The following is a 71,585-nucleotide window of genomic DNA, read 5'->3' on the forward strand; positions in this document are numbered from 1 at the left end:
AAGTTATATTTATAGTAGTAAAGTTATAGTTACATTACTTTTTATAAAGTCACATTTCTAGTTGTATGATTTCGAGCGAAAGCATATTGCCGGTCCCCCAAGACGGCACCGATTCGAAATAAAAAAAATTGAACCTTTCCAGATTTCGATTTTGAGTAAACGTTGACAACATTAGTACCCATAGACAGATATCTATACAGTATCAAAATTTCTTAGCTCATGGCACAATAAAATAGAAGATTGTGGTAATGTTCAAAATCTTAAATCTGTAAGATCGCATTACCTCATCTCAACTAGTACAGTAAGGGAAAGAAAAAACAAATAATAATAACTTTTTGTTTAATTATCACAAAACATTGTTTTTTTTTGCCATAAATAAATGAAAGGAAGAGTCTTCATTGCGTTTATTTTCATGGACAAAATGCTACAGTCAAAATTGTAGAAGACCTCCTTTTCAATAAGTAGCCACTATCATTATTTGGCCTTTATCATTCATTATTCGGCCAGCGAGCGTGGTTAAGTGCTTCCTTTGACCTCTTCTTCATGTCACGCTTTATTATTTCTGTAACCATACATACATACAAACACAACATCGTATAATCTAAACAAAAATGGATGCAATCCACCTTGTTAATTAGGCAAGTAGTAAAGAAACAATAACTGCAATAAAAATTGAATTAGTAATTAAAATTAAAAATAGTAATATTTAAATAGTAACATATTCTTTTAAGAATGGAAAGTGGTGGGCATACTAGTAGGAGCATGGCGGACAGATGATGGCAAGGAGTTCCAGAGAGAGGTAGCACGTATAAGGAAGGATTTATTAAAGGATGAGGTACGGTGTGAGGGAATATAGAGAGCAGATGATACGGGAATGGATCGAGGATTTAAACTTAAAGAGTTGAAAAATATAGGATGGCCTTTGATACTGGATGACTTGAAAAAGGAAAGAAACCAAAAAATACTGGCGGCGATAGACAGGAAAAAGCCACTTCAACTCATCGTAGCAGTGCGAAATGCAGGAGTCACTGGAAATGCTGAAAATAAATCTTATAAAGCAGTTCATGAGGCGCTTGAGCTTAGCTTCGATATCACCAGAAAGACCGGCCATATAGTAAGTAACCATAGTCGAGATGGGGGAAAATAAGAGAGGAAACTAGGAGTTGCCAGGTGTTAATTGGAAAAAGGTGCCGGGAACTATTAAACTGCTTTAGGATACGGATGGAACGACGAGAGATTTGGGAAACATGGTTTTTCCAGGATAGGTTTTGGTCAAAAGTGATACCAAGGTTTTTCACAGAGGAACAATATTTTATTGGGATATTGTAGAGGAAAAGATTAGGAAAAGGAGCCAATGATTTAAGGAGAGAGTTGGAGCTAATAACAATTGCTTTGGTCTTTTCTACATTCAGAGTAAGCTAATTGCTTGTGGCCCATGATGTGATAATGTTAAGGTCTTCTTGAAGCTTAAACATAGTACAGTACTTTTTAAGATGACTTCTACAATTATTATTTTTATATTTATTGTTATATTGTTCATCTTTTCTTCTTATGTTTTGAATACCGGTTTTTTTAAATCGGCTTTCTTTAGTCACGGATGTGTGGTGATCTGTATGATACAGAGGTGTTACAGGTTTATTTTTCCTTAAATGACTTCCTCCGAGGCTACTGGTCACAGTCAAACAGAAAATTAAAATACACATTTACTATAAAATAGTAACTGATTAATAGCAACGCACAGTGTCCATTAAAAAAAAAAAAAAAATACATTAAGTGAAGACTAATAGTTTGTAGAACTCCCGTATAGAATGCGCTTGAAACATCTGGTGAAAACACCAAGTTATTCAAGCAGAAGTAATAAACATAAGTTTTGAAACTCAGAATTCTTTCCGAAGTCAACAAATTTCAAAAAATCTCGACTATTCATAGAGTTAAGGGTTTTAGATGCTTTCGCGCAAATCATGACAAAAAAAGATGTTGGTCAAATGCTGTAGATAAATCTTTAAATTCTGCAATTTTTTGTTTTAAAAATAATTAAATTGATTTATTAGAAATGTAAGGTAGCTCGTAAATAATAAACCTCACCTTATTAAGATTTACTTTAATAACTTAATAATTTTTGATTTTCTTAACACTCTTCTTTCGTTTATTTACACAAATTATATTGTTCTTAGGGTGTTTTGACTGAAATCTTTTATTGATTTTATTTTGAAAGCTTTTGTTTATGTAGTGAATGAAAGCATGCTATTTTACAAAGCGTCTGTACCTCTACTTCGTTTTGTTATTTGTTTTTTTTTAGTAGGAGGAATAGATAAGGAAGATTCTGAAGCCAATGAAACGAGATAACTGTTAATTTCATCTTCCATTTGTTTAATATTTCTTAAATGATGACATCGTCTATGTCTGTAGAATGCGTTCTCTTCAAATGCCCAATGCCATAAAATTGAAGCAAGCAAGAAAGCACTTATTGGAAGGATTCTCTTAAATATCCACGCCACTGATTTTATAATGAACATTGAAAGCATCCTAGAAAAATATGTTTTGTAATGAAATTGTTATTATTCAATGACCATTGTTCAAAATTTTGATTAAAGTTACTGTAATGTAGTGCATGCTCTTACTTTACATATGTTAATCGTCATATGTTGATTTAACAAGCTTAATTGATATAAAAGATGATTTATTGTAATTTTATTCATCCCTTAAAAGTAGAAGTTTTTTAAAAAATCTTGTCTTACTTCTTATTAGGGTATCTATGACGATCGGTAAATTTAAAAAAAAAAAAGAAGTTTTTTATTCTCCTGCAGTGGTTTTGAGTGCGGATTGGTAAGTTGGTGAGCCCCAGTTCTCCAGTTCGCGTTAACTACCTTTTATTTCTGGAAAAAGTTAATAATAAAGAATGAGCTTATTTCTACCTAATTTGAAAGTTGGTTTGACATTACGTTTCGCCTAAAAAAATAGGAATTTTCCTTTTTTTTATTGTAGTTTAAATTGAAAAGTGCGGCCCCCTTGGTTCAAAAGAATAACTTTCATTATCATACAACGGGTTTATCTATTTTTACATTGGTTCCAACAAATGATTTTCGTCTCATTTAATACTTGTATATTATTAACACTTAACAATAATGTAAAGGAAAAATCGTTAAATGAGGGAAATTTATAGTTTTCTTCCAATCGTGCTCGTCTTCTACCAACTTTATCTGGTACTTCATTAAATGATTGGTGTAATCAAATGTAAATGTGTTATTGTAAAAATTGACCTACAATGCTGCTGAAGAGTGAAATTGTGCTTCAAATGCCGAATATAAACATGCAAATACAGTCTAAACTGAGGCATACAAGAACATGGAATATTGGACACAGACATGCTTGAATTTATTGGGTAGGTCTTTTATTATTTTTAAAAATAAAAGCACAAAATGCCTGAAATTGTAGTTTACAATTGGGAAGAAAATGAAGCTATTAATTATAGATTAATTATCATAAAAGGTGCTATCACTGAACAAGGTATCATTAATGTATCTGCATTTGGAAAAATAATTTCGTTTTTGAATAGTAATAATAACCAATCAGAATGGCAAGTGCATAAAGGAATATTTAAGTGCCTTGTTTCTCTATCACCAGGAACAAACAATATCCGCTTAAATTACAAAAACGCTAACAAAACTCTCACCATTGTATTCAGACACCATTCAACGGAACTGTATATAATTCCTGTTTATTTAATATGTGATGGTCATGATGGAAGATTTCAGTCACCTATAGGAAGTGATAATTCTGTTGAAAACGCATGCTTGAAAATTGGTCTAGGTGTTCAACTAATACAATGTATATTTGGAGAAAAACTGAAGGAAAATGGTTTTACAAAAAAGTCTTTTCAAATTGAAAATGATTTGTTTGATACTGCACCATTATGTCGGATTTTTCACAGTAAATTGTCTATGGCGGATGCTAGAAGATGGGATCAGACAAAGTTATGGGAATATTTCGGAAGGGAATTGATGCTTTCAGAATTGGGTAGTGAAAATAAGAAATTTTTGGCATTTTTATCTTGTACCCTCTGGGATGGAAACAAAGTGATTGGAGATCCTGCTCTGGCTGGAGGTGGCTTAGCACTTGTAGGAACAGGATGCCTGCATACTTGGCCCACATCTCTGGAGCAGGTGGTATCTTGCTTCACAAATGAGACCAAGATTGACCCAAATCTTTTAGACAACAGTTATTACAGGTAGGAAAACTAATAATTTTGAAAATTATCAGTACATTAGATTCTTTCTATGTAATATGCACTGACTGAAAAGCTAAATAAATTTGGAAATAAATTATCTGCTTCCTTTCGCTGCTACGCTTGTGTACAGATTATATCGTCTTTAATCGCCCATTAATATATATATATGGATAGAGAGAGAGTGAGAGAGTTACTAAATAGATGTCCCAAATAGATTTTATTTTGTTGCACCCAGGGGTTATATACAAACATCACATTTGTTTTCATGTTGCGGTGAATACTGCAGTTTGAGATATCTATGTAAATTAAGGAAGTAAAGACAATTTTACCTGCTTCCCCCTCAAATGCTCTAACTGTATCTGTTCATATTATTTTATTTTTACAGAGGCACTTTTGGAGGATGCTACAGCACAACTTTGGGTTCAGTTTGTCATGAGGTTGGACATATGTTCAACTTAGGTCATACAGAAACGGGCATAATGTCACGTGGCTTTGATTACACCAATCTTGTATTTACCACTGGTCAAAGCAATGCGATTAAAAGTATACGGAAAGAGAACATACATTTATTACCAATGCTGGAAGTACGTCCTAATAATCCAACTGAAATTGTCTTAGTAAAACCATTGATAAGAGCTAAATATACTGAAGATGATCTCACACACCTTACGTACGCATGTGCTGCAATACTTGCACATCATAAATGGTTTAACGATGAAAAGAAACTGCCTTCTTCAATTTATTACGATAGTATCAGGTTAATAGATCAATATATTGGCAATTTTATTGATATTAATCCAAGTGGGCTCCAGTTTTATCAAAATGGCTAAATTCTAACCAGTTTCAATAATATATTAAAAATACTGTTCGTTTTTCTAGGAGCATTGTAACAAGTGATGCTGGCCTAAAGGTTGTCCAAGTTCGTGGAGTTTGTGGAGCTGTATTAAAGAGTTGGGAGGTTGGTATGAAAGCATTGTGCAAGCATCTTGTATTGCCCAGGACATATCAGAACAAAGCCGCCACACTCATTGCCATTGATGCTAATGGAATTATACTTACTCAGCAGATATGATTGTAATTATCAAAATAATAGTTATTTTTTATAGACTGCATGCCAGAAAACAGAAGATGTAAAGTTATAGGCTTAATTTTTTCTCTATTTACTTACATTAACTATTTAGTGAATGATTTTGATGGAGGCAAAATGGCAAATTCATTTAAAACTGCTTAACGTCACCATGGTTAACACGAATGAGTTAGTCTATGTGCTTTGTGGTAACCTTCAGGGATTACGAAGTTCTTAGATGATTGAAGGGAGCGCCTTAAGCATCCACCCATCGAACCCGAGATACACACACAATACTGGGAATTAATCGAGGGAGAACGACTAAGGCAAAATTTCTTACCTGTTCTTTTAATACAAAGATGTAACAAATTTATGCAATTTAAGAACTTTTTCGTGGTCTCGCTGGAGCCTGGCTGCCCTAGACATTCTTTGACTTAAGTTGTTTAACCAATCCAGCAGTAGCCTGCTTCATGCAATCCGAGAATTCTTCTTTTTAGTTATTTATCTGTGTGTAAGGAGCAGAAATCAATGCCCTACTTTCTATTTAAATTTCCAGACAGATTGATTGTTATATTGAATGAAACCTACAAAAAAGCTTCATTTGTTTGCTTACCAGTGTTAACTTTAAACAATTAATTCCTCTCTATCTTTTCTCCTTTAGATAATTTACTATATGTTAATGTATGTTAACTACGAAATTTTCTATGCTGTAATTTTACTTCTAAGCGATGCATTCTTCTTGGCATGTATGTAGTTCATTTCGCATTGTTTGCTGAAAGTTTGTTTGTATCCTAAAAGAGTATTATGAATAGTTAATACGTTTAAGTACTAGTTTGCTATTAAGGAATTACTTTGCACAAATTTTATAGTTATAAGTTTTTTGAGATGCTCAAGGTTTTTTTATTTTTGTTAAACGAACATATTTAAATAAAATAAAGCAGTACAGTAGTACTAAGTAGCTAATAAACTATGTTCAAAGTGCTTTTTTTATTTTTATTTTACCTATTTGTTTTCCTCCATTATTGAAGTGGACCAACAACTTATTTGAGAAAATTCAAACTACCTAAGTACCGCAATTGCGGTTAAGGTACCTTTAATAAATTTGACAATCAAAAACCAAATTATTACTTCTGTTTAAATTTACAACTGCAAGAGATCTTCTGCAACAAGTAAATTGATCAAGTGTGACGAGAAACCCCACACAGTGGGATCTCTCTAAGTTCATTTATTTCTAGACTCAAATTTATATTCCGAAAGGCTATCGCGTGGCAAGCGCCGCTTCAAATAAGACTGAAAGGGATTAAGAAGGAAAGCATAGAATCTTGAAAGATTTGGATGTCCACAGAAGTAGGAATGAAAATTTTCGTAACGAGCTAAGATGAAGTTTTTGATGAGTGGTATCTTTAGATCGTTAAAATAGTTATCAAGGCACAAATTAACCAGCATAGGCAATTCTTCGAAGAACTTTCCGACAGTAAAGGTTGAAGACGGTATACTTGTTTTTTGGATTCTCTGAAATTTTTAACAATAATTACATTTCTGATTCTCACCAATTAGTAAAGTAGAAATAGATTGAAACGACTTAGATTTTTATTCTTTAAAAGCAACGTTAGTTATAACTGTTAATAAAGTTTATATTAAAAGAATTATTTACATAGATTTGCATACAAATCTTTGTATGCCACTAGCGTTAAAAGAGCCTTAAGTTTGTACTAAATAGGAATGTACAAAGACATAATAGGAATGTACACCGAATTATTCAAAAAGTAAATTAAATATTTAAAACTTATTAATGAGAAAAAGACTAGTAAAGAAGCATCACCAATAAAAATATTGGAAAATAATTTCAACTTGGGAGGGCTTCAAACATGTCAAGTAAATGTTTAATATTTTTAATATGAGCGGCTAATTTATGGACATGTTGCATTGATTTTGACATCTCTTCACATTTCGCCATGAGCTGGTACATAGCTTTGATGTTATTATCAATAGAATCGCAAGCTTTACACACAACATCTCTGTAAGTTTCAAGACAGTCGACAGTGAGCGCTGAAATGCCGTGTAAAGTTTCAGAGAGAGCTTCGGCCAGTGAATCAACAGAAGCGGCAAGTACACAGGCTTCAGCTTCTAATTCTTCTACTAATGTCACTTGTTCGAAGAATTGTTCTTGTCGTGATGTAGCCGGCGGGCTAGACAATTTTATCTTAGCTTCCAAATCGCCGGCAACAAAAGAAATCATATCACCATGTCTAGTTACAGTTCCATCAAGTTGGTTGAGAAAATCAGCTTGGCTTCCTGGCAACGCAAGTACTGTTGGACGTGGTGTAACTGTTTCTTCGTGTCCAGCACTTTCGCTAATTTCCGTATAAGAGGCTGTCATTTCTTCCATGTTTCTGGTTCACTAAAACAATTCATTTTCATACTGTTATTACAAACATAAAAGTATTTCTATCATGAGAGGGTGAAAAATTATATATATAAATATATACTGGCATATGAAAATATTAGGTTTAAATCATTATTTAAAGAGTCAATAGTTAAAATATTAGATTTTGCCTTTTTTGTTAATGAAGTATTAATTTATTCTGATTTTAAAACTAAGTTAAAATCTTAACTCATAGAACTGGAAGGCAAATATTCTTTTCATTTCTATTTGGGAATCGAGCGTTTCCTAAATATTAATATCAGAAATTTGGGATATAAGGGTAGATAACTCTTGCTCTGAACTTATTGTACTGTACAGGTTTGATGACGTTTTTGTTTTGGAGGTGGAATAGTGGCACCTAACTCATAAACCCAATCTGAATTTTTTAGTTTTTCAAGATATGCTAATCGCACATATTTGCAACTAGCCCCACACTCAATTTGTAAAAGCACTTTTTCGAACTCAGGGGACATCAAAACGGATATTCCGTCCACGACAGGTATTGGTAGTTGGAAGTAAAGCCCGCCTGACAAAATAGGCATTACTTTACTTTTTTTTCAAAACGTATATTTTCAAAGAAAACTCGAAGTCGAAAATGAGCACGAATTCATTAATTTCTTTTACGAGGTTTTAGAGAAAGTAAAAATACGAGCCTGTCAGAGTAATCCTTAAGGAACTCCTTAAGAGTATGACAACAGCAAAATCATTATGAGTCAATAGTTTATAATTTATAAAAAATGCACTTACGCTTAAAATAACACTATAGAAATAAGAACTTATATCTGAATATTTATCTGCAAATAAGCGTTTATATCCTGTTCACCAACTACAAAAACTACACATTATCTTTTAATACATACTCAAGCCAATTATGTGGTATTAAAGCATTTTCCTTGATTACAACAGATTCCTTAACTACCTTATATATGTAGTCTTGTGAATAAGCATATTTACAAATGGCATTAACCAATACAAATATTTTACTAGGGTACGGAAGATTTGGTTATCTGAAGGCATCGTTAAGTAATAATACTTTCCATCACCGCAGGTACAATAGCGTAGACGCACTAACTCAGTAATTTCTACCTTATGCCGAGTATTAAACATATACGCTCTGACTTCCTCATCAGCTCTTACGACACTGTCATCTGATTGTTCGGAATCCCTTCGCTGGCGTAGAAGCGAAGAATGTTCTGATCTGCGTCCACTAATTCTGACAGCCACAGAACTAGCCTTGCTTCGTGATTCTGACTGATGGACTATACGAGGTCTTACAACGCCCACTCTTGGTGTCGATCGATTACTTATATTCTGTGAAGTGATTACTCTTGAAGAATTTGACCTCTCTGGATGACAACTAACAGCATTACTACATTTTTTTATTGACATGGATTCTTTTGCTGTTGGTCTATCTTTATTCGCCAGTTCTTTTACTAATTTTGCTGAACGTAGATGTTCTTTAGATAATGAAAATTGCTTATTTTCAGTTAATGAAGATTTGTTAGTAGTTTTTTCTTCAGGACGAGATCTTGTTAAACTTTTATTAACGGATGTAGAGTGACTCCTTTTAGATTCTGTAAAAATTAAAATAAAATGTAAGCAAGAAATTAGTTAAGAATTGAATAAGAATTAATAACAAAATAACTGTCAAATTAGCTTCAAGAATTTATGTATTGCTGTTGAGCCTTAAAAAAATAAAATCCAGCAGCCCTGTAGATCATTGTGATCAATTTATGTGCTGTTAAGTCAAAGAATACAGAGTTAGTGTAATTCTAACGGATTTTGATTTTCTTTTATTACCAACAAATATTTTATTACTTCCTCATACTAGAGGTTAGAATGGAATTAGTGGAACTACTAGTTAACATAAACTTAGATTGTGGCTTTTCAATAAAATAATTTATTTCTACTGTTCTGAGGGGCCTGAGCCATTCAACCATTCAGAGTCTGTCTTACCGTTCGCAAACCCGTACTGCCCTTTCGGAAAACTAAGCTCAGTACTTGCAAATATCATTGCACACGGTAAGAGGCAGCAAATGCATAAAGTTTTAGAGCTAGTTGTCCATGTCAAGCAGATTAAGGCTTAAGAGGGAGGGTTTAGCGAAAGCAACGGTTAGTTTTAATTTTGTTATTTATAAAAGAACTGTATTTACATCTTTGACTTGAATTTTAAACTCCTTTATACACAAATATAAGGTTTCATATAACTAACAAAAAGATGCCTACCTTGTGTCCGTCCGGAGTGGACTGTAGAACTAGTTGGCTTGTTTGAAAATATTTTTGAAGAGATAGTGATTTGAGCTTCTCTTGGAGTTGATTCCAATGATGTTTTAATAGGTGTTATGCAGTGGCCAACCCAGCCATTGCTTACTTTTTCGAAACTTCTTAAAGGCTCCTTTGTCTTCCTTACTTTCACTTCTGTACTTGATTTCTCCTGTTTGACTGTAACAGTTTTGTTCAATTTCTGTAATTTTGAATTTATTGTATTAATTTCACATTTTACAGATTTTTTTTCAAATTTATTCGATGGACTTCTTGAGCACTGTTTAATTGTCGGTTTCAGGAGAGGACTTTCTTTTCTAGGCACTTCTTTAGGTTTAGATATAACTCTCTTAATGACTTTTTCTGGCTGTTTAACTAATTTCGTATTTTTAACATCGCTGATTTGCGGGGATATTACTAATGTAGTTCTAGGTTTAGGTTTCGGAGTCTTTTCTCTTACGGTTTTACTAGCATTATCTCTGTTGGTTAATTCTACTGTAATCTCTCTGTTTACGTAGATTGGTTCAGTTTTATTGTGACTGCCCTTCATCACAAACTTATGTTCGACTTCTCCCCCACCAGCTCCCAGACAAACTTGTGTCACAATTTTTAGTGGTTTATTAACCTCATTATCACCAGCTACTTTCAGATTCATGTGGTGAACTTTTTCAGAAGGGTCACTTTTTTTAAAAATAAGTTGTTTAGGTTGTCCTCCTTCGTGATGCTCCTCACTCTTAATGTCCTGCTTTTGTTTAATTTGAAAATCTTTTGAATTCTGCAGCAGCTTACTTAATTTTGGGCTTACATTTCCTAAATAACTTAAATTTGATTTATTTTCACACTTAGGTTCTATATTAGGAGTGCTGGATATAGAAACCTTTTTAACATAGCCATAATTGTCACTTTTATCATCTTTTTTCTTTGTAACATTAGCAGTGGCCGAAAGAGTTAGTAATGGACTAGGTTCTCTGATAACGGAAAAAACTCCTTTCCGACAGGGCGTAAATTTTGAATAGTCTTTGTTGTCTTCTTCAGAATTTCCAAAATATAATTTGGGTAAATCAGATTTAGCTGTTTTTATTCTATTTCTCTTTTTCCTCCTGAGAATCTGAGTAGGTGGTGGTTTTTCATCTGTTTCTACAATTTTAACTCTTCCAGAATCGGGTGCAAAATGAACTTCTGTTTTGCTGAAGCCTACTTTTTTAACCTTCTTCTCCTGTTCTGAGAAATTTTTAACATTTTTCTCTTGAGCAACTCGTTCTAAAGTGCTAACTGCATCAGCTACTCTCCCCTTGCTTATACCTGTGACCTGGAAATTTGAATCTTCATCATTGATTAAAACTAAATTACCTTTACCAAACGTCACAACAGATGTTTTCTTAACAGGGATTTGGGGCAATGTTGTAGTAGTTTCTGCATTCTTTTGACACTGCTCATCAGTAACTTCTGTTATTTCTACAGACTTATTAGTAGAGTCTTGTTTTTCCTCTGGATTTTCAGGTGGGTGCTCTATTATTACGTTAGTAGGATTTGCTAGGTCAAACATCAATTGCCCTGAAATGTCCTGAGAAAATGATCTAGAAACAGACTTTGAAGCATGACCATACGTTGTAACTTTTCTCGTACCACTTTTCGATTTTTCATCAGGAATATCTCTTACTACCATCCAAGCTCCTTCTTGCCTGCATTCAATTTGCTGTCTTAACTTGGTCACTTTCGTGAGTGTTCTCAATTCCGCGATTTCGGATTCCATATCGCCAAATGGTGAAAAAGGATAGGACGGCACAAACCACTCCTCGTTATGTAAGGCACTTAACATCATGGCACTAATCTTTTAACAAACTCTTGAGAATTTTTACATAATTTTATTTCATTAAAAAAAGAAAACATACTGAATTATAAGTTGCCAGTAAGAATTAGGAACATTTTTAACTAGAAAGACATGTTGAATTAAATGCAAATAAATATTAACACTATTTAGAATTAAGTTAAAATATAGAACAGCGTATCAACTAAATTTTGCATAGGAAATTTAACTGAGAACCTACCAGTTGGGAAAACCTGGGGGCAGGTCTCCTGTTCTGACGAGAAAGTATGACCGCAGTGACAAACCCACACATCTACCAACTTACTAATAAGGAAATACGAGTCCCCCTCCAAGTGTCAAGGCTTGAAAGAATAAACAAAAAATACATTTCAAATAAAAAAAAACTTCCGCTTAAGTCACTCCTACAATTAAAACTGCTTATCTAACAACAATGTGGGCGCATCGCATCATACTAAAGTGCATCTTCTCATCTAATTCCTATTAATTATTTTTATTATAAAAATATTTGTGGCATACTAGTAGCTTTGTGTGCCTCAACATTCGAAATAAAAACAGGTCCGCGCAGTATTGTATATAAGAAATTGAATAAAAACAAATAATTCATAGAAATATTTAAATTAAAAATTTCTTTCATTCTCTTCTTAATATGCCTAGTAGTGATGGGCTATTTGAGCGGACTCGTTCCATTGGAACGAGTCCGATGGTGGAACGAGTTGATTCAAATCCCTATTTTTAAAAAAAGTGATTCCGCCCCGCCCCAAAAAATTTAGGCAAATAAAAATGAAAATGAGGCAGCAGAAGGTTTGGAACGATTAAACATAAGAACAAATGTCACGCAATTTATTATATTATTATATCATTAAATGTTAGCTTTCCCAGTTAATAACAAAACTATATTTCTTTAACACACATTGAGTACTATCCCTAATTTCCAATTGCTCTGATAAATATAAAATTAACAACGTAATACAAAAATTAACACAAAAATAGGCTAGTCAAATATAAATTAAAGCAATGCAGTTTTGTCATTATCTAGCTTGACCACTAGAAGACTGGAGTTAACTTACTTCAAGAGTATTCAAGGTAGAGAAACGGAAATGGGTAGGAAATTATTCCATAAAAATTCTAACCCTTCAAAATTATAATTACTCATAATATTTATTTACTAAGAATTGAATATCAAGCTTTTAAAATATTATCTTATTGTTTTACAAAAAGAAAAAGCTGTGTGCTTAATCTTAAACTTAGCGCTGGACACTTACTCTCATCTTCATTGGCGTAAGTTTGAACGTGTACATGTCAGCTAGACGGTCAAAGTAAAACTGGGCCAAAATTTAGTATTACCTAACTGGTTTACTTAGTGTAGTATCCCTCCCACTCTAACACCTATTTCACAAACATTCATCGATTAAAAATATTTTTTAGTTAAATATTCGTTTCATTGGAATACAAAAAACATTATAACGCTTTCTTAAGATGATTTGAATTTTTAAAATTTGTTTTTGTCCATTACTCTTATAAAATACGAAGAATTTCAAATAAAATATAATATATACAAACACAGAATGATCTAGTGTGCAGGTGGAGTCAGTCGTAGTTACCATGACAACGGAACCGTTAAACGACTCCGGCCCAGCTCTAGCATTTTCATTGGTTAAATCCACTGGAGTTGGTGGAGTCGAATCCGGAGTGATTTAAATCCTTTTGAAACCGGACTCGTTCCATTTTTTCGTTCACTGAATCTAGCCAATAGAAATTGCTGGAGCTGGAACCGGAGTTGTTTAACGGTTCCATTGCTATGGTAACGAGGACTGACTCCACCTGCACACTAGATCATTGTGTTTGTATATTATATTTTATTTGAAATTCTTCGTATTTTATAAGAGTAATGGACAAAAACAAATTTTAAAAATTAAAATCATCTTAAGAAAGCGTTATAATGTTTTTTGTATTCAAATAAAACGAATATTTAACTAAAAATTATTTCCAATCGATGAATGTTTGTGAAATTGGTGATAGAGTGGGAGGGATACTGCAGTAAGTAAACCAATTAGGTAATACTAAATTTTGGCTCAGTGTTACTTTCGACTGTCTCACGGTCATGTACACGGTTAAACTTACCCAATGAAGATAAGAATAAGAGTGTCCAGCGCTATGTTAAAGATTAAGCACACAGCTTTTTCTTTTCGTAAGATAATGAGATAATATTTTTAAAGCTTGATATACAATTCCTAGTAAATAAATATTTCTTTATTTATGAGTAATTATCATTTTGCTTGAAGGGTTAGATTTTTTTTTATGGGAATAATTTCCTACCCATTTCCGTTTCTCTATCTTGGATCCTCTTGAAGCACATTAACTCCAGTCTTCCAGTGGTCAAGCTAGATAATGACTAAACAGCATTGCTTTAATTTTTATAATTGACTAGTCTATTTTTATGTTAATTTTTGTGTTACGTTGTTAATTTTATATTTATCAGTGCAATTGGAAATTAGGGATAGTACTCAATGTGTGTTAAAGAAATATAGTTTTGTTATTAACTGGGAAAGCTAACATTTAATGATATTTTTCAATAAATTGCGTGACAATGTTACTAATGCATAGGGTAAGTACAGAGACCGGAATCGGTGAACGAGTTGTTGGAATCGATTCCAACCCTGGAACTGATTCAAATCCAACGAGTCCAAAGACGGACTCGTTCTGCCCATCACTAATGCCTAGGAGCATCATAACCTTCAGCTGAAGATTACGCCATCTACGAAAACATTTCAACTGAAGTATTGTTACTCATGAGGCAGGTTATGTAATTAAGGAATAGGAAATTTATAAACATCAAGTAACAATATATCAGATTTTTCAACTGGAAGCAGCATGCTAGAGCAAAGGAATGCCTTTATTAATGAAATGAACACTAGTTTCATTTTACAGAAGAAAAAGTTAAACAATATTTTAAGCTTACTGAAGTGGACTCCTCAAAGTGTGGCCGGAACTTTCAAGGTTTGTATCGTAGATGTAGCATGCACATATTATTATTATGTATTTTTCCTAGCTATTATGAAACGTATTTTGTTTTAACTCCTCTAGGAAGACGATGTTGGATTCTCAGAATGTAATCTCAAAGGTACTTTCGTAACGTTTTATCTTGAACTTAATTTCTCCAATGTAGAACTTTAATTAATTTTCTTCATTTTGTAGAAGAGGAGAATGATATAGACTTAGTGGGTGACACAAAGCAGTTAGAAGGTAATATAGTTCTTATTTATTTTTCATCGAAGTATTTTGAAAAATGAATTAAAGTGTTACTATGGATTCTAAGACATTAGTAATGTCTATAATAATAATTAAACTCGTACTTAATAAATTTAAATAAATTAGTTTTTTCATTTCGATGCGATTTCAATTTTGATAGTCTTTATTACCTACTAATATGCAAACCACTTCGCGGCGCGGGGTTGATTAATGCGGCGTTCGTGACATACTTGTTTCAAAATTCGCCTACCCTAGGATGTGGTGGACCCCTTTAACTGCTTGAAGATCTAGGGGAGTCGTGCGTAAAGGACACTAAGATAGTAATCTGAAGTCTTCATATAGATGACCATAAGAAACGACAAATTTCTGGCCCTGTGTGTATGGTGTAGGAGTCGTGACTATTTCTGAAGAAGTGCTAATGTAATCCCACCAACGGTAGATGTTTACTAGAAACAGATTAACGTAGAATTGAGATCTAAAGGTAGTATTATGTACTCCTTTCTATAGAATCTCTGCAAAAATGGCAACATTTAAAGTTTTTTTTTTTTATCTCTGACTAAAATAGTTTCCAATATAGGTTAACAGGAATTGGATAAGTGGCTGCAAGCTGGTAAAGTTCAAAACAGGTTTCAGGCAGGCAGTATTCATAATCCAGTAAAATGTCTCAAATATAATTAAAAGCTAATGGTGGGAATCGAAACTAATCCTTTATGAATTGATAAATTGGCGGTCCTGCCTCTAGTTCATAAGCTAACGCTACAAAAATAGTTAATAGTTAAAAATTGTTTAAAAACGAATACCGTTAACTCTAAAGGAATGATGCTTTCCTAATCTTTGTTCCAAATTGAGACAATACAAGAATTGGGAGACAAAATTTTAATTTAAACTACTAATATTCTGGAAAAATGATGACAGAGATTCATTTTGCCATAATTTATTCATATCGAATTCATATTTGCAGGGAGAAAAAATGTGGACATATCACATAATATTCTGAAGGAAGAAGGTAAGGAGCATTTAAATTTCTAATTTCTTGCAAACAAACAAAACTTATCAATTTTTTGAACATATTAACATAATAAATCTAAGCATTAATTTAATGTAATAACAAGATTATTGTCTTATAGGTTGCTCTTTTTCACTTATTGGAATTCAGACATGGATATATCCTTTATTTCATGTTTTTGTTTTATTTATTTCCTGTATTAGTTTTTTGATTTAATTACTTCGGTATATTGAAATTCTTTTTAAATGTAATGTGATGTTTTAAATTCTAAAAAAAAAAAAAGAAGAAGTCATAAAAATAGAACTTTATGCTTAGGAACTTCAAAGGATTCAGAACAAAGTTACAATGATCTGCTGGCATCTTTATCATTCCAACCGAAGGTGTAAGTGATCCTTTATTTCTTTAAAGTAGTAATCTGTTAAAAATATCAATGATAGCATTGTTGATTGTGAACTGGTGGGACGGTTGTGTTCGGTAAGGATAAGGATCAGTTTCAAATTTTTATCTATTTTAAGAGAATGAATCTTGCATTTACTGGTTGAACTCGTCAACTTGTCCATCAATCGCCTTCTTCTAACGTCTGCTGGTACATCCTTAATCCAGCCTTCTCAATTTGCTTTTCTTTAATAACAGACACTTGAGTTCCTCTTATAATTCCTCATTGGCTTTTACGTACGTCTACTTTTTATATTGTTTCACATGCAATGCTTTAAGGTTGGCTTTCACTTCTATTCATTTCTGCATGTGATTCCTGTAGGAAGAGAATTTTACTTCCGCTCACAATATTTCAGTCAAACACTACCCAGCAAAATGTTAACATTCTAAGAGTATTAGGAAAGTTCTAACAATAACGTAACGAAAAAAAATCTCTGAAGGTAGATGAGTTCGAAAGCGATCAGATTAAAAACAATTTGTATAAACGATATTGATTAGCTTTGCGGGGTCCAGCCTAATAGAAATAATGTGACTAACTTTCTGAACAATTTTCCAAGAACATGAATAATGTAACGTATCCTATTCCACGGAGGAATAAACCTTAAGAAAAATAAAATCTGTTTCACAAATCTTGTAATTCGTTCTCATTGATTTCTTTAATTTTGTAATTATGTTGTCGTAACTAAAGACAATTAACTCTTTAAAAACTGAACTATTTTGTAAGGCGAGGAATAGTTTTACTTTCATTTATCACTAAAAACAATTAGAATAAATCCTTGATATCATTTGAACATTTCACTATTTTCACCTTCAGTATTTTCTAAACCTTCGGAGAAATAATTTCATCAAATCACAAATTCTGAAACTTATTGAAATGGAATTTTGCAAAAAAAAAGAACCTTCATTGGCAGAGGATTGGTAAGTGTTGCTGCAGTTAATTTTGTTGAACAGTAATAGCACATTGTAGGATTAAGAAAGAGATAGTATTTTTATTTATCCGCAATATTGTGTTGTTTTATATACATACATAAAATTCAGGGCTTATATCCACTTTTTTATTTTCTGCTCTGGTATTAGGGTGTCCAAAATCTCATTCAGCCACGTAGGATTGAATTTCAAATAGAATGTGAAAAGTTGTTTCCTTCTCTTCCTGACCAATATGCCCAGAGGCTCTAGGTTGATCAACCTCTCCTTGAGATGGGAAAAGGCATGTAGTACCTATTATTTAAATTATAAAAAATCCCCTTTTTTATTTACAAAGTTCATAGTTGCATTACCATCTTTTTTTATAGTATAATATCTGCTCTATTGTTGACTCCAAATACGAAAAGAGTCATAATGCAAATTAATGGTAGCAGTACAATCCGTCAAGATGTTATTTCAGTTTGCGCTAAGGATGGATACCGGAGACGCACGGTGGTATTTTTTTTTTTGGCCTCTCGTTTCTTATAAATAAAAAAAAACAGATTAATTAGGCATGAATCCTTGGACTAGATGAGGTACACCCGCGACCAGTCAACGTGGTATCGCTGTAAGGTGACGTTTGCTTTCACCAGCACAGAATAATGGACTTTTATGTTGCGGTATCGCTTTCTGACCCTAAGCTACATATCTCAAGCTCTGAAGTTTCAAGGGCTGTAGGTGGCGGGGCATGCCACGGAAAAGCCGCCAGATCTTCGCTCTGAGCATGGGTGTAGGTCCATTCCCAATTTTGGACATGATAATGACCGCCTAACAGGCCCCCAATTCTGCTCAAATTAGTAAGGTAGCAGGCACCCATGACCTGAGTTCTTTTGAAAATCTAGAACAGATTTGAAAGCTAAAAACTGAAAACTTCAATTAATCATTTTCAGAAAACAGGAAAAACTCAGCGATACACAGGTACTAGCAACTTTACTAGAATCTGAAAGAAACGCAAAAAGGCGACGCATAAGCTATAGAAATAAAGTTCATACTAAGAATAAATCGCAAACTGAGGTAATTATATTAGTAGAAATTTGACATCAATCGTAATAAATAATATGCTCTGGTTAATAAAATAAAATTTTAGATTTTATTCGTGAAATTAAAAAAAAAAAAATGTTTAAAGAATTTAAATATGTTAACTGTGCTCTTAAAATCATTGTTTACTCAAAGAATTCTTTACACAAGTTTTCCAATTCTTGAAAGTAATTGTTACTTTTCTTCAATTATAGGTGTTACGAGAGGTTATTCGTGAACAGATGGAAATACTTAAAGATACTGAAGAACATGACCCTAGTAAGTCTAGTTCAACATCCGGGAAGAAGGAGGAAGAAGAAGAAATGTTTGAAGTAAGTGTAATGGATGGTAATCCACATCTTGCTTGGCAAACAGTAGGTCTGGTTGTAGGCGAACAACGTCAAGAAAAAAGAAAATCACATGACATAACAAACAACAGTCACCGTAGAGAAAGAAGAAGAAGAAGAAGTTCAGATCACAGTCGTGAAAGAAGTGATTCGAATCATCGAAAATCCCGCCACCACAGTAAACATGATAGGAAATCTCATAGAAGTAGTCCGGAAAGCGTCGATAGAGCAAACTATCGTCATTCAAAACAATCACGATCCGATAGATCTAGAGATCGGGAGCATTCATCTAAAAGTAGCCATAAATCTTCTCGTAAACATCATTCAAAACATAAACGTCACGACCGTTGATTTGTGCTAAAGTGTACAAAGAAAAAAAATGTCTTTTTATGAAATACGAAGAATTAACATGTAAATTTTGTATTTTTTATTTTAATTAAATTTATAGGAATTAAAGTACAAGTTTTATAATTATGTAAATTTTGTTTTAATTAGATCTTGTTTGAAAGTATTTAAAGTAAAAGAAATATTTTGGAGCATCAGTTGGCTAATTAATTTGACAAATACCTAAAATATTCTAAGGCTAAACTGTGCATTATTAGTTATGATTCACGGCTAGGTCTTAAATTTTATTTTATTCAACCGTTAATATGAAAAAAAAAATTATTTCCAAGATTGATGACCGTCAGCCGTTTTTATTATTCCAACTTTATGGACCCAGTGATTGCTGAGAAAGGTTTGTAAGTATAATAACATCTGAACAAAAATGATATAGATATTATTTCTTAACCCATCACAGAACATTATTATCTGACATATTGTGGTAAACAAAATTTGGACTCGTTCTACTTTTACATTTTTTCATTGCTATTGCTAATCTGCTTCCTAAAATATGCTTACAAATAAATGGTTTCTTCTTGGTGATGCTCATTTTATAAGCACAACATTGACAAAAGTTTACATATGGATAAAGAGTGTATATGCCAGACGATCCATTCACCTGTATAAAATAAAAACTCAAATTATTTTATAAATGTGTTAGATGTACTGAAGCATGCTTAATTATTTACTCTAATAAAATTTTAAGGGCCACTTTGAAAATTATTTTACTATTCCGCAAGTAGCAATGGATGGTTATATACAAATGGATGGTTTGAAAAGATCTCCCTTGAAAATATAGATTGCAACCGTAGTTTGTTCAGAACAATAGAATCAATTTAACAGAACTCCTAACAATGAAATCCTTCGCTGGCATAGCTGTGTATTGTAGAATCGCTTTGTTCCTCTATCCGACGTAAGGAATCTCATTCGCCATAGTAAATTTATTTATAAGTATTGGAAATAAAACCCTAAATCCCAGATATCCTTTCATACAAAAACCGGCTTAACAGATTTCCAAACAGAGACAACAGACTGAATGGCCTCTAATTTTATTGCGGAATATTGGTCCAGTTTTTTATTTTGGTGTTTGGCTGCATTTAGAAACAACCCAAGTGGTATCTACTCAAGCTGCTAAAAATTTTGAGCACGTCATGACGAGCTGGATTTTCGCGAATTAATTGATAAACTGATGATGTGAGGACTCCTGTAAGAGAGCAAGGCCAAGATTCCTAAATACGGAACCTCTGTTAATGATATAGAGCATGCTATATAGTAAATAAGTTAATAACATACAACAATATACGTCCGAGCGGTATTTCCAACTGTAACTAATTCAAAACTCTTTTTTTCAATCAATTCAAAAGATTTTTCAAGATCTGTCCCAAATACATCATATAGAACGGCAATATCTTCATCAGTAACTAAAAAACAAAAAAATGAACTCAGCTTTGAATACTTGAAACATTTAAAAATAATTTCAAAGTTGAGGTTTACTATATATGATTAAAAACTTTTCAATAACCTCGAATTTAACCTAAAATGAGTTTTATACTCAAATGAACACAGTGTCATTTGAAATACATAATTACTTTCGTAGTTGTTTTCTTCGATTCTCTCACAAACAGTTTCCAATAATGAACTCGCAATACGAACTTCCAAGGAGCCTACATCAGGACTACAGCTGAACTCCATTCTTAACACTGTTTAATGTTCACATAATACATAAATAATAATAATAATTGTTTGCAAGTTTAATTATGAATTTCTCTCGCTAAACGTAAAGGTTTATTTTGACATTTCATCACAGAGGATGGTACTGTTACCTCCTTCTACATAACTTAAAACCTGTAATGGTAGTGCCACATCCATTGTACATGTGTACATGTGTAGCAGCATGGGTTATAGAACACTAACCTTTGAGTGTTTCGTAGTGTTGTGTATTTCTGTGCCGTACGTTTGTAAAGTTTGTTGAAAATTATAAATTAATTATCTTTGATAGAAAAATATTAAGGACACCTTTTCTCAAAATATTGAAGGTAAATCATTTAAAAGATCGGAAGGGAATTTTTACTTAACATTGTAGCTAAGCTCACTTTCGTTTATTTCACCATTTGCTATTTTTTTATTTCTGTGTTTGCAAGTCTTAAATTAATTGAAATAATTATAAAGTTCTATAATACATTCTTTATTAATATTAGATCGTTAAAAGCAATATTTTGACCACGTGGTACATAAAATTAATGATTTCTGGTCTAAAAGTTGTTTTCCCTATCCTCAGAGGGGAGTTTCTTTTATTTCTAAATTTTAAAGATCAGAAGCACTTATTCATATTCATTTTTAAAAATGTCAAGGTATGGTTTATTATAATTTTGAATGGCGGTTACTGATCTACGCAGTGCAGTATGTCCTTCAGTATTTATAGAGTAAATATAAATATTGAAAAATTATAACCAATACTTAACTTCCTTAATTTTAATGATTTATCTCATATGCCAACTATGTTGATCGCTTAAATTTTAATTTTAGGATTTAAATGTCTATTCTGAGTACCAGTCGACTGGACATACAGTCGCCTGCCAAAACTAAAGCAGTCCGGTTCCAGCTGGACTATAATTTAGAGTCTTTATTGTTGGATTTTGTTACTGAAAAGGACAGAAATCTTTATCAAAATTTACTTTGTCAAATAAGAACCGTTGGCCAAGAAATAAGAGTAAGTAACCAAGATTAATGGAGGCATTTAAAAGAAATAGAAAGTTTATTTTTATTATTTGCTATTTTTTTTTTCTTCTTTAGGACGATGATTTAACACAACTTTTAAAGGAAGCTAGAGGATGTATTTCGATTCTAGATACAAATTTTAGGCTCTTCGTTCAAGTGGTCTTGGTGAGTGCAAATAAAATAATATTTTTAAAAAGTTATTTACTAATCTGTATCATACATATGCCATGTAAAAGTTATAGGAAATAAAAAATTCACTTCTTTAAGATTCAGCGTCTTAAGAGGTTTGCCAAGTGTTGGATAACAACTAGTAGCTATATGTCTAGAAGGTTGAGTGGTCAACATCATTTTAAATGACGTGGTAGATTCTCAGAGTAAGTGAATGTGGATTGGCCTTGAGCGGTAGGATTAGGATGAGTTGTAGGTTACTTTATAAATTAAGGAATCAAGAAAGTACTAGTTCAATAACTTTAGGGGATAGTAACTCTTTGTTTAGAGTTAAATTTTAGAGGCAAGAAAAGTGAGCACAAACTAACTAGATGGAAAAATTATTTACAAGAGAAATGAATTCCAAATTAAATCTCTAGAATCCAAATATCAAATGTACGGAAAACGAGTGATTCTCGCAGGGACATAAGAGGCTTCCACTTTCTCACCTCCCATCGAAATAAAATTGTTTCGTCTCGTGTGGGGTACCTTATACATTTTTTTCTGAGCTATCTACCCTACAAAAAGGCCTTAGTTATTATTTCTCCTTCAAAAGACCCATGGAAAGTAGATCGAGTTCCTCTGTACAGCCGCCGAGCATTCTACACTAGGTCAGGGTCAGATTCAGTTTTATTAACGCGCTGGATGCCAAAAAGACACGATTACTCTAACATCCTAGTCTGAGAACCATATTATGTGAAAACTACTTGGTCTCTGCTACCTTTTTGTGACACCACCACTGACACAGAGAAATGGACGAAGAAGTTAAAGCTGGTGATGGTTGGAATTTCCCGCCAGTTTGACGGCTAAATTCCTTCTTTTCCTGCTTCCTATCAAAATTTTGAAGCGAAATTAACATTCGGAATCTAGAGTTGCGTGTTTAATTCTTTTAAATTTAGATTTCTCTCCACCAGATATATATACCTCACAAAATAGGATCTTCCAATGCTTTTCCCATATTAAACGGTGTACTTACACTTTACCTATAAGAATAAAATTGTTCATTTCTTTATTAATACATATTTTGTTTAATTATAGATTTTAAGGTGGGCTCACAGAAGCGATGAAGTTGTGGTAGAATATAAAGGATTTCTACAGGAGTTATGTTCAGCTCATAACTATTATACAAAACAAGTAATAGATCACCTTGTTTCATGTTTTAAATTCGGTTAGTAGACTCCCTCTTCTTAGTAGTTATAGCATTTTTGTATTATTATTATTATTATTATTTTTAACTTTATTGAGTGATTTTTTTGGTATTTTACAGACAATGATGTATGGAAAGACAGCCATCCAACTGAAGACAGTATCAGGTGTTTCAACAACATTCATCATGTTATTAGGTCTATATTATCCATCATTCCCATGTAAGTAAAAATCTAATCCTCTAATCTAGCGAGTAAATTAATATTTCATTTTGTTATTTAAATCTAATAACTGTGGCGCCTTCTTAATATTTTAAGGTCGAAAGAAATTCTACTAACATCACTAAAAAATAATTATCCATACATGAAGAAATCGCCACACGAACATGAAACCTATGTTTATAACATGCTACAAATAATCGATTACATACCCTCAATCAGAGAAGAAATTTTGAAAACAATTATAACGAAGTGAGTTCATATATTTTGAAAATATATATTGCAGTAAGTTTCTCTTAAATCTAGATTGTGCTAATGAATTGTTACCTAACTTTTTTTGTGTCTGGTTTGGTTTTCCAATTTTTTAAGGTTGATCACTTTAGATACACACGCTCCTCGGGCAGAATTAGAATCAAGTTTGCAAGGACAGTCAGAGGAACAGTCCGATGAGATATTTGAAATAGATAACTGTGAAATGGAGGCAGAGGTTCCAAATTATGCTGAACTACATCCTATAGCTCATTCATTAGATTTATCGTTAACGTTAATCTTTCGATATATCCGAGAGTATTGTTATCCAGATGGCGAAACACTTAACATGAATAGGACTAAATCTTTATATTTAGATATGATTAAGGTATGTGTAATAAATTTGATTTTTTTTTTATAAAATGTATCAAAAATCTGCATCTAGTAGCATTTTTCATTAGTAACCTCAGACCGCTTTTTATTTAGTTATCAAACGGTGTTGACCAATGTGTGGTATCGTTCACTTAGTCTTGTCTTAAAAGATAGAACTAGTAAGACGTTATAGTCGAGAGATCATATACTATGAGTGTGGTGTATCAAAATTTATCGTGCCACAGGCGGTTAGAATGAAGTTATTAAAAAAAAAGAGAGGCATGAAGTTTTGGCAATTTTACGAGTGACCATGACCGAGCGAAGTAAACTATTATTATTAAGTCACTACTTCATAAAACGTAACTTACATTGTAAAAATTGACGACGACGAATCTTTGTTGTCAGCTTGTATTTTATTTGTACGCATTCTTTGGATTTCGTACTTTTGGGGAAAGTTATTCCAAAGGTTGTTGAAAGTTAGATATGGACGTGAAGTAATTTAAGGGAACTATTATTTCTTGCTTTATGAAAGGGACTAAAAATAAATAAGTTATTGATGAATTTAGATATTCCACTGTTCTTTAAAAATTTGTGAACGGCACAAAAGGAGCTAACATAAATTAAAACTTTATAATTTTATAGGTATTTGAATCTGTGATATTACCAACGCACGCCATACACCACGTTCAGTTCCTCATATTCTATCTCATCGGATTCAGGTCATCAATTGCAGTTTCATTTATCCAAACACTTTGGAAAAAAGTGTCCAATCCTAGTGAAGCACCATTTATCCGACAAGCTTCAGTGTATTATGTGGCTGGATTACTTTCCCGAGCCAAATTCATCTCCATAAAGTTAGTATTATTATTTCTATTTCCAAAAAGTCTTTTATTTACAAATGTTACAAATATAAAAATTAAAATTAAAAGAATGTGTTTTTTCATGTGGTTGTCTGAGGACGTCAAGATTCCTGAAGTAGTGGCTATTCCACTTCCCCCTAAGGGGTAATTTTGTCTTGAATGTGACAAAAACTTGCTTTTTAATTTCCTTATTCTTAACTTTCTCTAAAATCTATAAAGGGCCTTACCCTCTTCTTTCTTCTTTTGACCCTTGCCAACCTTTTCAAGCTTCTTACTTCCTCTATTTAAACTTCCTACTTGTGGAACCATGGACCATGTGGAAGCGTGGTCGTCTTCTATCACTCGCTCCACCTGGGTGGCCAACAGCTTACTAGGGATATGGTATCTTCCATTGTTACAAGATTTTTGACCCACTCATTCTAGACTCAGTATCTACTATTTCTTGAACTCCGAACGAATCTCTCGATTGGGCATAGTTTCCATACTTTCTCTTCTCTTACTGGTCGAAAGTCCATCTAAAGTTCTTCCTTTCCTAACATTTAAAAGATGCTCATCTTCATTGGTCATAACCTGTGTTATATTAAATTTAACTTTTTAATGGTTTGAAGACCGTTTTATTATTTATATTCTAACCATTTAGCCTCTCTGGACTTATTTTTATGAGTTTATTTAGTGACTACAAAAACATATTTCCATTATTATTATTTTTCGGAAAAACCAGCTCCAAATCATTTGAAATCGTACATTTTTTTTTTAAATTCTCACGAGACTAATTTAATTATATCGCATTATTCCTAGAAGAGTCTGTTTATTTGGTTGATTTAAACACTAAACTGTGCTTACAAGAGCTACCATAAACTTTTCTGACAATACATTATCTACGAATGCCAGTTGCAGATCTAAACTGTAATTAATTTTTGCGGGCATCTTAAGTATTTAAACAGATTTATTTACGAATTGATTTATGCTTAATTTGTATTTATTCACTCATCTTTATTTTGTTGTTTTCAGTTTTGTGCAAGAAATGCTAGTTGAAATGTCAAAGTGGGCCAGCAGTTATATGGCCCGGCAGGAAGATAGTTTACATTTTGATTTTGGATTACATCGTATTTTCTATACTACATGCCAAGCGATATTCTATGTGATCGCTTTTAGGTACAAGGAACTGGTACAAGGAAAAGGTAAACAACTATGTCTGCCCTTCTGAATAAAAAAAGTATGCTCGCGTGAATAATATCAACTCAACATTGTTTCTTCCGGTTTTAAGATTACCCATTAAATTTATTAATTACCGTGTGATTTTCAGTTTAAGTGATTTTCTCGAAATGTCTTGAAAGGTTTTTTTTTTTTTTTTTCTTACGTCGTACACCAGTATATCTTAAATAAATGGCTTTCCATTTATATTTGAAACATTTTCCTAGGAAAATATATTTTTTGCTTCTATAGGAACTGCAATCGTAAGCATCCAATCATGTGCAATAATAAGGCATCATAAGTGCAATCACTAAGGTGTCACGTCAGGACAAAGTACGGTTCTGCCAGATATTAAAACATGATAAATAATAGTTTATTCCGTCATCCCTACTCTGTCAAAGAAAAAGTATTACTGGAATTCTAAATTGGTGGAATATCGATTTAGAGGAAGTGATAATTTTATTTAAACATTTGACACGAAGCAATGGACAGTAGGAGAAAGCAAAAAGCTTGACGACCAAATCTGAACATATTCAAAAATGACACCTATTTCGTAGATGGACGTAAAGCCCGTGTGAAAAAAATAGGAATTACTTTACTTTAATTTCCCTTAGCACTGAACCAATATTAATAAATACGATTGGAATCCTGTTGCTGGCCCTTAGATTTTACTTTTTCTAGGTGTTTTTTACAACTATCTGTACGATAGACAAGCTCTCTGTAACGATAGAACAATGTCCTGAAGTTGATAGGGCAAACAAAAAGCTCCAGACCTCAGATTTTAAATAATAATAAGCCTTAAATAATAGTAATGCGATTAAAGTTCGGATCAGTATTCCTCAATTTTTTCCTCCCCAAAAAACCAATAAATAGGAAATCGATGTTTTCTTTACAGGTTTAGTGTTACTTCAAGGATTAAACTTAAGTAAAATTGTCACTTCTCGTTTGAATCCATTAAAGGCCTGTGTGCCTGTAATAGCTACAAATTTTGCTGCTGTGGCTCGTAAATATCAACTCGCATACTGTTATACCATCATGGAGCATAATGCAAGAGCCGCACTACCACGAGTACAACGAGACGAAGCTGGTATGGACACTATAGTGCAAGAATATGTGTTAGATGCATTCTTTCCATTTGATCCATATCTTCTGATAAGGTAAATAAAAGATTTGTGTCGATTAATATTCTTTAAATGATATAATAAAGAAAATGAATATAACAGTAATTACTCAGACTATTTCATATCCATTATCTTTTATCATTCATTATCTTCTTTCTTTTTAGATCATACGAATATATCAAACCAAACTATAGAGAATACTCTGGTTCAGTTGAAGAGACCTCAGTGCTACCTCCTGCAGCAGTTGAAGATGACAATGAAGATGATTTTCTGGACACAACTTTTCAACAGATGAGTTGTTCACCAACATTTAGTTACAATTTCCAAACTGGATTTTTAGCGAATAAATCAGCATTAATAAATTTATAAATGAATAATTTTTTTATAACAAAAAATATAAAGTTCAAAATTGTTTTTCGTTTATACTGATGTTATATTTTTTAAAGATTTTTTTTTTTTTCTTGTAACGCAATGAATTGTACAGTACTGTGGTCTTTTTCCATGTTATAAATATTAAATATTTTTGTATGAGACTGAATAAATCTCATTCAACCGATTAATTATTGAAAGTTTTCATTTTTCATGTACCTTTTCATTTTGGTCCAAGGATTTTCTTAGTTAAGTAGTTTCCTATAGACTTGCTTTAACAGCTCTGCTCTCCTTGTTGTGCTTCCTAAACTTCTATATCATTTAAGCAAACCAAAAGTTTCCTTTATCCTTATCTTTAACAAACCCTTCTAAAAACCACCTTTCTGTGAAAATAAGTTGAGTTATCGAGTGTTCAGTGGGTACCGCAAAGGACTTTTTAACTTTCTAGTCTTCCAATAGGGCAAGCTAATCGTCACTATTCCTCTAAAACGACTTCTTCTTAAATAATGTTCGTCTTATTTTCCTAAATCTCTTAATACAGAACACAATCTTAGGAAATGGATTTTTAATTACTTATAGAAACCTATTAAGTCTAATTCCGTCTCCATTCAGATTCGAAAATCGGCACTAATAGTATACGAAATTTTGAAAAACTACATTGTTAAATTCAATAACTTGCTGGAATGCAAATTGGAAAGATATTCTAGCTAGCAAGAATGTTCCTCCAGACTATGTCAAGCCATTGATAGATAGGTTGAACAATTATGCTTACTCTCCAATATTTTTCCTGAAGCTGTTGTAGTACATATGGTAGTCTCATCAAAGGATGGAAGGCTTTCCCAAGATGTATCGGTGGATGTTGGCATTCAACATGCCAATTAGTAGTGGTGGTCCTCATTTTAACTGAGGAAAAAGGTAGTTTCTCTGAAGTTTTTTTTGTTTTTTGTACCCAAAAAACCATTTGAACCCTAACATCATTTCAAAAACTGAACATTAAATTAATTTATCAGTTAAAATAGGAATAATACTGTCCAGGCTGAAAATTTTATAGACACTACAGGAAGGTGAGGACGAAGTGAATGAAATTAATCATGCATTGACATTTAATGAGAATAGGGAAGAAGACATAGAATTCGAAGAAGATGAATATATAGAGGATTTGGAGTTATCATCAGAGATTGGAAATATGAAGCTAGGAAAAGCAGCTGGGCATGACGGAATGACCCCAGTACGTATATGGGTACAAAGGGAGAAGAAATCCTTCTACATATTTTTAATCTGGTTTGGAAAAAGAAGCAGATTCCTAAAGATTGGGAGGTTTCGGTAATAGTGCCAAAACATAGAAAAGGTGACAACAGGGAATGTCGAAACATTTGATGGTTTGGGCACAGATGAGGATGGACACAAGCCGTATATCAAGACATTGTTATGAGCCTAAGAGGCAGGGGCAGACCGCGCACAACATGGGAAGGGATAGTGAGAGAGGATTTCAGAAAAAGGAAGTTGGATTGGAGAAGAAATAGAAATTGGACTGAGGATAGGGATAGTTGTAAAGTTTTAGTGAAGGCACCTCGACACTGAAAGGAAAACGAGGAATGATTAAGAAGAAGAAGAAGTAAAACATTAAATTAATTTATCAGTTAAAATAGGAATAATACTGATCATGCTGAAAATGTAGGTGGAATGTTAAAAAAATAAATTGGGGGGCGCTCTAACATATTTTACAATCATCTATATCGCAATAAAACATAAATCCTAATAGAAACCATTTTATTTATTTTTTAAAACACAAAGAACAAAGATAAAATTAAATGAAACATAAAAAAAAATGTCTATTATGATTGTTGCTGAGAATGTTTAACGGTCATGAGGATTGACGGTTACAGCAAACAACAATCTTGTATCTGGTTGAAACAGGCATTTTCAAACATTCTAGTTAAGAGTACTTATAAGAGTCAAAATTCTAAGATTTTGTTTTCTAAAGTATAAGTTCTTCAGATCTCACTTTATACAATATTACTTACGATTTTTTTAAAATAATGACTATTTTTTTATTTTATATCAGTTATTGTTTACCGTAGACTTTTTATTTGGCGGTAAAGTGTAAGTTTTGAAAATGGACACCGGTAGATGGAAAAAGCTGCTTTTATCTTGGGTACATATTTTGTTTCTATAACTTGTTTTCAAACTATTCTAATATTGTTTTTTTCAGATTTATTTTCACTATCGTCCTTTTTCCAGGCTAATGTATTACGTGTTTGTGACGAAGAGCTAAACACTATAGAAGATTTTGTCACAAGCGACTTTTTCCCACGATTAGTGTGTAAATTGTATGTTCTGGAATAATTTCTTTTTTTCTACTAAACAGCAAATTTAGATTTCTATTTAAAAATTGAAAATATTACTAATTTTTAGGCACGGTAAACAGGCACAGAATGTCCGAAGTATTGAATGTGCTTTCAACTTTTTTAAAGGTACGTACTTAGACATTATAATTAATTATGAATTATCTATTAGCCAACTGCAGATCTACAGTACAACCTCTACTCACCTAACTAGTATATGTATATCACAGAGAAAACATGAACTCTGATTTCTAGTTTTTTTGGGAGGAAAAATTTATAAACCTGAAAATTCATTGCATTTTAAACATCTTTTGAGGGTTGTCTTATACTAGTTAAAATATATATTATTTTTATTCATATTCATTATTTTCCGGTGGAATAAGTAAAGTTAACGATAATATTTAAAGACCGAATAAAAAAGACTGCGTTAATCATAAAAAATGTAAATTGAGATTTAGGATGAAATTTAGAATGTGAAGTGATGTAGAAATTGGCAAAATAATTACGTTTGATTTGGTCCGAAAAAAAATAGTATACCAACAGTTGTTAGTTGTGAGAGGTTTTAGGTAAGTCGAAGATTTTCCGAACTGGGATATTTCATTGTAATAGATATTGCCATTACCGTCCTGTAATGCAAATAGCATTTACGGCAAAAAGTACAGGCACATATTTCTTCTATAAACTCTTCTCCGTTTGGTGAAAGAATGCAGAATCAGAACTTAACTTGGAAAGGAAGAGTCCTTGCAATCCCTCTCTGTTGCAATGAATTGACGAGTATCCTTAGATCATTTTGTTATTTGCAGAATGAGAGTTTTAGGAAAACTGAAACCACATTAATGCCCATTGCAAGAAATCCAAATTTGAAAATCGTATAATCGAAAGTGCAATTTTACGGAATAGACTTAGTTTTTTGGGAGAGTAAATAACGAAAAAGCCTAAAGTGTGGATTTGTAATCTGTTAAATTTAAGGTATTGATATCGAGAATTTGGAAGCGTGGTTGTCTAGACCAATAAAACATTCTAATCCCTTATCAGTGGGTCATCAACATCCCACCATCCGTATATTTATTTGAGTACAATTAAAGAATGGAAGTTAAGTACATTTGTTAAATTAAATTGTAATAACTATTTTGAGAGAAGTCGTGAGAGGTTTACAGCAGATTCTTCTTATTGGAAATATAATTAATTTTTTTTTATTTTTCTCAGGCATATATCCGTCAATAGACATAGATACAAGTCAAATGAATGAAAATGATCTCATAGTAGCTGCAACCCTTTCGTTAGTACATTGCTCTTTAAATTTGGTACCCAGTGATCAAGAATTACAAGAAAAAGTTTGCAGCCTTCCACACGAACATCAATGCCTTTTAAAAACTCTACTGGAGAAATTTATAACAAAGGAAAAATCAACAGTCACCAAAGAAATGATAATATCAGAAATTACTCATCTAGGTATCGTCATTATTTTCTGTTTTTTCTAAGTAGTCTTATTTATTTAGTAAAACGAAGTTTCTTTCTCTTTTTTAAATGAACATTATTTATAAATTTCAAAATGTAAATTTAGGTGAAGACAGCAACATCAGTGTAACATCTCCTCTTTCGGGGACTCCTTTAAGTTATATGTTGCAATTGGTAAGTGTTTTTTTTTGTTTGTTTTTTTTAAACTATGTTTAACAAGGTCACAAAAAAGTTTGTTATTGAATTACAAAAGTTAAAAGTTAAGTAAAAGAAACTATTCGCTCTGATTCTTTGAAATAATTATTTTCAATAAACTTTTAGAAAGTTAGTAAGTCTTCTTCAACACAATCTTCAACGAAAAAAATGTCTAAAGTGCAAAGATTAAGGCATCAAATTGAGCAATTAACATCAGTCCAGATGGAATTGCAAGAAGATTTAGAAACAGCCAATCAAACGATTTCTAAACTTAGTGAGTGCTTTAATTCTATTGATTACTATTAAAATTTGAATGAAAATAAACACGAATAATAATAATTATTTGAATTATTGTAAATTGTTAAAGTAATTTTTTGTTTTCGTTTGTACAAAATTAGCCGATACTGTGACTAATAAGGATAATGAAATAGCACGACTTAAAGCAGATTTAACTATTCTTGCGAATAATGAAGAAGTCGTGTCTGCAGAATCTGTGCATAGAGAGTGCAAGAAATGTCAAAATTTAATGGAAAAACTTGAAACTTATGAAAATGAATGCATGGAACTTCAGGAAGAACTTTCAGACGTTACTAAAAAAAAAGAATCGAAGGTATAAGTTAGCAAATTTTTTTCTCCCCTAAATATAAGACATATTTAAGTTGTGTGTATTCAAAAAATTAAGGAACAAAATCTTTATTGTTTTGTAAATATGAAGGACAACTTTAGCCTACACTGTGAAGTTTTTTTTAAACAAATTTAAAGAAAATCATAGCATTTTTTAGAAAAAAAAAAATTTAAATTTATTCAAACTTAGGTTTTTTTTTAGTTTTCCACTTTACAAGAAGAAATAATGACTTACGAAATGAAATTAAAACAATCGCAAGAAAAAGAAGAGTTTTTGATTGAGGAAATTAATCATTTCAATCGTGTAATAACGGAATTAAAAAAAGTTAACCAGGTTAGTTAGAAATTCTTCATTCAGCAAATAAATTTGCAGGAATAATAAAGGTAATCGCTTGGCTTGAATTTGTGTGTTATTAGTTCTAAAAAAAAGTATGGTTTTTAGGTAAAGTTGGTAATTAGATTACCGCACAAATAAATTTGAAGTCCCGGATTCGAATACTACGCTCAAAGTTTTGACATAAGTGCTGTTCGGAGATGATTGGCGACTCCATGCTCCTGTGATCTTTGATATTGTCGCGCATTATATTAAAATAAATTGGGGCGGGTGTTGGTCTAGTTGCTTACGAAGGTGGCTTTGTAAGTGGGAGATCCCCAGTTCGAATCCTGCCTATAGCTACTTTTTATTAATTAAGAAAAGTGTTCATAGTAAAATATGTGCTTACGCTTTCTTAATTTGGTAATTAGACTTCATATTTAATTGGATTTTGCATTGATTTTTTTGAATTCGTATGCTAGAACCAGACAGTTACAGTCATCGACTTACTCTGCAGGTATAAAAATTGTATCATGTGAATGTGAGGATGTCAACATTAACTTTTCATTTTTTCTTTTGTTCGGGGAATACGGAGGGGCACACATTTTCCTGGCTAGTACACTACCCTCTGTACATATGTTGCTGACATCATATCTTTCTTAAATGATTGAATCACAGTCAGTTACTTGGTATATTGAAGACTCATCATTCACAGAACATATATGTGCCGACACGTTCCAGAACCAATTTTTTTTCAAATATCTTCTGTGTGGACGATGCTCCGAGAGGTAACCACAAAGGTACAGCTGTGCAATACACGGTCGCCATTATCTTTCACCAGTGCAACCCCTTTTTTTTGAAGCAAATCTAGTTGTTTTGAGAACAGCTACAGCTGCTCATCTTTCATACATTCTCAGGAAATCCCATACAGATATTTTTTCGTAATCCTTAAAATATAAACAGTAGTGAAAACTGTATTTCGAAAATTTATTACGATTCCAGAATAAAAAAAAATTCGGTTTCCGCGAAAATTATTTGGGGCCAACTAAAAGAGAGATACAAGAACTTAGCTTAATAATTCAAGAGTTATTTCCGTTGTTATAAAATATACCTTGTTATCGATGTTCGAGAAGAAGTAGAATTTCTATATAATTATTTAAATTTAAATTCATGCCAATACATGATCATTTAATAATGATTGCGCTCTTATTCGCAGGAACAATTGGAATATTTAAATGAATTAAAGCCAAAACGAAATGATATCAGTGAAAGCAGTCTTCCTGATATTTCATTACCTGAAGATAATCTAGGAAATCAAGTTATAGATCTTCAGATTCAAGAACTTCGACAATCTCTTGAAGAAAAGGTATCGAATTTCATTGTCGTGTTAGGCATATAGACATGTGATTTTCTTTCATTTTCAAATTATAGAACTGTGTTATTTTATGTGAACAACCTTATGCTGCGTATGAACTTGAAATCTCCAAATAGACTACAATAACTAGTTCATTATTCAGTTGTAACATTAATGACTAGATAATATAACTAGATCTGTACAAAACTGTTTAGGGCAGTTTGACTTATGGGCGTGTAGTACTTATTTTTATAGTCGTTGTATCACTCGAATTTTAGGAACAACTTCCATTATGCTTCTCATTTGTTCTTCTGGCGTCTTAAAAGCATTCTCTATAAAAGTATGTTTTTCTTCGTCTTTGCTGAACGGACACATTGGACTCACGGGTTCTATTACTGAAAGTAGTCAGGAAAATAAGAGGTTTGTAATTGGACGATTGTACTAATGGCAGTTTTGTTTGATTGATCAAGTGACATCGCTTCATACAATCGTATAGCGCGATTTTGCGAACATAGTGTAGAAAGTTCGCGATAACTTGCTCCACCGGTGTGCCTGACAGGTATTCTTTGGAGCTGTCAGTGAGCATCGGGTTGTCTTAATGTTCTGAACATCTAATTAACTTTGTATTATGGATTGTTTTAAATCCTCTACAGTGAGCTACTCTATTTTGTAGACCCACTATGGTTAAGGATTGGATATAATTTGCTGCCCTTCCAAAGAAAATAATAATACACACAAACGATACGATTGTACAAAAACGCTCATTTAAATTGAATAGTTTTATCAACTTTTTAATGTTCCCTTATTAGTTTTAGATTTTATTGTTTTTTTATGTACAAAAGTAAGTAAATTCCAGAATTTATAATGAATTCTGTCTTTCATACATAAATTAGTAAGAAATTAATTTGTATAATTTTTTATTTCCAGGACAAACAACTAACTAACTTAAATGAAGAAATGGAAACTTACAAAATAGATTTGAGTTCTTGCCATGAAATTATTCGAGAACACACTAGCACAATTAAAATATTAACAGAACAAAAAGATGTCCTAGAGAATGAAATTCTAGACCTAAAAGATAATCTGCAACAAGCTGACAAAAATCTGAAACACATTACACAAGAGAATTGTGATTTTGAAAAAAATATAAAAGAAATAAGAAAAGATTTAATAGAAAAATTGTCCGAATTAAGATCAATGGAAACATTAAAAGAAGAATTAAATAATAAGTTAGATGAACAAATTGAAAAATATGAAATACTTTCCAAAGAAAAGGACGTGTTAATAATAGTTATGGCTGAAAAAAATAATGAACTTTTCGAACTCAAAACCAATTTGGATAATGTGAATCAATTAAACTCTACTTTAGAAAATGACATGGCCAGGAAAACTAAAATAATAAATTCACTTACGAACAATCTTAAGGAATTAAATGAAAAGTATGATTCCGTTAAGGCTAGTAATTGCAAGCTACAAGAAAATATTTCTTGTCTAGAAAGTGAAATTAAAAATTACAAAGATGAACTAGAAACTGCTATTAAAGACAGAGAATTGTTAAAGCACAAAGTGATCACTCTTTCTAAGGATTTATCCGATTTCAATGAGAAATTTCACTCATTGAAAAGTAGCCATAGCTCTCTAGAAAAAAGTAACACTTATCTTGAAAGTGAGATTGTAAATCATAAAGCTAAATTGGAAACGGTATGTGAAGAAAAAGAATTATTAAAGCAAAAAGTGGATTCACTTACTGAAAATCTAACAGAATTAAATGAAAAATATTATTCATTGTCAAATAGTTATTACTCACTTCAAGAAAATAACGTTTCACTTGAAAATGAAATTCAAGATCACAAAGTTAATTTGGAATCTGTAAGTGAGGATAGAGAGGAGTTAAAACAAAAAATAAATACACTTTCTAAAGAACTGTCAGAATTAAATGTAAAATATGATTTACAGGCAAATAGTACTAGCTCGTTACAAGAAAATAATACTTATCTTGAAAATGAAGTTGAAAATTATAAAATTAAGTTTGAAACATTAAGGGATGAAAGAGGATTATTAAAGCAAAAGATTGATTTGCTTTCTAAAGAACACGCTGAACTAAGTACGGAATATGAAACATTAAAAAATAATCATTCTACGCTTCAAGAAAAGCTCATACATCTTGAAAGTGAGATAAAAAATCACAAAGTTAATCTGGAAGCGGTAATTGATGAAAGGGAGTCATTAAAGGAAAAGGTGAATTCACTTGAAGAATATATGAATATAGTTAGTCTAGAAAAAGAAAAACTCGTGGATGAAAATAGAATCCTAATTGGCCAAGTCAACGATCATATGATGTCCGAAAATAATTATTTGTTACAAGTACAGGAATTAAAATCCAAATTAACACTCCAAGAGCATAACATTCAGTTGATTTTAAAGGAGAAGAATGGTTTGATTCACAGGATATCGCAATTAGATGATAAAGTTACATTAAAAACGTGCGAAATTAAAACACTGCAAGAAACAATAAATAAAATGCAGAATGAAAAACAAATGTTAAATATAAAAATTGAGAACATTAAAGAAGAATTGATAGAGACATCAAGCTTGGCTTCGTCGTCCCAAGATGAACTTGTTCAAGTTAAAGAAGAATTAGACAAAATGGTTGGTAAACATGAAAATAAGGTGCAGTTACTGGAAAAATTGTGCTGTCAAGGAAAACTGTTGAAACAAATATGCAATCAAATTAATGAAAAAATGTATGAAATCTTGAAAGGGCATGGATTTTCTGACAGTAATCGTTTGGAATCATTACAAAAGTATGTTTCTATTGAGAAAACAAATATTTCAGACGAAAATATAACCAAAACTCCAAAAGATTCCATCAAGTTAATCGATGAGCTGACTACATTCGACAAATTCATAGAAAGGTTCACTTCCCACTTAGAAAATCTGGATGAATGTAATAAAATTTTAGAGGAATATGCTCAAAAATTAGAAATTAATGAGCAAACGATTGCGACATTAAATGTAGATAAAATTAACTTGCAAAAAACAATAGAGAATATGCAAAATAAACTAGAACAAATGTCGTCTGAATTAGTTGAAAAAATAGAATCAGAAAAGTGCCTCACACATGAAAATAGGAAATTGGCTGAACAAATATTCAACTTAGACAGGGAAAAACTAGAGCTATTGAATAATATTATTGACTTAAATAATCAAGTGGATACGTTGAAAATTGATACAGAAAAATTAGAAAAAGTATTATTAGAGAAAGAGAAATTGAATGAAAATCGCTCAAAAGAAATTGAAGATTCATTAGAAATAATAAAACTGATGAAGGAAGAAATAAACTGTAAAACGGAGAAAATACAATCGGTGGAAACGGAAATTGTGCAATTGAAAAACGAAATATGTTCATTAGAACAAGAACTGGCTAACAAAGCTAAAGAAATGTTGACACTTAATAAAGATAATTGTGATTTGAAATGTAAATGTGAATCATTAGATACAGAATTTAAAAATTTGATTGAAGAATTCAATACAAAGACTGAATTATTTAATGAGTTAGAAACTGCACAAGAAAAATTAGTAAGTGAAAAGAACGCCTTAATTGCAGAATTACAGAAATTGACCAACTTACAAGGAGAGCAAATAGAAGAAATAACGCGTTTAACGAATGATAACACAAAAGTGATGTACGAAATTGAATCAATAAACTCAGATTTGATTTTAGTAAAACAAGATTTAAACAATACACTGCATACAAAAAACAATCTGTCAGAAAAACTTGATTGCATAAACAATGAATTAACAATAAAGACAAGCTCTTTACAAAGTTTAACCACAGAAAATAGTAATCTTAAAGAGAAATTAAATCTTACCAAAGAAGAATTAAGGTCATTAGAAAATGTAAATGAGCAACAAAAAGAGACAATAAAACTTCTAACAGAAGAAAAAGAATTGTCAGAGGAAATCATTACTGTGTTGAAGAAACATTTAGTTGAACAATTAAACGATTGGGAAATCAAAGAAGAAAAATTTGAAGATGAAAATTCTTACCAAAAAGTAGAACAAGATTTAAAGAAATTCCAACAATATTTATCAAAAAGAGAACTTGAATTAAATTCAATTTTTGATATGATTAAACTAAAAAAGGAATCATTTATTAATTTAACTCTTCATGTTTTTAAGTCCAGAGAACATTCGGATGAATTACTAAAGAAAGTAAAGATATTGGAGGATAAGAACCTAGAATTAACCGATGATGTAAATCTACTAAAGGATGAACTAACTAAAATGACTGAAAAAGAAGATAATCTCAAATCAAATATAAAAACCTTGAATGCTGATTTGTTTTTAAAAAATAGAGATCTACGTACAAAAACTTCAGAAATAAAGTTATTGAAAGATGCAAAGAATAAATTACTAGATGAGACGAACATTCTTAAAAAAGAAATTGAAAGTTTGGAAACCACTGGAGAACTGATGAAAGTTACTAATAATAGTCTGGAATCAGAATTAGCCACTGCAAAACAAAATCTAACCGAGTTATTGATTGAACAGAATAGTATTCTGACAGAAATTATCGACGTAAAATTAGAACCATTCAGCCAAGACTCAGTCCCTTCTCTTTGTGTAATTATTGATCGTTTTAAAAGTAATTTTAGAACATTCAAGGAAGATTTAGCAAAGAAGCAGAATAAAATCATGGAAATGGAAACTAGTATAAGTACTATACCATCTTTGGAAAAGGAAATCAAAGATATCTTGAGGACGTTCAATGATTATAAAGGCAAGGTCCAAGAAGAGATGGCAAGGTGAGTGTGTTTGATTTTGATAAAAGAATCTTAATTTTGTGTTCCTTCGTAGTAAGAATTTTCATAGGTGTGCTCTGTGGCTGATATTCTTTCGAAAGACCAAAAATATTTGGTTTCATTCTACTTCAAGAGTTTTTTAAAGATAGTGTTGTCCCAGTTTAACAGGGTTTAAGTATGGGTTTTTCTCCGCCGCGCTTGAAATTCATTAAGTCATCTCGCCTAATACAGTCATTTCTTGTTGGCCTAAATTTCTCTTTTGTTTTAACAAAGTAGAGATGTTTCGGTGCTTCAGAATACTTTAGTTTTTTTTCTTAACGAGGTGTACTGCACTACGACCAAAATAACCCTACTTATGAGACCTACATCATTCTACAGTACCCCCAGGTGTTTCACCAAGTTCAAGGGAGAACAGTGGAGCCGACTGGATCACCTCTCGCTTGGCCAACATACTCTCCACTCCAAGATATTCTAAAGCAGATCGCCTCAAATTAAACTAAACTAAAATATGCAAGATAAGGAATATACTACCCAAGGAATCCCTCGGAAGAGATTGAACTTAGGGGTTACTGCTCCCAGAAACAAACAGATCCCCTATTCACGAACCCTTTGAAAGTAGATTGTACTCAATTACTCTGTGACTTTTCTTTAAAGGCACTTAGTTCTTAATATGTTTTCAAACTTATAATTGTGTCGTCTTCTTAATTCATTAAAAATGTTTTCAGTTTAAATAAGGAATACGATATGGTTAAAGAAAAATATTTAAATGCAAAATTAAAAATAAATAAACTAGAAACAAATATTGGCGAAATTGAAAAAAATATCAGATCAGAATATGAACTAAAATTGAATAAATTGAAACTTAAAATGGTAAGTCCTTTTTTGTATTTTAAACGAAAATAAATAATATATATATATATTTTTTTTTGCGTTGCTTATAAGTTATTTTAATTTCAGAAACAGGCATATAAGGAAAAGTTGGAAGATTTAACTTTTGGTGTACCAAATGAAACGGTCGATACATTAAAAGAAGAGGTAATGTGCCATTCAAATGTGCAAATCTTAAGTGAAACATTTATATTAATTTTCCTAACTGAAATAATAATCCAATTTATATTGGACTTACGTGTATAGATTGTTTTAATTAGTAACAATCACTTTTATTTAAAACATTTTCCGCAATATTTTATATAAGATGGCCGAGAACTACAAATGGAAAACTTATATTCTGAATTGACTAGCGGTGTTTGCAAGTTTGATGGGAAGGGATAAATATTCCTATTGGAATGTATCTAAAATAAATAAGGAATCTAGAGAAGACGGTCGCTTTTTGAAAGTATGGTTAGGATGGTTTTAACCGAGGAAATCAGACATAGAATGGGGTAGTGTGGCAATCAAGTGGAACATTTGGATAAATTCGATACACGCATTTAACTTAAAGTCAAGTTCTTTTAGAACTGTGCAGTAATAATCATAATAGAAAATGTATGACAAATATCGAAAAAGAGGTCTTGCCAGAAGTTACTAAACAAATCTCGATTTTTTTTTTTTTTTTTTTAACTGCGCAAGAGTTATGAATAATTTGCTAGAGATATTATTAAAATGGTGAGAAAGAGCGCCTTATGAGTGTTAACGAACAATATTTTTCTGGAAAAATTTAAGTATTTTGGAATTCTTCATTCAAGTCTAAGGAAAATCGTGCTCCAAATTCGAGAAAAACATCTATACCTCAGAAAACTATTTAATTGACCCGAAATTTCTACTGTGATGATTCTAAATATTTCTAATTTTACAATAATTTTTTTTTTTTTGCAGCTAAGATATGAACGTAATAAAGCAATGGGCTTGGAAAGCAAATTATTAGAGTACAGCGACAAACTGTTGATTGCACAAGAAGAAAATCGCCGTCTCATGACCGATAATTTTGTTAAACCTGCACCAATAGCCTTTCAGTCTGCTACTTCATTAAATCATGCGCAAGTGGGTATTTTAGTTTTAATATTATTTTTTTTCCTTTCATTTAGTAGTATATACACAGTAAACTAGGCGCCACGGTAGCCGAACGGTTAGAGGCGAGACCTGCAAAGCTAATATGCATTGTGGTACTGGGTTCGATTCCCGGTCTAGGCCTTGGATTTTATTTAATAGTTAATAATAGAAATTTACAGTGAAGTATGTTTGCTAGTCGGCTTCGTCCACGACACCTAATTGGTAGTTGGACGTTAAGCGCCGCCTGAAAAAATAGGCGATTACTTTACTTTTTACTTTACTTTACACAATAAACTGTTCGACATTCGTCTGGTCACTTTAAAAAAATTACTGTATTCAGGAGAAAATTATTAAAAGAGCAATGAGAGTTCGAAAATTCCGCTGTTTTCTTGGCGTGCTAAATAATATCCATAGGTTGGCCGATTGCAATACTAGTAGACCAGTGCAAATGTTTCGCAGTAGGATTGTGTATTGTTATCATACCATTTAAATCAGTCTATATTTTTGTAACCATTTTCAGCCATCCTTAAAATCCACACCAATTATGAAGTCACATTCTGAGGAGTTCCTAACGTAAGTATAACCTTTCATTCTATAAAAGAAATTAGTAATCCAATATCGTAAATATTTGACTTATAGTTGAACATTTGTTCTAGGGGAAGAAAAGGTGGCATTGATAATCTTGGACACGATTTAAGCCCAGATGATTCTATAGGTAGTGGCAGGCGGTCTTCTGTTAGAAGTCTACCTCGTGGAATTGGTAACATTTTCTCACTGTCAGCGGGTTTGTTTGCTTACTCTCTTAACTAATTTCTAACGTTTTTTTTTAGATTAGATTTAAAAAAAAATCTTTAAATTTCAGATTAAACCTCCTGTTTAATTTATTTACAACTTATACCATTCTTTTTATCTATTTATTTTACTACTTAGAAGTAAGTTTAAAGGTTTTTTTCTTTTTTATTTATTAACTGACTGTTGATCTAGGAATTTATGTTAACATTTTTTATCTATTTTAAAATTGAGAATGCATGATACTAAACGTGATCTCTGTCACAAAATTACTTCGTGACTGCAGAAGCTGGTTCGGGACCACACAGTCACTCCTTGATAATCAGCTGATCCGTTTTTTTTTATCCCGGCATGTTCGAAGAGTTACTATAAAGGGCGAGTTTCGTGGTAGAAAAGCTTCAGGTCACTCTTCGGAGTAAGATTCTAATACGATTCTCCACTAATTTGGTGCTTCTACTTCGAAAATCTCATCACCTCTTTATATTCTTCCTGCAGCATTCAATTATACATATTAATTTCTCAGCTTGGGAAACCATGGCTGATGATCCCAAAGAATCACAGAAGTACTTGTTTAAACTCTGTAACCGAGCTCCATTTCCGTAACTTTCCGAAATCTTGTGACTAATCGCCGCGCCATTCCACTGTTCTATTATCTCCTAGATAATATCCTTCCTCAAACGATTAGCACTGATTTCATAGTTTCAAAAGTTTATTTAATTGAAACATAAATACACACAGTACTTATAGGAAACAGGGCATAATATTAAACCTTTAGATTCCAGCTATGTATGCTGCATTATATAGATGCATTTTAACAAGCATGCTTACTTTGCTTAGCTACTTGTACATTCTTTGAAAGAATGTGACAAGTCAAGATACAAGAAAAAAATAAATGAATCAATGTATTTATTTTAACTTTAGGACGAGTATTTCCAGCTGCAGAAGAAGCTGGTGAAGTGTTCGACGATCGGTGTCTAGCAGATCTGAAGGCTGGTATAGTAAATCTGCCCGATTCAGATCTTTGCCAAGAACGCATGTCCATACTTCAATTAAGAAATAGTTTGTGTCCACCACATCTTAAATCTTCGTATCCAGTGGAAACCCAGTTTCTAAATCCAGCTGATCTCAAAGAGGATGATATAAAAGTAAATATACATTTTAATCTTATTTAAACTTTTTTTCTTTCCGATAGAAGTGATTTCGCATGTTGTTTTGTGTTTCGTGTTATTTTATTTATTTATATTTTTGTTGGGCTGCAATTTTTCTATATCTTTGCACAAGAAATTAATAGGTAACCAAGAAAGTTCTTTTTTTCTTTTGAAGAATATATTTTTATAAATACATATAATATTAATTTATTGATCGAAATACTCGCCATTACATTGAATTACTTTTTCCTAACAAGTGGAATATTTGTAAAATTGAAGGAGCTGACTGTGAATTAAATACAATGCGGCTTAACGCTTCAGTCAAAAGTGTAGGTGTTTGTTTAATAGAATGTGGGCATCATTAAAGGGTCCAAATGTAAACCTGTTTTTTAAGGAATGTCTGATAATTAGCTAAAATTTGCCTAACCTGCATACTCGTATCAAGTACTGTGCCAGTTCTTACTTTAATGGTGCGAGTGTTTAGGGTGTCAGTGTAAATGTTGTTAGACTGGGGTACCCGCAGGGACGCCAAGATCCCTGAAGAAGTGGCTAGTCCACTTCCCCCGTACGGGGAAGAGTGGGAAATTTACAAAATTAAATTTTGTTTATGAATATTTTAATATATATTTACGTGTATATAAATATGTAATAGAAAATGTTTTTAATTACATGTATGTTTCAATTACTTGCAAATAAGGCCGGCAACCCTTGAAACAATAACTTAAAATTGCCTTAAAAGAAGTTGAGAGTAACAGTAGACATGGAAATATGTATCTTATTTGACGATTTATTGTTATTTTGACCTCAAAGCTTCAGATTAGGTTTTTTTAAGGCTTACACCAAACACTTTTGTCTGAAATTTGCTTTTTGCACAATTTTTTTTTTCTCCCTTAAATTTTTAGAGCACTTTATAAAATTATTGCATCTTTTCTGATTTTATGTAAAATCTATTGCACTATTCCAATTCTTAGAGGTTTTTAAGACATCGATTCCAGAGTCATTTGAAATGAATAGTCACATTTTACAGTTCTTGAAATAAATAGTTATGCTGAACCTGATATTAAATATAGCAGTTTTTATTATATTGTATTTTTTATTTGTTTGTTTTTGTTTGTTCATGGTTCATGGTAATCATAAAGTGCGCCCAAAAATTCGCAACATCGAAAAAGAATTACTCTGTTTGAAACATTCATACTTTTTTTATATTAACCTAATTAGTAAATGCTTTCAATTGAGAGAAAATGACAAAAGTTAAAAAAGAAGTTTAATAATGCATCACTTAGCCACAGCTATCAGTGCAATCTTAAAAAATCGAAGCAAGCTTCAAATTCAGATGATGGATATCCTCTTGTAGTGTTTTATCCCCCAGGCTTGCTGAAGGTGAAATTTAAGGTTCTCTTAGTTGATCATTTTAAGTATCAGCATGATAGTTCAACAAAGATTTGAAAAGTGATGTATCAATCGATGGAAATTGAATCTGCCGCTATAGTTAGAGCTAGCAAACACAAAATTGAGCCTTTTACTCCGGAATCTTGTAATTTTTCCCTTATTTCGCCATAGGTATAAACCGAATCCCTTATTATACATAATGATGCCTTATTTGGTTAACCAACAGATGTCTTTCTTGGCGCCACTGGCCCCTGGCTATCTTATGAAGTCGTGTCGTTTCTAGCCTTTCACATGGCTAAGTATCATTAATGTCCTAACGAATATGCACGACGGAAAGCTGTTTGCATAAGCATATCTCCACCCCAATTGTAAAGGGCTCAAAAACCTCTCCCTTATACTCTTTAGTCGGAAGCAACATTCTTCACTTTGATAACTTCCTTTTAGATTCTTTACTTGTAGAAAGTCTGGGTGAGGTACTTTTCTCATACCTGGATCTTCATACAGAAAAATGCTTTCTATACAAACGATGCTCGATTTTCTTTAAAAGAAGCTCCTGATTCAAGCATTCAATCTTCCTCAATTCTTTGTGGATGGTGCACTTTTGTTTTTAAAAAAGTTTACTTGTTTTTCAAAACGATTTGAATCCTTTTTTTTAAGCATTTAAAAGTAAATAGTCAATTTTCTGATTCAAATTGTTTATGTACAGTCCGGCTCAGGTGCCATTGTGAAGGCTGAACCTTCATTTGATAAAAACGCAGAAGATAAAAGAAAGTTTAAGATTCAGGTTGGTCAGCTAGGAATGAATTCAAAAATTTCTTCTTAAACTAATCTTTTAATGAATCGCCATTGATTACAAATAATTTTCATTTGTAAATCAAATAATCTGTTCGTCAAATAGTGCTTAAACTTAAGCTTTCAACTTTTTTAAACTTGACGCTGGGCTATATTCACTTTCAGCAGCATGTACATAAGCATCAAGCTTTCAGTTTACTCCCATTGCGATGCACAAAGCTTCTCTCTGTTTTCTGAGATTTGTTTTTTATTTTTATTTTCAAAAATTGCATGACTTTAAGCTTACTTAGCATGCTTGATTTGGTTTCTTTAGCTTGGAATTGTTATTTGAAGTATATTATTTATTTTTATTTTTTTTATAATTAGATCTCATACAAGAAACCAAGTCCACCGACTACAAACAAATCATCCGGAGCAAAGGTTAGCCTATTAGTTCTTCTAGTGATGTTGCTTTTGTATCAATATTTATTTATTTATATTGTTTTGTAATCTTAAAAAAAAAAAGTTTGGAAATTGTTAAGAATCAAAAAAGTAGAAAGACGAACTTATTTACTAGGTTTTTATAATAAATTTGAACTATTTTGGATTACTTAAGAAAAAATATGCCCTCCTAATAAAACTTGTTTTTCAATTTTGTTTTTTTCTTTTCTTTTTTTTTCTTTTCTTGATGACCTTTATTAATCATTTTTGTCAAGGTGGGGGGCGTGCTTAAAGAACAAAATAGAAATCCCCAGAAAATGTCAACTCCTAATAGAATAAAGGCCCTATTTGGCTATAAACCAAAGGATGAGGTATGTAGAAAATTTCATTACGTTCATTTAATTTAGAAAATTCAATTTTTTTTTTTGTTATGAATGAAAAAATTACTCCTATTTACTCCCTAGCAAGGGGCGAGTTCTGTCTCCTAGGTAGCGCTGGCAAAGTGGCTTATTTTACCACACCTTAGATAGCCACGCCTTAGTTAATTCTTCTCCCCTTTCTTACAAGGCCCAGAATCTATTGTTATATATCCATCTTCTCTGGCCATAGAGAGCCATATATTTCACACAGTGCAATTTCGCGATGACAATGAAACAGGTTTTTGAGAAGAAAATTTCTTTCTTCTCCTGACAGAGCCTACCCTGAGATAGTGGCTTAAATAAATCCACAGTTTTCTGTGTGCGTTTCCTGGAATCTACCCAGGAATCACGATTCGAATCTTCTTACACTGATTTTGCACAGATCGGACATGAAGTCTTTTAATTATGTTTTTATTTCTGGAATAGTTTTCCTAGATTTGTCTTACTTTAAGTGCCGTAAGTCCAGTGTTTCATTGGTAATACAAGCACAAGTTTTGGACCAATAGTGTTAGCTATGTTAAAAGGCTGGAAGAACTGCTTTAAGTATTTTTGCTACAATCCCTAACTTGTTCTAAAAGTGCTAGCACTTTTAGCGCAGTCTGTCCGCTTTATATAGTAAAGGTCGTCGTCTTTAAAAGACTACTTCTCAGGTTTTCCTCTTCGCAGAGAGGAATCCTAATTTTGTCATCAATCAAAAGCATTAATAATATAGAAGACATGATTGTTATCATTATTTGTAAATTAAAAAATATATATATTTGTTGTTGTTGCAGAATTCACCAGTTGCCAGACAGAAAAGTAGTCGAAGATAAAAAAAGAACACTAGAAATAATGTGGTGTATAAATGATTTATAAATTGTACAGTTTCATTGCCTTGTACAGTATATCAAAGATTATCTATCAAAAATTATTATTCTTATTATATAAATATTATTTTTATAACGAATCTAAAAAAAAATAATAATAATAAAGGAAACAAATTAATGTGATATTTGGATTTTATATGCTTATTTTTTTCATTTTATTTATTTATTTTTTGATGTAAATACTTCAATCATCTTCAGTGATAGGGTACTTATCGTAAATAACGCGAATTAATAATATTCATTTTGTTGATGATTTTTTTTTTCTTCGTCATTCACCAATTTTATTTTAGTACAAACTATATAAAAAAAGAGCTAGCTCAAGGAGCATAGTCTGTCTTAAGATCAGTTCTCGGCTGTGCACAAAGATGGTGTTAATTGTCAATAAAAATTTGGTTTTAGTTATGTATTGTAAAGACTACTCAATGGCGAAATTGAATTTTATATACAGGGTGTTTAGCATAAGACTACGGTAACTTCGGGAGGCGATTCTGTGCATCATTTGCAACAAAAAATTTCATATAAACCATGGCTCGATTCGGCTCCGTTTTATAGATATTTTTAATTTTATGTTTTTTCAAGGTGTTACTACTTTTTAGCAAAAAGATGTCTATATTTCTCAAACTATTAAAGCTACAGCTATTTTAATAAGCTCATTAGAAAGAAGGTTATATTTCCTTTCAAAAAAGCTAATTTGTATTCCAAAATGATAATATTAAATATTTTACTTTCTGACCCAAACATAAGAAATAGCAAGTTTCTAATTTTTTCCAAAAACTTTCGACTTCATTTTTCTCAAAAACATTTCATATGAAAAAACCGTGCACTATTCAGGAGAAACATCTACATACGATCACCTTTCGAACGGTATACAATAATTGGGGTTATGTTAAAAATTGACGCAGAAATCTGATATTATTTGCAAAAAAGTAGGCCTCAAAACAGCGTCGGCATTATGAAAGTACTGGATTTGATGTTTCTGATCAGTTATATTCTTATGGTAGGTGAATTCCTTTCACTCTATTCTATTCTATTTCAAAATACTACTATTTTGGAATATAAATTGGCTTATTTAAAAGGTTCTTTCTAAAATGTTCTTTCTAATGAGCTGATTGAAATTGCTGTAGCTATAATAGTTGGAAAAATAAAGGCAACTTTTTGCTAAAAAGTAGTAGTACCTTGAAAAAACATAAAATTAAAAATATCTATAAAACGGAGCCGAATCGAGCCATAGTTTATATGGAATTTTTTGTTGCAAATGATGCCTAGAATCGCCTCCTGAAGTTACCGTAGTCTTATGCTGAACACCCTGCATATTTTTTTTTTTCAGTTTATTTAAAATTCAGTTCAATTTGGGATTGAGTGATCACTTACTTATATACACACACTAGACTTACTTGAAAAGTTTACGATTGTTAGCTGTCTTAATGATATCCAAAGACTGCCGGAACGATAGTTTAGTTAGAATATCGTTGGAACCAGTTTAAAAAAAAAAAAAAATCCCAAAATGAAAAGTGAAAAATAGCTTCAATAAAGATGCACTTCAGTTGGAAATTTTGTTAAAATCTTTTAACGATATTTTAAGAACTTATTACTAAGTTGGAGAGATCTGCGATTTACTACATGAGTTTGAGATACTCTGATCACGCACAAACCTCGCGCTTTTAAACTTTTTATTCTCATCCGGTGTGACCTAAAAAACTTTTATTTCCTGTAGAAATTGAATTTTGAAAATTTGACGATCTTATTAGTGTAAAAGAGATATTTTATTGTAATTCATGTTTTTCTGAAATATTGTCAAATTAATATTTAATAAAATTGATAAAGATAATTGCTTATTTTTATGACAGCCTGTTTTGTATTTGTGAGATTAAGGATTTATAGAAAGCTGTGTCCTAGGTGACGGGCCACGACCTTGCTAAGAATCCGCTCTGGACATCGACCCCCTTTCACCCGATCTGACCACTTTTTTCACCTCTCTTTCTTTCTTTATTTTTTTATAAACATTACTCTAAACAAACTTCATAAAGCCAATGGCACGTTTGGTGCCGACTTCCTGGTTAGTGGAAACTGGGTTAAATCCGGGGAACTTTCACTAGCATCTTGTCTGCACCTTTCTTCTCAGACTCCGTTCTTAATATTTTTTTTTTTATTATTATTTCTATTTGCTCTTACCCAAAAAAAAAGAAGAAATATTGCGATCAAGTCAAGGTTTCAATATTTATTGATTTTTTGTAATGTTATTTTAACATAAACAAGAGTACAAATCTCAGAAATAATTAAAATAATTAAATATTATGGTGTAAATAAAACAGTTATTTTATCACACCTACAACTAAATTAAACCTTCTACCCATAATACTGTCCAAAGTGAAGACAACGTTTAAGAAAAATGCTAACAAAAATAACCCAGTTTAAGGCTATTCTAGCAATATTTAAGGCAATATTGGCAAATAAATAGTAAATTAACTGGCGGAAATCCTACATGAATTATAAAAAAATTATAGTTTATAACAGTTTTTATTATATTCATGGGCGCCACGGTAGCCGAGCGGTTAGAGGCGAGATCTGCGACGCTAATATGCATTGTGGTACTGGGTTCGATTCCCGGTCTTAGGCCTTGGATTTTATTTAATGGTTAATGAAAAGAACTTTACAGTAAAGTATGTTTGCTAGTCGCCTCCGTCCATGACTACCTAATTGGTAGTTGGACGTTAAGCTCTATTACAAAAGATTGGAAACTAAGTGGATCATCAATAATTTTCATTAATATAATTCATATTTTGTAAAATATATACATCAGAATAAGAAAAAAAAATCAATTGAACTATCGTCGGACAAAAATTTTGAACTTAAATTTAATGAAAACCAAAAAGGAATTTACTTATATTTTGGGTTAAAAATTTAGAATGAATATCAAAACCCTTTTCGCTATAAAATATAGTACTTACTTCGATTTGCAACTACTTATTTGACTGAAATTGGATTTTAAACATTGATTAAGTCTTTATTTGTCTTTGTTGGTTAACCCAGTAGGCGCACCTGCATGTAGCGTTTCTTTAGTTCTTGTCGATTAAAGACAGGTATGCGGATTCTAGGCCAGAGAACAGCTGTATCGTTTTCATAGGTGAAGGATACTTTGTTATGTAAGATCTCAGTTATACGAGGGTCGTTTGAAAAGTCCGTGCAAAGTCAGAGAGATAGCACCACTGGCGCGTATCGAGGTTATTTTAGTTAGTAGCATCTCTTGGAAGAACACACACCAAGTTTCAGCCAGATCGGTCTATTTCTTTGTGTTTGGCATTCGTTTGAATCGAGGAAGTCGAGTGATTTTCAAAAAATGGACGAAAAAGAATTTCGTGTGTTGATTAAACACTACTTTATGAAAGGCAAAACGCCTCAGGAGACTAAAGAGAAGCTTAAACATTATGGTGACTCTGCACCTTCGATTAGAACAGTTTATAAGTGGTTTCAAAATTTTCGGAGTGGTCATATGGGCACAAGTGACGCTGAACGTTCTGGACGCCCTGTTGAGGTTACTACTCCAGAAATCATTGATAAAATCCATGATATGGTGATGGATGACAGAAGAGTGAAGGTGCGTGAGATTGCTAGTGCTGTGGGCATCTCGAATGAACGGGTACATAATATTTTGCATCAACATTTGGACAAGACAAAGCTATATGCAAGATGGGTGCCGCGATTGCTCACGCTTGACTAAAAACGAAATCGTGTGAAGTGTTGCAAGGACGGTTTGCAGCTGTTCCAGAAGAATCCGCAGGACTTTAAGCGTCGTTTCGTCACTGTGGATGAAACATGGATACATCACTACACTCCTGAGACCAAAGAACAATCTAAACAATGGGTTACCAAGGGGGAATCTGCGCCAAAAAAGGCGAAGACCGTTCCTTCGGCCGGAAAGATTATGGCGACTGTCTTTTGGGATTCGCAAGGAATAATCCTCATCGACTATCTGGAAAAGGGTAAAACCATTACAGGTACATATTATTCATCGTTATTGGACCGTTTGAAAACCGAGCTGCAAGAAAAACGCCCACGATTGGCCCACAAAAAAGTCCTTTTCCATCACGACAACGCACCAGCTCACACCTCAGCAGTTGTGGTCGCAAAATTAATGGAAATAGGGTTCCAATTCGTTTCACATCCCCTCTATTCTCCAGACTTGGCTCCCTCGGACTACTATTTGTTCCCCAATATGAAGAAATGGCTGGCGGGAAAAAGATTTTATTCAAACGAGGAGGTGATTGCAGAAATGAATGGCTATTTTTCAGACTTGGACAAATCCTATTATTCGGGAGGGATCAACAAACTAGAGCAGCGTTGGACGAAGTGTATAAGCCTAAATGGAGACTATGTTGAAAAATAAAAAAGGTTTACCCCAAAAAATTAAGTAGTTTTTATTTTTGCACGGACTTTTCAAACGACCCTCGTATGTATTGAAGAGAATAGGTCCATGAATGCTGACCTAAGGAACGCTGGCTTCCACAGTGTAAAGTATATTAAAGTGTAGTGTATTTGTTAAAAACATTGATAATCACGAAAAATAAGTTTAGAAACCGACCCGGTGTTAGTTCAATAATATGTATGATTAGCTTTAACTAATTATATTCATTAAGCTAGAAAAAATATAAACTAATTGAAAATTAAGTACAACAACTAAGCTAAAATTAAATATTTATCTTGCATTCAATGTTCATAATTTTTTGAACAACTCGGTTTTTTTTGTTACGTTTGTTGGAATAGTAGGTGGAGGAAAATAATTTGTAGTTACATTATTGTAATAACAATAATTGTCCATCTCCATAGGTACACTCCGCTGATTCGGTCAGATGGAAGCACTTCAAGTAGGCTCTTAACTTTCCATGAACTGTGATCAGTTCGTAGCAGATTTCGTAGCCTATCTTGATCTAGGAATTTTAAGTTGGTCTTTGGCTTGAGGGAAGTTTGCCTAGTTGTATCACTTTTATAGAAGGTTTTTACTCTCATATGAAAGAGCTATGTAAAATGTATTCTCTGCTTCATCGTAGTACGAACGAAATTGGAATTTTGTTATACATTTCTTCAAGGTCCAAGTTTCTATGTGGGCAATTGTTCAGTTGAACTGAACCCAAAATTCTTTCTTAAGGGAGGTAATAAAAAGCTCAGTGACCAACTCATTTGATCAAACTTTTCAATGGCAACTCTGCTTGTTTATTAGAGCACGTATAGTTCAGACCAAATATAGCTTCTTTAAAAATATAGACGATGAAAGCTCGCCGTGAGGTTATTTTGTAGTGAATGGTTTGTGTTGTGCGTTTTGTGAATGTTCTTGCTCAAATACCAAAACTCTGGTTTATGTTTTGGAGGATCTTAAAGCGTACAAAATGAAAAATCTGCTTGAAAACAGAAGGTTGTGTGAGTTTTCACATCATATATTATTATCTTCCATTGTTAATGGAATCAAGAACAATACAAGAAAGTTCAGTTGCCGTAAAAACAGATAAACCAAACATTGTAGTTATTAAAAAATTTAAAATAATTTTTTTTGTTTACGGTGCAATACCCCTTTTACTAGATAAAGCAAAAGCTTAAGAAAAAATTACTCATAAATTATCAAAGTTGATGATTAAATATTAAAACTTGAAAAAAAAAAAATCTTTGGAGAGGTTAATGACATTATGGAAGTCCAGGAACCGTAAAGAAGGGCTGCTATGGGCTACAGAAATTGCCGTAATTAATATACAAAATGCTAAATATATTTCTCATAACGTTACGCTGGATGAACGACAATAAACTCTTTGCCGATGATGCCCTTCTACCGGCCATAACGTGCAAAATATATTCATTTAAAAAAAAAACAAAAAACGTATCGCTAAGCAGGAAAAGGTCAGTAAAATTAGAAAATTATTATTTAAGAATAACACGCAACTATTTTCTAATAAAACTTAAGAATAGTTTAATTTTTTTTTTTTTACAGGCTAATCAAAATCTACAGAATCCATGTCCCGGCAGTTGTTAAGATTCCATTCCAACATCATTCCTTAGTAGAGTATTGTTAATCTTTTTTGGTGACTGATTCATAATTTAAAGGGGAGTCAGATTATCGCCAATTTCATATTTATTTATTTTTTAAGCTTTCGACCTAGGTTTTAGGGTTTATACTTTTTAACAATTATATTTGTTTTACAATGTTAACATTAAAGGATGGAGTGACTTTTATCCTGACTGTTTGAAGGCTGTTGGTTTTTCCTCCAGAAATTCGATTTCTGGATTAATTTATAAGAGGGGATGGTTACATTCTTTCTAAAGTTGTAAGAATAAAATATGATTCTAACGTTCGGTATTGGAAGGAACGTTGACAATAGTACGAGTACAACAGTTATCCTCTAGTCTTGTGAGTTCGGTCCATATTTTTTCTTTTAATGGGACTAGAATGGCGTTACTTTTTTATTTTTACTTTTTCATGAAAATTGTTTAGTTGTGACTCAATGGAAGAACTTAACTTATGACTCAATGTAAAAATTATGGGAACTAATTCAGTGTAGTCATACATGCCAATATCTCATTGAACTTTCTCTTCATATCTTGCGCTGCTGTTAAAATGTTCTTTTCTTTCTAGTTCATTCTGAGTGTGCGGAGCTCTGACTTTCTCTCTCTGTCTCAGGCATTCTCTCCTCCGTTGGTGTGCAAACTGCCTGGCTAGTTATGGGCAGTGGCCTGGAAGGCCAGTCACCCGCACGGAACAACGTTATCCTGGTTTGCTTTGCCATATATGCAGTAAACCATTAATTAGTCTCAACTAACTCATTATTATGGATTGAACTTACTTGTCTTTCGGCATCTTGCTTTTATTTTTTTATATTTTATTTTCTTTCTTTTGTGTACACGTTTTTATATCTAGAGAAATGGACTATTAAGAACAACAACTTAGCCTGTGGAAATCTTGGGTTGTCAAAACTTTCGGAGCTTTAAAGTTTAGTGCACTGGACTTCCACGCAGAGATCCTAAGAACGTGTACAGTTTACTCTTAGATTTTCTTTTCGTAGTTCGGTGATGTCCAACAACAGAAAAACACTGAGGCAGGCTAAGAACAGAAAAAGGTTTAAAGGAAAAGATCTATGAACTCAGATGTTGTCACGCCCTGAATTAAATAATTGGATGAGGAACATTCATGCAACCTTCTTTTATTGTAATTAACGAAATTAAATTATTACGAGTGACTTTTAGCAAAATAAAGAGCTAAATATTGACAATTACAAAAAAAAAAAAAATTATTTACATCTTACCTCTTAATAGGTACAAACTACACAATGTGTGACGCGTTTCGGCTCCAAGTAAATACTTCACCAGCCAAATAGCTGCCTACGGGTAGATCGTAGGGGGTGTAACAGTCGCTAGGTCTTTGCCACTGTCCAAATGCATGACCGTCCTATTACCAGATCAATGTCGCCAAGTCCCCGTGACCAGAATGAAGAATGAGTAAAAAATTCTACATTACTTCGCCACAGTCGCGGTCGCGAAATATAGGGAGAAATTTATTTATTTAATATTATTTTTCAATAATTCTCTATTATTGATATCTGCTTTATTGCATTATTGTTATTACAGGTGTAATTTTGTTTTCTAATTTGTTGATAACTGTTTACATTCATTCATTTGTCTGTTTTTCTGGTACTTTACAGATACTGTTGCCGGAGTTCCTCCCACCTTCCATATTCCGCAGTTGACCAGCCTTGCGTGACGTATTCCGTCAAGGCAGGTTATACAGGGTTATCCACTACTATTAGAGTGAATAGTGTCAGGTATTTAAGAGGAAATCATTCTTTCACTTCTATTAAGGGTACGTGGAATAAGATTTTCCGTTGCTTTCCCAATGGATTAATGCAAATTTTATAACCTGCTCTTTATTAAAAAATTTTGTCACTGTTTCTACAGGGCGTTGAAAAAAGGAGAGAAGCGTACATAGAAGTAGACAAACTATGTCAAGTTTTGCAGTGTTTACTATCCACCGTTAAAAGGAGACCAATGCCTCTAGCAGTAGGAGGATTTTCCTGTTCAAAAAATGTTAGCACATTATGGATTTAGAGGTTTCTTCTCAAAGAGAACGATAATTTCTGAACAAGTAAATAGTACTCTCTTCATGTCTACTGACACGGAGTTCTGCAGGTAATGAACTAAAGTGAGATGGGCGTACGGTAAGCAAACGGAGCATGCCTTATTACCCCGGCCCCAGATACACTTCTTGCTCTGGTGGGCCATCTAACTGGCTCTTCTCCCCGCATCGCGTTTAATTAATTAAGATTTATCAAAATGCTTCCTTTATATTTCTTTTTAATTACTAATTAATCCTGACTATTTATTTCACCTTCATTTTAGTTCAATAAAATTATGTACATGTACAACAATTAAATATCCAAAAGAACCTGGAGAAGTTCTGTCTTACTTGACAGTGGAAACTCGCGTCAATTAGTCTCAAAGAGTGCTCCAAATTTCCAATGATATAACCTGCAGTTTTAGAATCTCTCTTTTTTTTTTTAACTCAGAATTTTTAGCAATTTTAGATTTTAGTCTGGGATTTTAGTTTGATTTGACAGAGACCACTTCAGTGGTCTGAAGGGTTATCCACCTTTACGACATTATGCTTCCTGCAATGCAATTGGACATGCATGCAAAGACCTAGCGAAAGCTTCATTCCCACATACGTCCCTTGCGCAGGTGTTAGACTAGAGAAGTTGTTACTTCTAGAATGCATTGCCTAGTTTATAAAAAAAAGAGGCACTTTATTCGACTATAAGTCGTTCGTAATAAGTTACGATTAAAAAAAGTGTAAGGTTCATACCAGATTTTTTGTTTTTATTACTTTTTTTAAATTATATTAATTAATTTAAGGCGGATCAAAGTCAAAGAGTTCATAGGTTCCTCGAAGCTTTTCCAGATCATTGCCGGCCATAGGACAGTGTTTTGAATCTAAAAGCAGAAAATACTCTATCCCAGATCTTCTCGTGACTGTCCAGTGTTCTAAACTTGTGAATGTTTACAACAGATTTTTCTCGCCTGGCCGTCCCATATAGAAATCTTGTTCCTCTTCGCGTCAACATCAGTTACTATGTAACACTGGCCATTAGACTAATTACAGGTGCAGGTGATTAGTTCGTGTGCGGCTGCCCCCTCCGTTCATTCACACACGCTCACAATTTTCAGAACTTCATGAATACACCATGGGCTAGATTGCTGGCCCTAGATTGCTTAGTTTTGGTTCTGCTTGTGAGCACGTGTTTCTTAATTATTAGAGTTTTCTGACCTCTTATGCACTCCTTACTTTCGTAGCCGATAGATGGTGCGGTAGACCATATATTTCCATATCTGTCGGACAATAATTAACATTAAATTACTTTGATATTGTTGCTTTTTTAAATTTATTCATTAAGGTAAGAATAAGTAATGCATTTCAAATTTTTGAAAATTCAGTTTTCACTCGAAGTATCGGTTTAGATCAATGAATTGTATCTTCAGGTTTTTCAGAGCGAATTTGTTTTCTTTTCTCCATTGTCAAAACTTTTTTCTGACTGAATTTAGGGGAAGCGTTACAGTTAGTGTAAATACATAAATGTATTGTGGAAAGAAGTGGCGATAAATATTGAAATAATGTGAAAAGCTAGAATAGATGTTGTCTTTTCTAAAAATAAGAAACTGTCAAGTTGTTAACTGAGCAGATTTCTGTCGCAGATGTGTTTTTTTTAAAAATACGAAGTGGAGCACTTACAGAAGAGTAATGCATTTGTAGGGGCCCCACCCTCAAGAGACACTTGTAGATAGATAACCTTATGTAACCTTTTAGGAGATGTTTTACCTACAATATACAGAGTGTTAGAAAGAGAATATAAGGAATTACCGATTAAACTATTTAAGTTCTTTTCTCGAACAGTTTCTTGGTCTGCTTATTATCATTATTACCCTACACATTCATTCCCCAAATCGAACCCATCCAAATTGAATCCTGGATACGCCATGTCTAGTAAAATCTTTTTTTAAAAGAAGATACGGTGAAATTCCAAGTTTGCAGAAACAGACGTCTCCGGAATTGTAAATTTCCTCATATGTTTTTCCGGTATTTCAAGATTTTTCCCCCAAAAAATACTGATGCTGAAATACTAATTAGGCAAATAGAATGCTTCAATTTTAAGGTATAACTTTTGCCGGAAAATTTATTTTTAAAAGAGTACCGGAAGAAATTCTTTTCAAAAACACGATCCTGTTCCTTTTACGTTTTGGTAAGGAGAAGAATTTAAAGAATTAACCGAGGGCGCTGGTCAATGATGAGATGTCCAAGATTTCTTAGAATAGAATATCTTCTTCTCACTATCTCTCTCTCTCTCTCTCTCTCTCTGAAAACATATCCGTTTAGAAACCTGAGGAACGTAATCAATTTAGCAGATATATGCACGTGTGAAGAAGAGAGTCTGCCCTGCACACATTCATTATTAGATTTAAAAAAAAAGTCAACTAATAAAGAATATTATTTTTTTTCAGAGAGGCGGGAGGTAGATAACAAAGTGAGAGTGACTAAGTAGTGGTTAGGTTATACAGATAGCTTGATGGTGGTAGGGCAGCTCTACTTTCAGATCCTGTACAGTTCGCCGGCCACAGGAAGTAGGAGTTCGAATAGGAGGGGGCCACACAGTCGTTCCAAGTATCGCGAACTGTTATGGACAGCCCAAGTGTGCACCTACAGACCAAACGGTAGATCTGGCCGATTAATGTAAGACCTGACAGGTGTGCGTATACTTTGTTTCTAGAATGGCAAGAAAATTGAGATTATAAGTGTGGCTAAGAAGAGATAGATGCAGCTGCTGAAAAAGAAATTTTAACCTTGTGGATAAGCGAGTGTTACGACCTTGCACTTGGTGCTTATTTTGCTGCAACAGTTTTTTTTTTTGCTTTTATTTTGTTAACAACATGATTCAGTATAGTTCCCTTTCTTAGCTTGCTAATTGTTTGTTATTATTTAACCGGGTACCTTTTTCTGAGAATCCGGCGGATTACAGTGCTACTGGTGAGAAAATCTGTAAGTAATGTTATCTTTTAAACATGTCCTGTGTATATAATCTTCGTACTTCATTGTAACCATTCCTACGATTTATCTTAGTTTAATTCTCGATCTTTCAAACTTATACACTTTTCACATGTCGAATTTTAAAACTTATTTGATTCTTAATAAGGTTATTCGAAGAGTAAAACTATATATTCTACCGAATTTTTCAAATAAAAGTATATGAACGAATAATAAAAATTATATATCCAATTAAATAGTATTTCCGTCTCCGGAATGTTTTCCAAAATCAGTGTATCAGTAGTAAATTGAACCCTCTTCGATAAATGTACAAAGAATCAAGACCGAACATTACATTCAGATGACATTTAAGTGGGAAACTGCGCACTACCATTCTCTAAAGAGCTCTCAATCGATTTTTTTTTTTGGCAAAAAATATTCCATAACATACGTTATACCAACATTCATACAGATAGCTTACAGAAAATCGATTCAAGCTATTTTCGATATAATTGAAAAAAAAAAAAAAATGAAAAATACATTTAAGTGAAGTAGTAATTCTGGATTTTGATCCGATTGCAGTCTAGTCCCCTGGCGAAACTCATTCAAAATAGGGTTTCAGTGTAAGTGTTGTTAGGCTGGGATACCTGCAGGGACGCCAAGATCCCTGAAGAAGTGGCTAGTCCAATTCCTCTCTACGGGGCAGTTGATGTTCTATCGCACTATCTGTCTACCTTTGAGTCAGAATTGTTTAACAATTAAGAGACAACTAGAGATTGAGAAATATGGATGTATTAATTGTAACATTTTTAACAGCAATTATTGTATCTTCAAACGATAAAATACCAAAAAATAACTGTAAGGTAAACATATGCACATTAGAAGTTGTGACTTCCCTAAAATGTAACAAATAATTGTCCACAAATATGCAACATAAAAAAGAATAACAACGTACACTGTACTCATTATTTAAAGAATTCCGGTTTTAATCCATTATTGGATTGTTTAACTGTCCTACACCTGCTTAGACACTTGAATCTATCTCTTGTCTACATTCTAAAAATTGTTTGATAATCTGAAAACTGGACGTAAGTTTAAATTTGATTTTGTGAGACCGGTCAATCAGCTTATTCCATTGAAAACTAGATAACCTATCTAGGTACCTGGAGCACCCCTCCTGACCTGTCAGTTTGATTATTTTGGGGAAAAGCTTGAATATACGACTTTTTCTTCCAAAAAGTCGCGAACTCGCAGCTACTGGTAACACTGTCAGAGAATACTAAATAGCTGCAGTGTACGTTACTTCTTCATGTTAAACCTATGCAGGCTGTCCGTTAATTTACGTATATCCATGTGTTTCCATCCAATGCATGTGTTTATTACACAGTTGCAGTGGGTTATCAAGAGGCCTTAAGGTCGTCAAAAATGGTTTCCCCAGACTTGTGGAGTTAAGGCCTCAGTAAACTTATGTGAGTGGTTTTAGTAATGAACTTTTTATGCCTGCCTCTGATCTGAAGTTTTCATTTACATACACAAATGACCTTGGTTCTCTGATAGGTTTCCATGAACAATATAAACTTTTTATCTGAGAATGTTCAATCAGGCCGTCTTGAATTCACTTTATGGAACGTGATAGCCAGTAGAACTTTGGAATTGATTATCCAAATCTTTTAATCAGAACAACATAAATGTAGAGTAACTATCTCTGTCTGGAAAACTGTGAAAACCAGTTTACCTAGGCTTACCGAGATAATCTTTCACGGATTGGCGGACGTACAACTCGGCTACCAACCCTTCTTCTGTCATAAAGTCGTCTCAGAACCTCACAGTCATAAGAAATGTACTAATTTTGTTTGCTAGCTTTAAGAGATCATGTTGCCAAAAATTATTTTGTAAACCTTAAAAAACAATTTCATTAAAAAATGATCGCGTTGTATCCTAAAAAGAAGAATACTTTTTAATTGAAAATTTTGCGCACTTTACATCTTAAACTAAAACCACTCGACATAAAAACAAAAGGTGCTATCTTAAAGATAAATATTTAGATTTTTAGGGCACTCTCCCCCCCAAAAAAAATTAAATTACAAAAAAATCCAGATTTCATTGTGCTTATAACGAAATATTATGTTTTAAGAAAAAATATTAGAGTTAATTAAAAGAGAATAAGATATTTATAGAAGAATTAGAGATTACTTCTATACATTAATCTATTGTATAAAACAACATTGGTGATTGTGATTGTGTGTATGTGAAACAGATATTGTTTTGTGTAATAATACAATGAAGACCAATTAGTGAAAACTAAAAGCCACACGTGTGAAACAAAATCAAGAAAGTAAGGGCAACGATCTTTCGTCAAACCGACAGCAAAAACAAATAAGAAACTACCAAAAAGACTACATCCTACAAGTTATTGTGCTTGAGTGCTTATATTAGTGACTATCGGGTGAAAGCGGAAGTAACACAAGATCCGGGCGAGAGTCACTGCCTACCGTCATAATATCCCCGGTCGGTGGGACTTTCGTCCGAGTCAAATGTTACTACAAAATCACTTCTTAGAATCGATGTGTCAGGCTTGACGTGGAAATTACACTGTTTTTGATGTTATACTGGAGAAGTGAATCTTAAAGGAATTGCATTAACGTAACTTTTTGATAAGGTGAAGGGAATCTTTCAGCAAGGATATCAAAAAATATGGTAAGCGCATTATGTAATCTTTTGAATTAAAAAAAATATTTTTATTTCCTCTTCCTCTCTAGTGATGTGAAAAGTGCAAAAGAGGTTTTAAGAAGCCCTGGACACGAAACATCGAACTGAAATGTCAGTCGGTAGTTAGAACCACTCAAAAATGAAAGATAAGAATGATTGGGTGGATAAATACTCGCAAATACCAAGACAGACCGATAATTTTTAAAAAATCACCTTTACTTACGTGAATCTAATAACGTGCCTTTCATATGAAAACTCAAATATAAGAAATATGCACTGCCTTCTTCCTTCCTAGGTGTGAGACAAATTAATATTAACGTACTTTATGCATTTTCTTAATAAATGACTTCTTCCAAACTGCAAGGTGGCCATGTAATTTTTTGTTTATGCAATGCAAATTAGACGGATAACAGTTTTAGCTTCATTCTACCGTAAAGTCTTATAACTTTGATCTTGGAAATTATCGTTATATTGCCACTAATGAAGGCATTAACATAGTTTTTACATTTTTATTAATTATTATGATGTTAATTTAAGGGTAGAATAAATATTTTTTAAAGCAGGATTAAAAATAGTGCAACAGCCTTTTTAATTGTTTACTTTATATAATTACTTTGCAGTATAATTGCGTGCAGCAGACCGGCTCAGTTCCAGTCTCCAGAATAAAAGGAAATCTACATTTTTGCAGGTTGTTTAGTGTTTATCTTGAGTCTTACAGCGCTCTTCTTCAAATCTAGACTTGTGGGACGAGAAATCTTAAGTTACATTGTCCACGGGCAATCTATGTAGTTGAACTGCGCGATTATACACATCATATCTGTCAATAATATTCTCCATGGCTTCCTTATTAAAACATATTTTCCAAAATATCCATTATTTAGAATAGAATAGATTAAATTAGGGCTACCTCAAGGCCTCCGCCACCGCGACCCCTATGGATCTATTGTGGCTCCCCGACTTTAGAGCTCGCCCTCCTGACCCGTCCGTTTAATCAGACTCTTAATTCTGGAGAGCGGTATCTGGGTAAAGCTCTCAGGCCTTGGTTTTTCCCTCCCCGAGAAGTAAACATCCTTAGCCATACAAGCCCCTCAAACTGACACAACACGTGCAGTGCCGTTTCCTCTTCTTCCTGACAGAACCTACAGAGGCTAGCCACCTGCCAGGCCCATGCGATGCATGTGTTTTCTGAGCCAGCAGTGGCCAGTTAATAAGCCTACAATTATCCTTATAGCCCTACGGCCTTGACGGATTAATTCTGAGGTCAGCCTCATCCATTATTTAATATAGCTATTTTGTAGGAATTTGTTCAGAATGGAGGCAATTTCGTTCCCTGGAATAAGGAGCCATATTTTTCGGTTACATAATCCAATTTAAAAACAAAAGCCTCGTTGACGTCTATTTCTCAATTTCTTGCTTTCAAACTTCTATTGATGTTAGATTTATTGTTAGGGGATGTATTGCATTACGACCAAATGGCTGGCCCCATTTTACCCCCTTCATGGTGACAGATGAGACTAACACATCCTGCAGCTCCTTCAAGAGATGAAACCACTCATCTAGTTTTGTTGGGGAAGTTCTAAAATGAAATTGGAGCCGATTTTTCGGGATAACTAGTTTACTTACTCCCTGACGCCCTTATTAGATTCTAAAGATGATATCCAAGTTAAGATTTTGGGCTGGAATACACTCCTCCAAACCTGGATTTGTAGGAGAGCCTTCAATTAATGGTAGCCCCGCTCTAGCGCTAAAATATCTGTCCCCCAGCGACTTCTGAAAGAACTTGTCCGCCCCCACCCAAAAACGTGGAAGTTGCCCGCCCAGACTCCTCTCTAGAGAAGTTCCTTAGTAAGAGCATGGGGGCGGAACTCAGGACAATCTCTCCTAAGTGAAACACTATCCTCCGCTCCAATCATCTTGGATGTTCTGAGGTTGGCGATTCCTTTCGCCATCTCTAAACTACAAAGATGAAGAGGTATGAAATTGAGGATTACTTCAACACCAGGTGAGACGAAGACTTTATTAATGGCTCTGTTAGAAGTTTTCTTAGTAACAGTCGACCAGGTGACTCCACGGAGAGGTCGATATCGCTTCTTCTTCTAATTTTAGTTTTAAAATAAATTAAACTTGATTTTTAGCAGTATTTTATACATTCTTTGATATTATCTACAGGAAGAAACTTGACCCAACAACCACCCAAGAACCGACACCAAATTTGCTGGAGAATACAAAGAAGTGAAAAAAAAAGAAGAAATAAATAAATAAAATAAAATTGAGATTGTCTTTTTATTTTCATAAAATTGAAAAATCTTCCCCCCCAATAAATTAGTAGAGTGATTAACAAGATGGCTACCAATATTTAAAATATATCAAAAAATAATGGCTATTAACACAAATACATTAGGAAGTAGTGAGAGAGAATGCAGGTTTTTAATTTATTGTTTGTGGGCAGCAATTCAAGTCCCACGCCAGAGATTCTCAATATTTTCAGAATTCCAGAACACGTTTCAGTTTTTTGCTGGACACTGACATACCAAAATTTGAAATACTAATAACTATGTAGGAGTAATTTAGAAAGGAAGTAAATCAAGAGGCATTATAACAGTTTTATGAAAATCTGTTATTTATTTATTCCTAAGATTATATTTAAAGATCTAATTAAAACTAAATTAAACTTATAACAAAAAAAATAATATAATAGTTACTGCTAGATATTTCTCACAAAGTTTTTGAATAGCTGGCCAAACTAACGTTGACAGTATTGTGTATATTTACTTTCATTCGCTATTTTCTGAACCACTATTCGAAAGATCTTAAGTGTTGCTGCGATATGCTAGAAGATTGTACTAGGTTAGAATAAAAGGTAAAGGATAGGTTACAGTGTTACGGTGAGTTGAAAGGACTGATGTTGAAGTGAAGTGAACAGGCCGAAGAATACTATCCTAAGAAACAGCACCAGTTTCCACAGGGTATAAATTAGGTGGAACTTCCATCGACACAAGAAATATCTTAAGTGATTCCTCGTGCGACAAGTGATTGAAGATTCTACCGAAATCCCGGCTGCCATACCTTATCAAATGTTTGAGAAATGTTGAGATAGTGGCATTAGTTTAATATAATAATCAACCCATAATTCAACGCTGGAAAAAGTAAGAAGTAAAGAAGATGTTTAGACACTAAAACATTTTACTGGATGAAGAAACTAGGAAAGATGATGATTTGTTTCCTGACTTAACAAAAAGTGGTTGATTAACCTAATTTAAAAAATAACTTATTTGATTAAGCATTTTTTTTTAATATATAAAAATAACATAAATGTATGATAAAATGAAATAGAGAATGGAATATTAACGCACTGTTTACTTTCTGAATTTATTCTTACGCTCCTTTATTTTTATTTATTTCTTTTAAGCTTTCCCATTTCTTAAGTTTCACTTTTTTGGCTTCAAAGTTAGTGTTTCAGAACTTTAGTGCATTAGTTCCTGAAGTTCCATGGTTAGATATCATCTGCGTTGTGCAAACAGAAATATAAACAAAACTTTTCATGCTGATGTGCATTACATGCATGAATAGAGTTTTGCTGGAAAACAGTTGGAAGTAAAAGCAATGGTAGATGATTTTTTTGTTTTTGTTTTTTAATTTCTAATTACAATGCTGGCTCAGTTTTCATACGGCGATACTTATCGGTAAAGTATTTGTAGACGCTTCTGATGGATCAATAATTATGCGAAAGCTCTGCCCAGATGATCTTTTTGAACTTGTTCCAGATCTACTAAATGGCACAACAATATTTTGTGATTCTACTTGCCGTTTTCCTTGCCATCGGCATGAATACACGTAAGCGTTTGGTCGTTTGGTCGTCCCATCGTGTTTTACCTCCCTCACATCGCCTGGATTGACTGTTTCATAGTCTCTTGGACTGCACTCAATTATCATGTTATCAATTGGCGGCGGATTTTCTGTCGCATCATCTTCACAGTGTTTACACGATTTGTATGGCCATTCAGTCGCATGTTCCCTATTAAATTCTGGACATTCAATGTTGTGTGAATGCATCTGTGGGGGAAGAACTATCATGAATGGTTCCTCATTGTTGCTTCCACCGCTTGGCGGTGCTGCGGTGAGTACTTCGGATCGTTTGTGTTTTTCAGTTGGAATGCTAGACGATAAACGTAAATATAACGATCTAATCAAGCTTTCTAAACTTTCCTGCGATAGATCTCTATGTTTTAATTTGATTTTATATTCAAAATCATCCTGTCGACATGTTATTTCCTCATCACTGTCTTTATGGCATTCTATCGCTTTACTACCGTTAGATACGATTGGAAAGATTTTTATTGAATCAATTTCATCTTGTATTTTTAAATCAACTGACCTTCTTAATCTTGTTGGAAATAGTGGCATCAATGGTAAAGCTTTTCTAGTTCTAATGTACAAATTGTTCAATAACTTACCATCTTTAATCATCTGTTTCACATTGCCACATCTATAACCAGTACACGCGCCATACTTTGCCAGTTTATTACGTTTCATCTGTATGTATGCATCAAATGATTTTGGCTTGAATGTATCATCTGGAATTGACATTGGACGGAATTCCCTTAAAGGATGGTTGCCCCAATTCCTAGTTTCGCGATCATTGTTCATATATAAGCTGTCTAAACTATTGGCACAATATTTATGAAATATTATTAAAAGTAATAGTATGTGAACAGTAAATATCATTACTGAGTTTCAAAATAAACTCTCATCCTTCTTTTCTTACATTTTCACAACTCAGAGAAATCATAGAACTAAAAAAGGGTAAACTAAAGTTGCCATGGAAACTACATCTGTGACTGAACATTAATTTTTTTTTCCAAATTAAAGAATAACCTACTCACACACATGGCCTAATTTTATGAATGCTAACAGTACGTTAATTTTTTTTTTTTTCTTTTTTAATGATTTAATACAATAAAACAGAAGTCGCCACAATTAATCCCTGCAATGTAGCCTGGTTACGAGTACTTCCCTTCCAACAAACATTTTTCAATTTATTTGTCAGACAATCAATCGGGAAAAGACATGCGAATTTCCCATCAAGCTTCCGTCACTTCACAGAGTGTGCTTCGCTGACAAAGTAATTAACAACTTTATAAGAAGTGGAAATAAAATTTCAATAATACTAATGAACTAATCTTTGAAGCTGGACGAAAATCCAAAACCAGTTAAACAAATTTTTTTTAAAAAAGAAGCTTGCTGCAGAGGAGGAAATCTCAAAGGTTTGATTGAACAAATCAAGCACTTACTTAGACGAATTGATATTGTCCTCCATTCTTGATCTAACCGTGATTTCCTTTTAACTGTAAGTTCACATGGATGATTCAATACAGAGGGTTAAAGATAAATTTAAATTAAAGATATTCCTAATACTGCTCGATAGAAAATAATCTCTGATAGCAAACAAGACCGTAAATTATAGTTCTTAGTAAAAATCTGCACAACTAAATAAGTAAATAAATATATATATATATATATTTTTTAGGAAGGCTTTACGTCAAACTGCCGAAAAGGTGTTCTTTTAATACCTACCTATTCAATCTTATTTTATGGTTTCTTAACATTTTTAGAAGGCTGCTCTTATTCAAGAACAGATCAACAGTACTGGCAAAGCGTTAACCATTTTTGTAAACTGGAGAAATATTACCAATCGCTTGATTCAAAAGGCAATTTTAATAGGCATTAACAATAACTATTTTCTTTAATGAATTAATTGAAAAAAAAAGAAAAAAGAAATACTTTTTACTTACAAAGTTTGGATTGAACACAAGCTGGTGGCGCTTTCACAGAAATTCATTGAAAGTTCATAGTTCCATATAAAATCCACCAGACTACACTACTAAGTTGAATTTCTTTTATCTTTCCAAATATTTAAATATTATATTTATTAGTCAGCAAAGTCATTTCATTTCTCTTTTACAGTTTAAACAATGCTAATAAAAATCTAATAATCATATTTCCAACAATAATATTCCAGAATATACCAGTGAATTACTAATCATTATTGTTTAATCAATTCCAGTAAGTTAAAGACAATATTGATATCAATCTGTCTGTAATGTATACTTTGACTGTGTTTACTGAATTCATCAGTCGCCCATCTTTAAACTCATGAATATTATTCACTACAGTTTGAGGACTTTGTTGTTGTAATGGCGTCTTTAAGTTAATACAAACTCCTTGGTCTGGTGATAGGTTCCCCAGTCATGTTTTCGTTAATTTCACTCCTTGTCCAAGGTGAGGATAGAAACTTTTTAGGCGTTATCTTGGAAGCGTTCACCTCTCAAGGATGATATTATTTTCTCAGCTACTGTTGTGCCAAACTCTCTCTCTTTTTTTTAATCCATTACTCATTGCCATTGACTTCTTTCTCTATTCGTCCTCTTATCTCATAGAATCAAATTTTGGCTAACATCTCCGCGTTTATCATCTCCAAATCTTCTCAGGTCGCTTTTAATTATTTTCTAAATGGACTTTTTACATTGTATCCATTTCTAAAAAATGTCTTCTTTTTTTTTGGACAATTACATCTTGATTTCTTTGTTTACCTTTCAATCCGCTTGTGAGAATAATGGAGCAGAAAATGCCAAATTTTATTTGATCGCTTATAACTCAGAATCTCTAATTTGCATGTCGTATTCTTCTGTCTCATTTGAAATCGTGCACAGCTGTTTCTTAAGCATATCCGTATGCCAGGTTATCCGCAAAATATGGAACCATTTTACATCCACCCAATAAAGACTCCTGAAGCTGAAAACTTGCAAATTTTTGAATGAATAAAAATAAATGAATAAAGGAGACTGGAAAAGCCACCTCGAACACTTTTCTTCTAGTATTCTGTTTTCTAGTAACTGAGAAAAAGGTTTTTCTTCTTTTTCTTTGGAAAAATGCTAATTCAGTCGGTGATTCTTAAAACTCAGTCACATTCATGGCAAATTAAAAACAAAAAGAAGTAAAAAAAAAGTCTTTTAAAGGATGTTGTGAATAAAGAGGGCAATAATTTCCTATCGGGAGGCAGAAGGGCCCAAGTCTAAGTTCTATAAGTGCTTTCTTTCTTAGTCCTCCGTTCCTCCCTTCTTTACAAACTCCGTGGGCAAACTTTTCTAAAGAGTTTCTTTTTTCTCTTTCTTTCTTCCTCTTCTTCTGGGAAGGGGCAAAGCATGCGCAATTACCTTCCTTTACTGTTACCTAAGAAGATAGTGAGTACTGGACAGGTTATTCTAACAACATGATCTCTCTTTGTTCAACCAATACTATGTGAGTATTATGTTAAAAAAAACATTTGCCAATTCTTCTTTCTTAGTAGTCCATTATCGTAGTGCTACCTACAGTTTGTAGTTGTTATATTTTTTCTGGACTAATCTCTAACTAATAACTAAGTTATTGTTTCAATTTTACGTTAAAATTATGAAGTATTTTCATATTGTGGACGTTTCTGCCAATTTTAGAAATGCCATTATAACATATTTGTCAAATTTATCTGCAGCACATAACTTTCCTCAAAATTTTGGTTAATTCAATCTACCAAAACGATTACAGTTTTAAACCATTCATTTAAGTACCTTCATTATCAATATTAGCAAAAGTGTCAAGGGCCAGTTTAGAATGTTGAGAGCAATGTTGCTTTAAGGAACACCGAGAAAAAAAAACCTAGTCTTCAGATAAGAGAAGACTAGGTCAGACTAGAGAATCCGGGATTGGTCAAGAATAGAATTTAAAGCTCTGAACTGAGTACGGTGGATAAAACTTCTTCTTCTTAAATGGCGCTACAACTCATGAAGTGTCTTGGCCTACTCAAGACGTGCCCGCCAATCCAAGCAATGCCAAAGCATCTCTAGCCACACAGTCCTGCCATCGCGTTCTTGGTCTGCCTCGGTGGATAAAACAGGACGGGAAAAAAGTGATATCTAAAAACTACTTGCAATGGACCACTCGAAGAACAGGAAAGACTTGATTCAACCAAGAGGTATAATGAAGATCAAAGCATCTCTTAATGGTGAAGAATCGATATCTGCTAGCAAGGCTTTGATTGGATCCTGAAGAATGAGTAAAGAAATATGAGACAGTACTCGAAGTAGAAAACTTTCAAAGATAAAAGCATGAATAACTCGTCAGAAATGTTAGGGGAAACTACAATTTAGAGGTTAAGGGGGGAATTATAATGATCCAAAATGAACGAAACTTTCATTCTCTGACGAGCTCCAGTACACATGTCATCTTCAAAAAAACTTCTGAACAAGATTCACTCAATGAATAGCTAGTTGCTCGGAGTTCTCCTTTAAGACTGTGATCAGAATTACTGAATTTAAGAATTGCTTACAGGAAGAAGAGAGGTGGAGCAAGGGTTGTAAAGATTTGATACTTCAGGAAACAAAACTGAAGGAATTCTTCTTCAGAATAAAAAAAAAAGATCGGTATTACCTTCCTTCCAGTAACCACCATTAAGCTCGTTTCCACGCTAGAACCAACTATCTATTTTGGTTATCTATTTTTGTATCGGATAAAACGATTTCAACTTCAATTGTAAGTAAATATAGAAATGGATTCGTTAACCCTAAACAAATGTAAATGATGGTTACCTACGTATTAAGTCGAATAGAATGAAATAAATAAGTAATTCTCTGCAAGCCAGTTACGTACAATCTCGTATTTATCCAAAAATATTTTCTCACGCATTGTGTTGGTTAACTCCACTTACTATTAAGGTTATAAAGATTCAGGTTTACTGTAATATTCAAAAACAGGCCTACTGTAAAGTTTAGCCAACAGCTCAATTATAAACTGATTACTACAATCAATAAGAACATAAACAAAAACAAAAGAATTATTTATTTTAAAAGAAATTGTTTATACCCATTGAAATATATTATAAATAAAAAAGGTGGATATTGCAGACAGCAGAGTTCGCTGTTAAGGTAAATGGAAAGTTTTACACAAAAACAAATTTAAGGTGGTATTATTTTTCTCCGGCTGTACGCTGCTGGGCTAAAAGTTTGGCTGGAGAGAAGTTGCTAAGGGCTGGAGCTAGTACAAGGGGTAAAACTGGAGAAAAACTTTTTCCATCTGACAAAGTACCTGTGTGTGTAAGAGAAGGCAGCCTCCAGAGTACAGCCTCATGAGGGGGCCGCTGGATATTGTGCGCAATCTACCGTTCCTTTCCAGCATACTATTAACGAATTAAAACATTTCATTTTTTTTTTTTAGTTTCCAGCTGAATTTTTTATTTTGTTTATTGTAGATGCTTCGTAATTATATGTTATCATTCTTCATATGAATTGGTTGCTTAGTTAACTTAAAAGATAATACTGAATATGTATTCAATACTTGATATTGCCATTTCTTAATAAACATAACCTTTTTTGTGGTTATATCCAGAAAAACTATATTTAACTTGTCTCAATGCTGTCAGTTGTGCGTCATATCCAATCAAATAAACCCACTTTTATGCTTAAATTTTAGATTCAAGTTATAAGTAATAATGTGAAAAATACGTGGTTATTAAGTGCAAAGCTTCAAGCCATTTCTCTTGTTAGAACCTCAAAATATTTTTGGACCCAATTTAGGCACTGTATACACAGCACAAAGCTAGAAAGGCAAGAGAATAGCCATTTAATTCCGTAATGGATGTATTAAAAGTGGTAATTGACTGCTGTTATTGTTCTGGAACCCTGAAATTGTCTCGGTTCAAACAGAATTTACGGTGAACTCGTGCCAAGTATTCGAGGAGGGCCTCGAAAAGTATACAGTAAGTACTAAGTGCGGTAAATGCCGAACTGTGAGTCGCGGGCGGTTTTTTATTTTAAAAAAATAAAATAAATTTCTTGTTTAAAAGCAATTCACACAAATTTGAGTAATGTCGAAAGAAAAAGGTGATTTACGAGAATGCTCCGGCTGTACTGTTGTGGTGAACAGCTGAACTGTCACGGTCTGACAGACTACGACAGATAATGTGCACTGGCACCGTGCTGAAGTTTAGCAAGGAATGTGCGAGCTAGTGTTTAAACGACACCAATTAAATACCCATCGTTCATTCCGGTACCATTCCCTTACTACGGACGCCACATAGAGTTGGCCTACCTCTTGCAACAATTCGTTTATAAACCCAACCATTCATCATTTCCTCTGTAGAAGGGGGATGCTAGGGTGTTCAACAAATGAGTTAATGATCTATTCGTCCAAAGGAAATTGCTCCTTCCTTTATTACCTTCCAAGAATATTGTTTCTGAACAAAATTCCAATAAACAAACAAAAATTAACAAAAAAGTTTGCATTTAAAATAACCACTGGCTGTTAACTAATTTGTTGAGGTAGTTTTAGCGACGTTGGTCTAATTTCTATCCAGGTCGTTGGCGTTGTCCAGTCTCAGCACTACTTAGATTCTTCAGAAATATATGTTTTGTCCTGTCCTTTTATCATAAATATTTCCAGTTTCCAGTGGTGTATCCAAGGCGACTATACAGCACGTTATTTTGGGAGACCTGCAGCTTATTCATAAGCCATTCATACAGTTATATTTTGTTTATTACTATCGATTTAACGATATAACCGTGATTTCATTAGGGGCTAAGTTGAATCAATGATCAATGAAATGCTTAGCAACACTTCAACCTCAACCGAATAATTTCTAGAAAGCGAATAAATCAGTAACAATGAATGATTCCAAGTTGTTGAGAAAGACTTATGTTCAGTCTGCAGAATAACGCAACAAGGATTTATAAGCTCAATGCAGGGGAGCAGAGCTGCATAATTTGACCAACCTTATCTTTTTACCTACCGAAATGTCCAAATTTTGATTCGAGATGGTACTATTTAATGTTTCAAATGAAATCTTTAAATAAAGTAAATAATTCTTTATAGATGCAGAAAGCACGGTGGAACATGTTACTGCATAACTCATCTACTTGGAGCTCCTCTTCTGGGAACTCAGGTATGTTTGAAATTTGACTATTAGGATCATTTAAATTTTTAAGAGAAAATTCCTAGGACACACAACAAAGATTAAAAAATTGAATATCCAATTTCTATACCTGAGATTGTTGAATTCCCACTAATAGATTTGTTATTTAGTTTTGTTTTTTCTCCTTTAAAATTTTTTTTGAAATTGAAATAATGGAAATTATTACTGTATAAATTAAAGTTACTACAATAACTGAACACCATTTTTAAAACACAGATATAAACACTTCTGTTAAAATCTAATAAGTTCCCTGGTGAGTTTTT

The 71,585-nt window shown here is 32.9% G+C and overlaps 6 protein-coding genes and 1 long non-coding RNA gene across 10 annotated transcripts; 3 read left to right on the top strand and 4 right to left on the bottom strand.

Moving 5' to 3' along the window:
• Positions 1-325: 325 nt before the first annotated feature.
• Positions 326-2,677, bottom strand: LOC141452486 (uncharacterized). Its single transcript, XR_012457425.1, has 2 exons — positions 2,086-2,677; positions 326-562 (listed from the first exon to the last, which is right to left on the bottom strand). It is a non-coding gene; the product is annotated as an uncharacterized lncRNA (long non-coding RNA).
• A 509-nt stretch (positions 2,678-3,186) lies between these two features.
• LOC141452477 (uncharacterized) lies at positions 3,187-6,275 on the top strand. Its single transcript, XM_074124666.1, has 3 exons — positions 3,187-4,228; positions 4,614-4,985; positions 5,108-6,275. The coding sequence occupies exons 1-3, from the start codon at positions 3,420-3,422 to the stop codon at positions 5,298-5,300; spliced, it is 1,374 nt and encodes a 457-aa protein (XP_073980767.1). The 5' UTR covers positions 3,187-3,419; the 3' UTR covers positions 5,301-6,275.
• Positions 6,276-6,862: 587 nt separating this feature from the next.
• On the bottom strand, positions 6,863-11,867 carry LOC141452476 (uncharacterized). Its single transcript, XM_074124665.1, has 3 exons — positions 9,946-11,867; positions 8,806-9,293; positions 6,863-7,695 (listed from the first exon to the last, which is right to left on the bottom strand). Exons 1-3 carry the CDS (start codon positions 11,801-11,803, stop codon positions 7,693-7,695), a joined length of 2,349 nt encoding a protein of 782 aa, XP_073980766.1. The 5' UTR covers positions 11,804-11,867; the 3' UTR covers positions 6,863-7,692.
• On the bottom strand, positions 7,141-7,683 carry BORCS6 (BLOC-1 related complex subunit 6). Its single transcript, XM_074124132.1, has one exon. The coding sequence runs from the start codon at positions 7,681-7,683 to the stop codon at positions 7,141-7,143; it is 543 nt and encodes a 180-aa protein (XP_073980233.1).
• Positions 11,868-14,638: 2,771 nt separating the features above from the next.
• On the top strand, positions 14,639-27,852 carry Tif-IA (RNA polymerase I-specific transcription initiation factor RRN3 homolog Tif-IA; the record flags this gene model as incomplete). The annotated part of the gene is made up of 17 exons (XM_074124133.1): positions 14,639-14,806; positions 14,894-14,930; positions 15,005-15,052; positions 16,020-16,064; positions 16,380-16,446; positions 18,353-18,476; positions 18,695-19,174; positions 21,741-21,917; positions 22,001-22,090; positions 23,171-23,300; positions 23,400-23,499; positions 23,596-23,748; positions 23,866-24,133; positions 24,760-24,971; positions 25,989-26,158; positions 27,067-27,328; positions 27,457-27,852. Coding segments are annotated over 17 exons (2,736 nt in total), but the record flags the coding sequence as incomplete, so codon positions are not given.
• Positions 19,231-21,265, bottom strand: LOC141452483 (zinc finger SWIM domain-containing protein 7-like). The gene is made up of 3 exons (XM_074124677.1): positions 20,797-21,265; positions 20,501-20,628; positions 19,231-19,826 (listed from the first exon to the last, which is right to left on the bottom strand). Exons 1-3 carry the CDS (start codon positions 20,897-20,899, stop codon positions 19,620-19,622), a joined length of 438 nt encoding a protein of 145 aa, XP_073980778.1. The 5' UTR covers positions 20,900-21,265; the 3' UTR covers positions 19,231-19,619.
• Positions 27,853-29,544: 1,692 nt separating the features above from the next.
• LOC141452473 (uncharacterized) lies at positions 29,545-48,395 on the top strand. Of its 4 annotated transcripts, none has more exons than XM_074124652.1 (20): positions 29,545-29,816; positions 29,903-29,991; positions 30,077-30,135; positions 31,213-31,458; positions 31,571-31,638; positions 31,786-31,933; positions 32,058-32,269; positions 32,486-32,617; positions 33,813-33,962; positions 34,878-38,758; positions 39,481-39,625; positions 39,713-39,790; positions 40,571-40,735; positions 41,265-41,317; positions 41,401-41,504; positions 42,455-42,678; positions 44,777-44,854; positions 45,229-45,282; positions 45,558-45,653; positions 46,475-48,395. In XM_074124652.1, exons 1-20 carry the CDS (start codon positions 29,778-29,780, stop codon positions 46,511-46,513), a joined length of 6,060 nt encoding a protein of 2,019 aa, XP_073980753.1. In that variant the 5' UTR covers positions 29,545-29,777; the 3' UTR covers positions 46,514-48,395. The 4 variants fall into 4 exon arrangements, with proteins under 4 accessions (XP_073980753.1, XP_073980752.1, XP_073980754.1 ...); XM_074124651.1 differs by having other exon boundaries at positions 29,546-29,816; positions 41,401-41,528; XM_074124653.1 differs by lacking the exon at positions 44,777-44,854 and having other exon boundaries at positions 29,546-29,816; positions 41,401-41,528.
• The last annotated feature ends 23,190 nt before the right edge of the window (positions 48,396-71,585 follow it).

This window comes from Rhodnius prolixus, unplaced genomic scaffold (assembly GCF_049639745.1).
Source record: "Rhodnius prolixus isolate KJV_2025 unplaced genomic scaffold, Rpr scaffold_3, whole genome shotgun sequence".
NCBI classification, from domain to species: Eukaryota; Metazoa; Arthropoda; class Insecta; order Hemiptera; family Reduviidae; genus Rhodnius; species Rhodnius prolixus.

What these genes read in the sequence shown, in the direction of transcription:
- BORCS6 (XM_074124132.1), bottom strand. Translation starts at nt 7,683, where the DNA reads ATGGAAGAAATGACAGCCTCTTATACGGAAATTAGCGAAAGTGCTGGA.
- LOC141452476 (XM_074124665.1), bottom strand. Translation starts at nt 11,803, where the DNA reads ATGATGTTAAGTGCCTTACATAACGAGGAGTGGTTTGTGCCGTCCTAT. An exon ending in CCACTCCGGACGGACACAAG is followed by an intron (nt 9,294 to 9,945) that starts GTAGGCATCTTT and finishes TAATTTTTACAG; the next exon opens with AATCTAAAAGGAGTCACTCT.
- LOC141452483 (XM_074124677.1), bottom strand. Translation starts at nt 20,899, where the DNA reads ATGGAGTTCAGCTGTAGTCCTGATGTAGGCTCCTTGGAAGTTCGTATT. An exon ending in CGAAGAAAACAACTACGAAA is followed by an intron (nt 20,629 to 20,796) that starts GTAATTATGTAT and finishes TTTGTTTTTTAG; the next exon opens with TTACTGATGAAGATATTGCC. An exon ending in CCGCTCGGACGTATATTGTT is followed by an intron (nt 19,827 to 20,500) that starts GTATGTTATTAA and finishes TATTTTATACAG; the next exon opens with GTGAATGGATCGTCTGGCAT.
- LOC141452473 (XM_074124651.1), top strand. Translation starts at nt 29,778, where the DNA reads ATGGACACCGGTAGATGGAAAAAGCTGCTTTTATCTTGG. An exon ending in CTTCATTAAATCATGCGCAA is followed by an intron (nt 40,736 to 41,264) that starts GTGGGTATTTTA and finishes AACCATTTTCAG; the next exon opens with CCATCCTTAAAATCCACACC. An exon ending in GCTATAAACCAAAGGATGAG is followed by an intron (nt 45,654 to 46,474) that starts GTATGTAGAAAA and finishes TTGTTGTTGCAG; the next exon opens with AATTCACCAGTTGCCAGACA.
- LOC141452477 (XM_074124666.1), top strand. Translation starts at nt 3,420, where the DNA reads ATGCCTGAAATTGTAGTTTACAATTGGGAAGAAAATGAAGCTATTAAT. An exon ending in TTAGACAACAGTTATTACAG is followed by an intron (nt 4,229 to 4,613) that starts GTAGGAAAACTA and finishes TTATTTTTACAG; the next exon opens with AGGCACTTTTGGAGGATGCT. An exon ending in ATTTATTACGATAGTATCAG is followed by an intron (nt 4,986 to 5,107) that starts GTTAATAGATCA and finishes TCGTTTTTCTAG; the next exon opens with GAGCATTGTAACAAGTGATG.